This window comes from Phaethon aethereus (assembly GCF_964289735.1).
Source record: "Phaethon aethereus genome assembly, chromosome: 2".
NCBI lineage: Eukaryota > Metazoa > Chordata > Aves > Phaethontiformes > Phaethontidae > Phaethon > Phaethon aethereus.
The window spans coordinates 119,317,067-119,384,003 of NC_138582.1; the positions used below are offsets into that span (position 1 = coordinate 119,317,067).

The 66,937-nt window shown below is 40.7% G+C and overlaps 2 protein-coding genes across 2 annotated transcripts; one reads left to right on the plus strand and one right to left on the minus strand.

Annotated features, from left to right (window-relative positions):
- Window positions 1–16,711: 16,711 nt before the first annotated feature.
- On the plus strand, window positions 16,712–29,960 carry STARD3NL (STARD3 N-terminal like; the record flags this gene model as incomplete). Its single annotated transcript, XM_082015527.1, has 7 exons — window positions 16,712–16,936; window positions 19,757–19,834; window positions 21,854–21,931; window positions 23,663–23,716; window positions 23,816–23,933; window positions 26,532–26,630; window positions 29,538–29,960. The coding sequence occupies 7 exons, from the start codon at window positions 16,712–16,714 to the stop codon at window positions 29,588–29,590; spliced, it is 705 nt and encodes a 234-aa protein (XP_081871653.1). The 3' UTR covers window positions 29,591–29,960.
- Window positions 29,961–35,295: 5,335 nt separating this feature from the next.
- On the minus strand, window positions 35,296–55,190 carry MLH1 (mutL homolog 1; the record flags this gene model as incomplete). The annotated part of the gene is made up of 19 exons (XM_081996970.1): window positions 35,296–35,463; window positions 36,006–36,119; window positions 36,493–36,585; window positions 37,349–37,513; window positions 37,942–38,005; window positions 38,815–38,923; window positions 40,673–40,821; window positions 41,642–42,000; window positions 42,745–42,898; window positions 43,851–43,944; window positions 44,503–44,615; window positions 46,195–46,283; window positions 47,480–47,522; window positions 49,196–49,287; window positions 51,223–51,295; window positions 52,403–52,476; window positions 53,563–53,661; window positions 53,796–53,886; window positions 55,084–55,190. 19 exons carry the CDS (start codon window positions 55,188–55,190, stop codon window positions 35,296–35,298), a joined length of 2,250 nt encoding a protein of 749 aa, XP_081853096.1.
- Window positions 55,191–66,937: the final 11,747 nt, after the last annotated feature.

Genomic DNA, 66,937 nt, shown 5'->3' on the forward strand with positions numbered 1-66,937 from the left:
ACGCCGACGGCAGATAATCAGTCTCACTGCGCGTTTGGAGTGCTTCATGACAATTGCTGGCGTGCGCATGTAAAGAGAAGAGCCCCCACCGCGGGGCACACGGCCACGCGTGGGCCATCCGCGCTCTGCCTGGGCTCAGCTCCCAGCGCCGCTTGTCCGCCGAGCCCTCGCACCATGGTCAGGCCGCGGCAGCGGCGGGGAGGCCCCGGGACCGTCCCGGCGGCATCGCGGCGCATGCCTCACCCGTAATTAGGCTCAAAACCGCGCGCCGCCACGCCACCGAGGGGTGGGTGGGCTGAGCCCCGCCCTCGGGGCAGGCCCCGCCCCCCTCCGCGCCCGGCCCCGCCCCGCCAGTCCCCGGGGCCTGCGGCGGGGCCTGGCCGCGGTGCGGGCCCTCTCCCTCGGGCCGGAGCGGCGCGTCCCAGGTAAGCGTCGCCGCCGCCCGTCGCCTGGCAGCGGTGAGCGAGGAGAAGGGGCGTAGGGGAGGGCAAAGCGCCGAGAGGGATGCGGGACGCGTTGCTGGCTGAGGGGCGGCTTGGCCGCCCCGGCGAGGAGGCCGCGGCTGAGGGGAGCGGCGCGAGGGCGGCCCGGGCGGCCCTGCCCTCTCCTCCTCTCCTCCTGGGGGTGTGTGTGTCTGCGTCCCCCTCCCGGTACAGTGCTGGGCGGGGAGAGGAGGAGGAGGATGAAGGAGGAAGAGGAGGAGGTGGCGGCCATGTGCCGGGAGGCGGCCGGGCGGGCAGGGGTCCCCTCTCCGGGAAGCGGGACTGCCTGTGGGGGCTCGGGGGATGCTCCGCGGCAGAGCGGGGTGTGCTGCCTCTCCTGCGGCAGTCCTGCTGGCGGCCTCGAGGGCCGGAGGAGGATTGGTTTCCCCTCTCTTCCTGCGATCCTAGTTCAGCAAATCCGTCTTCACGGGGGTACAGTGACCCGTTTGTCTCGCTGATAACGGTGTGAACAAACCCGGGCGTGCAAACCTCTGGTTTTCATCACGGGAGAATGTTATGCTGAGGCTTAATTTCAGCGTCGGACTGAATTTAGGCAATTTTGGAGAGGCACTGCCTGATTTCAGCATCCAAATTAAAAGTGGGTCATTCATTCTTGCGATGTAATGTTTGGCGTGTGTCTCAAGGGATAAACTGGTACATCTGCAGAGCGAACTGGTTAAGCTTAACAGCAGTTTGATCTGCACTGGCAGTTAAAGTTACTCATTGATGAAGTACTAACGTTGAGTCAGTTCCAAATTTTGTGGTAGTCAGGTGTAAGTACATAGAGTGATTGACTTCAACGTGGAAAATATTCACCACAAATACAAAACCTGAAGAAGAGGTTTTTTTTTTTTTTTAAATCATGTTAGTGTGCTTAGAGGTATAAGGCCATCACAGTATTTCTGCACAGTGTTGCCAGTACATTTTATTATGCATGTTTGTCATCTTTGCTTTTATAATGTGTTGTAGGATTGTGTTGAGCATTAGTTGCTATGAGAGCTGTCAGTTTGTTCCGGAAATCCTAGTGATCTGGGAGATTGTTAGTCAATCCAACATTGCAAGAAGGCTCGTTTCTATTTAGAAGCCAGTAGGGTGGTTGTTATTTTTAGTAGATGTTTTTCATCAGCTTTGCAGTTTTAAGTAGGCCAGATGCAGAGTGGTTGTTTTTTTGATTTTGTTGATAGTGTCTAGGGCCAGATACTTTGGGTAAAATGCACTGGTGATGGTCTTGTTACGACACAGTTCATTAAGTATTTTTCTGTTATTTGCATGTTAGACTTTTTCAAGATGAATGTTGTTCTTTATAGACTTGGTACATCGAGAAAGAAATACTTGACCTTTTAAATAGTGCTGAAATTTGTGAATTGCTAAACTCTTAGTTCAGATGCATTAGGCGTTCTTTTTGGTGTATTTGGGCTAGAATGGGGTTTTCTTGACGTGATGCATTCTAATTTTCATAAATTCTCAAGTGTTTAGCCATGAGTTTTTTAAAATTAGTTTAGCACAGTTGTTCTAGGCCTTCATTCATGCTAAAGAATGTATTTACACTTTACCATTTTGAACTTTGTCAGACTCTCCTAATTATACAGTTATTCAAACATATGTTTTTATTGAAATGTTTTACAGGGCCAAACCTAATTTCCAGTAAGCAGGATTAATGGATTTCATTCAGTGAATTAAGTCAGCAAGCACAATATTATCAGTGCTTTTGCAAAAGAGATTGGGGATGCAGTAATGGTAAATCACACTTGTGACAGCAGAAACTGTGATTTCGCATGGTTAGCCAGCAGCATCCAGTGACATAGCTGAATCACTTTAAAGGATCACAGATGTGTTGCTTGTTAAATGTTCGCTAATTTAACTGTATCTGCTAAAAACCTATTCTTAATTTGAAATCCTTAGTGATCATGTTAAAAGACAACTTGTATATTACCTCTCTGCCTCTCTGTGATAAATTCAGCTAGGAGTAAGATGAAATAGAAAATTTCAGTAAAATGAAATACTGAAAAAAAAAAAAAAATCTTAGTAAAGAACCAGATTAATATATTGTAATGACAATGCTTTTCATGTTAAGATCAGCTATGCAGTCATCAACTGAAGCCCTGAAACAGCATCGCTTCAGGCATCAGGAGTTAATTTCTATCTATCACTGACAGAAAAACTAGATGAATTATGTGGAAGTGTGTTAGAATGAATATATTATGCTGAACTTTCAGATGTAAATCTTTGCTAGAATTTGCTGCTACTTGGACTGGGTAATTATTTTCCTACAATGTCCTTTGAGCCTTGTAAGGAGAAAAATGGAGGTAATATGTAGAACCTGATACTTCTTTTTGTTATACCTTCAAGAGCTATAAAATAGGAGTTGAGTGAAAAATCTTACAAAAGTTTATCTTGTATTCTAAAATGGATGTCAGTTTCTTAAAATACTGTATTTCTTAAGAGCTCTGAAGAATTTCCAGGGCTTGAGTTTGCCTGGAGACAACTTTTGCACCATTTGGTTACATAGGGTTTTTTTGGGGGGTGGAGGGTAGGGGGTGGGGTGTGTGTGGAATCCTGAGTGTTTCCCACTAATACCTAAAATGACTGACATTTCAGGAAGAGACCCACAATTCTGTGCTAGCAAAAGAAGAGCTTTTCTTGTCCTAGTAATATCTGGCTAGCAGCCCTGGGGCATATGTTTGTTGTTGAATTGGAGAAAACAAACAAATGTGTATGAGTATCCTGTGTAATAAACCAGTATCTTGCTTGGTGTTTGAGGCAATCAGTAAGCTGTTTAGCCTCTTTAAATAATTGTATTTTGTATGTAGAAAAATGCTGACATGATAAAATAGACATGCTTTTCATACCTAAAAGGTTTATTTGGCCCACAGTTGTTTTAACTCTGGGAAACTGAATGGATTATGAGCCCTTGTTGTTTAGTATTTAGTGCTTAGTGGGGTAAAATTTGCAGTGAAATCTTTATTTCTGTGAGCTGAGTGGGCTAGAAAGTCTGCTTCAGAGAGCAGGTAATAGATGTGAAGAAGAGTTAAGACCAGATTTGGTGGAGGTTTTTTATTTGTCTTTTGTCTATCTTTGTACCACTTCCCCTTAATACCCACTTCTCTTCCCTCCCTGCTTTTGCAAGAAATCAGTGGCTTCTTTTTTTTCTTTCTTTTAATTTTTTTGTTGCATGCAGCTATTGTATGTTACTAGCGTGTGTGCATATACATAAAACAGACAAAAATACTGTATACATACATTAATATAACTGTGGGGAGCTGACTGTATTTAGCCTTAAAATCCTGACGTAGTTTCAGGTCTTTGGCAAGACTAGTCTAGAATATACAAACCAAAAAAGTTATAATGTTTTATTTTTAAGAAAACACTAACTTAGTTCTGGTAATTAATTAAGTGAATACTATCAATCGGAATGCATTGATCTCAGATGGAATGGTGTGTCATCAGTTCTGCTACTGAGATATTTATTCTTTGTATGTTTTAAGGATGTAAGTGATAAAATGCACACCCTTCAGTTTTGTAGTTTGCAGTGGTTAAATATGTTGTGCAGCTGAGATCTGAGGCACACCTTCAGAATGTGTTATGATGCATCTTTTTTGTAGGTTAGTTTTTAGTATTTTTCTTAAAATAGAATATAGTTGCATGTTTCAGATCACACTCTTGATTGAAAAAAAAGCTGAACTCCACACATTTTGGGTTCTGGCAAGTGTGTTTTCAAGTGTGGCATGGATTCAGCATGGAGTATATTTTCAAAGTCACTTTGGTTTAACTCTGAAGAACTGTTCTTTCATAGGCTGTTTCCCGTGTCTGGTTTGAACATACTCATATGCAGGCACAAAGGCTTACTTGCTCATTTTAGAAGTAAAAAGTCTGGGATATGCTGTTAAGAAGGAACCCAGAGGGGAAAGTGGCAATGGAGATAAAGTAAGGTAATGCTGATACCGGACTTACAAGCTGTTCACTCTGCCATTTTCTTGGCTCTTGTAGAACAAGAAGTGAAGTGACTGTGAAAGGACAGCAGTGTTCTGCAGGACACTGCTCAGTAGCACGACTTCTTCAGCTGCAGGGAAAAATTAGTCCAAGGTTGGAGCACTTTGATTTGACTTTCTGAATCTGTGAGTCTCACTCTTGGGATGGGAGAAGGTGACGTTGCTGTTCCCTCAGATGTCCTACTGACCCAAAAAATTAACTTAGTTTTTTTTCTTTCTCCTTTTAGCTCGCAAACTGTCCCCCGTACTCTTCAGCACCTTCTTCCAGTGCTCTGAAAAAAATATTGTTCAGTATGAATGTGGGATGTGTGCAACTGTCCCGTTGCTTTCGTTAGGTCACCATTAGAGCACAGAAAATTGGGGAAACATCTTTCTCAAGGAAACTTTAAAAAAAAAAAACAAAACAAAAACCTGTTGCATTGGTTTTTTTACAGGGAGAAGTTATGTAAATATTTTTCAAATACAGTTCTTACTCAAGTAAATAGCATGACTTTAGAATTAAATTGTGTAATTATTTTGTAGAAAATAAAACTTAAACACCATGTGAAAGAAATAATAGTAAGTAGACAAAACAAAAATAACATTAATTAGCTAGCAAAAGCACAAATACTTATGTTTCCACTCCTTTTCTAAACAAGGCAAGTTAGTTGCTCTTCTTGCTTTGTTTTTGTCTGACATCTAGCCATCTGCTTGGTGGCATATCTTTCAAAATCTTGGTGATAAGTTATTTCAGGGCTCATTGGTATGAAACCAGATCTGCATTATAAATATAAGAGTAATTTGGATGCTGTACAAGCTGTACTCAGGTATATTTTGTGTATTCATCTTGCACGTTGGATGAGAATTGTTCTTTTGGCCTGAGGGATAGATAAGAGCTGCTACTTCAGGGTCAAGCAGAGCTACTCTAGTTCTGAATGCTGAGATCAAGCCAAACGCTTTGTAAGGAGTTCTCTCCTGTATGCTTGATAAATCTTGCCCTGCCCCTCTGATGGAAGTCTTCCCAGTCTTTGAATGTGTTGCATATTTGTAACTTGTAATTCCTGCTGTGTTGGTTAATTGAAAATCTAGAGTATTGCCAAAAAGTTACACACAGTATCTTGTGCTTATATTTGGGGAATTTTGTGGGCGTGGATCAGTTAAATTTTTTCAGTCTTACTTTGATTAAAGTCTCTACTGCCTCTTGAATGCAACACTATCTAAACGCTTTTTTTCCAGTAAATAACTAGCTAGGAACTCAGGCTAGAGGATAGACTGTAAGATAAGGTACATCTTTAACTGTGTAACTAGATGAAATCTCTGTTGGGGTAAGAGAGTAAGCATTGTGGAGCTGATTTACCATATCCTGCAGACAGAGTAGGAAGGCGTGGTTTGCTAGTTTGCAGGAATTTCATGAGAATAAAGCTGAATTGAAGAGTAAGGGAGCCACAGAAGACAAATGAAATGTAAAGGAAATACAATCCTGTGCAAGTCAGGAACAAAAAAGGACAGACTTTCTGGTTGAGGGAAAACTTTCTTTGGACTGAACAGTTATTGGAATTGGTATCTATGGTACCATTTTTTTAGCATTAGACTTCCTCAGGTGATCTCTGGTACCTTCATGTTGTTTGATACTAATTAGTCTTACTATTCAGAGTCTGGGTCTCTGGGTGCAGTGTGCAGCCATGAGTTTTAAGTTGTACCTGCTCCTCAGACACAACCCACTTAATATTGATTTGAAGCAATTGCTTTTAATTCTATAAATGGCGCTTCTATGTTTGGGCCTTTTGATGATATAATGTGACCTGAATGTTAACTAGAATGTCACATGTCAATGAAAATGACATATCTTTCCTATTTTAGTCTCCTTTCCAAATGTTAACTGCTGTTCTTTTAGCTTGTATTTGGTTATTTTGTAGTCCTCTCTTATTCAGTAGATTTTAGTTTTGAATAGGCATGTCCAGTGCCATGGTGTACCTATTTATATAGTTTAAAAATTTCTGCCTCCCTATTTTAAAACTAGAGATTATAAAAAACAAAGTATTTTTGTGGACTTTGTGCTTTAGCTGGAATAAGAACATCTGTAGAGAAAGCATGCAGACTAATCTTAAAATTCTATGCTGTGAGCTAATTAACAGGAAAACAGATAAGTTGGGTCAATTTGAATAAGTGTAGCATCAAGTATTTTTGTTTCATTCAAGATTCAGATGCTGTGTCTCTGATCTAACATGTCAAGGAGTAAGAAGGGTTATAAACTACACGATGCATCACTCATTAGGCAACTTCTCATGACTATAAAGGCTACTACTATGTGTAGGGCAGGTGTCTTCAGGTGGTCCTATAAACCTCTGAGTATTGTTGGATATCAGAGTTATGCCAGTAAGATCTCCCAGTGAGTCTTAGTTAGTTTTCTGAAACGGAAAGTTTGGAAAAAGCTGGAATTGCCTTAAAATAATTGCATGTTAATCTTTGCTATGGCATAGCTATTTTTTAAATTTGTTTAATGGCTTCCTTTCATGCCTGAATTTTGGCTAATCAATACGTGCAGCTGAGCTTGAGTCTTAAAGCAGTGACTGCTGAAGCCAAACTCATCTCAGCAGCAGCAAGTGGCCTAACAAGGGGCAGCTTGGGAGACTTGGGTTGAACCGTGGGAAGACTCTGTGTAGGAGTTAGTGCAGTACTAGCACATGTTCACCCAGAGAAATTGTTAGAGGTTTTCAAGACTCAGCTGTTGAGAGCCTCAACTGATCAAGTGTTAGCACTGGTCAAGTTCAGCGCTGGTCCTGCTTTTGGGAGGAGCTTGGACTAGATGACCTCCAAAGGTCCCTTCCAACCAACACTTCTGAGATTCTGTGGCTACACAAATTACTGAGATTTCATTCTCTCCATTTTCTGTAACTGTGTGCCAACTTCATGTTGGCCAGATTTTATATGAATTTGTCTTCTTACTCTGTTTATGCTATTCATGTCAAAGCGCAGGAGGTAGTAGACTGTTGTTGACCAGTCTCTGGATTAACATTTGTGGTAGTGAAATTCAAGGACTTTGTGATATTGGTCTAGTTCAGCTAAAACCCAAAGTGCATCTGGAGATATTTCAATTTTCCAAATTCTGTACTTTCAAGATCAGGCTATAATATCGAGTAACTGAATCAGCTTTGAAATTAAGATGATATATTTCCCCAAATGCATGCTGTGGGTTTTCTTGTTTGTTTGTTTAAATATTCCCTCGTGTTTACTAAGGAACATTATTTCAAACAGAAAATTACTTCAGACTAACTGAGAAGTATTTTTAAAGGCATTGAAACCTTAAAGTGCTTCTGAGGCAATGATGTGTTATAGCTAGAGGCAGGATGAGTGATCTTGGAAAGGATTTAAGTGCCCTTCAGGAAAGGGAGCAATGACTATCAGCAGGTGACTAGTAATGTGTTCACTACAAGCAGATTTCATGAAAATTAGTTCTTTCAGTTATATAAGCAGAAGAGGGAAAGAGTGTGTCAGCAGAATGTTTTTGGTTCATTTATAGTAGAGAATGATATTAAAAATGTGTCCCTGTAAGCTTTGGAGGCAGTCTCCAACTCTTTGGGAAATTTATTTTTTTTCCCCCCTAATGTACAGTCAGCATTACCTCATCTTCAGAGAAGTTGGATTTATCTGTGTTGGCTCTTAACCTGGATTTATGCTGAGACTGTCAGAAAACGCTCTGAGAGAATTCTGCTTATACTTCTGCAGGTTACTATAGGTTTATACCAGATATTCTCGGTTTATTAGACTTTGTATATGCGGTGTACCAAAGTAGTCTTTACAGTTAATTGTATGTCCTGTCCACAGTGTTGACTAGAGCAGTTTGTGCCTATGCCTAGATAAAGAATGAAGTTGGAGTCTGTGGTGGTGGGAGAGCAAATGTGTGTGACAGTCAGTTCCCAGACCCTGAGGTCTTTTATTGCTTCCAGAGAACGTGTTTAGTGAACTTGGGTCTGGCATAGTTTACTATGGTGCCTGGGTAGATCCTGGAATGTCTGTGACAGGCCGTTCACTGTGTGGTGGGTACTGCCCATGCTAGGTCTGGGGCAGGATACTGCCCAGGGTCCTCCTCACTCGAAAAGTTGCCGCCTCAGAATTTGCTGACTTGAAGACCATTTTCCTGTAGGTATTATGCTGCCTGTTGCGCTTATACGGCGTTGTGTTTTACATTACACGAATGTATGTTAAAATATCTGAAATTGTCTTTAAGTATAACTTAAATATTTGAATGTTAGGATTACAATACCACTTGCCCTATTAAGCTCTGGTCTTGTAAGGAATTTTGTTTTTACTATGTCACTAGTATGTTCCTACGGATTAACAGGTAGTGTAAGCAGTAATGCAAGCCTTTTTATAAGAAAATAACTTGTTTGGTAAGGAGAGGGAGAGGTAAAGAACTGGTGTGTTTTATTTATCTCTATATGAGGAAACTTTTTGGCAAGTAAGTGCTTCATTTTTTTGTTGTGTTATGGATGAATATTACTACTGTTTCAGTGTCAGCTTTCTCATCAGGAAAGACTTTAATTTAGTACTGAAAACCTTGTAGTTTTCACAATACTTCAGCATCTTGGCCACTGCATTGGCAGTGTCATCCTATTTTACTCAGTGAAAAGAAAAAAATATTTTCAGATTATTTTTTTTAACCTTCACAGGAAAGCTATTCATGGTGGGAATTCTTGGGCAATATTTAGTATTGTTGTAGATATACATAAAAAGTATTCCAGGTTTTCAATGGGTTTCAACAGCCATTGAGACACAATGTTACTTTGTGTGTTTAGTTACTTTATGCAAATATGGTTTCTCTGATAATTTAAAATAAAAGTGGTGCCTTTTCCTGAAATTGCCTCTATGTGACACTTTCACTTCTAATTTTTCTGAGTTGTTGATAGCCAGTTGAGCAAGCTTTTTTTTTTTTTTTAGTCAGTTATGTTGACTTTTCTCACTAATTCTGCTGGATATTTTTTCCTTGGAAAGAAAAAACATAACAAGTTGTACTGCTGCTTATATATGAAACAAAAGCAATTTAAAAGAAGGACAATAGAATGGAAGAATAGGGATAGTATAATGATAGAAAAGAGAAGAAGTACCATTCTGATCCTGCATCTTTAAGATATATGTAAAACTGACACATGCAATGTGTGCCAGCCACTTCTGTCACTATGCGTGAAAATAATGGTGTTAATTGTAAATGTAACCTGAGAATCATGGGCTGCCTCTCACCATGTATTATTAAAGTCTTCATTAGACTTTGAGGGCAGGGAAGGAGCGCAGCCCTAACCTTGCTAATTTTAATAAACTCCTTGACTTTTCACTTACTATACTAGTTAATACTAGTATAGTAATAATATAATAAGAGTAAAATCTTTGGTTCACTAGGCTATGTTTTGGAATTTAATTCTTTGGTTAGAAGCCTGAGTTATGGCCATAACAATTAAGTGTCAAAAAAACAAACAAAAAAAAACCAAACAAACAAAACAAAACACACACATTTATTTTTAAATAGATACAAACTTTGCTTCTTTCCAGGAAAAAAACGCTGTTGTCTATGACTTAATAGGTCAGTATAGAAAACTAACTTAGCTAAATATTTTAGTGGTAGGAGTTGAGTGAATGTATGCACTTATGAAGAAAAGGAAAAAGGATAAAGTCTTATTCCTCTTGCAGTCAGGAGGAGCGAGGAGAAAGTATATCACAAATATACTAATGTAGATTCTTCTTTCAGAATTTTTTATTCCCCTCTAAAGTGTTTTGACATTTCAATAAGCTTATAAATTCTGCAATTTCACCTGCCTAGTGGATGAAGGGGAGGCAGTGGATATAGCTTTTCTGCATTATAGTAAGGCTTTTGATACTGTCCCTCACAGCAGCCTTTGGACAAGTTGTCCAACTGTGAAGTGAGCAGGTAGACGGTGCGCTGGGTGAAGAACTGGCTGAACGGCAGGGCTGAAAGGGTTGTAGTGAATGGGGCTACATCTGGCTGGAGACAGGTCACTGGTGATGTTCTCAAGGTTGAATTCTAGGGCCAGTTCTGTTCAATGTGTTTATCAATGATCTGGAGGCAGGAGTTGAAGGCACCATTAGTAAGTTTACTGATGATACCAGACTGGGAAGTACTGTTGACTCTCTTGAGGGACAAGAGGCCTTCCAGAGGCATCTGGATAGATTGGAGCACTGGGCGATCATCAGTGGCTTGACGTTTAACACGAACAAATACCGGATTCTGCACCTGGGATGGAGTAATGCTGGACATAAGTATGAATTGGGAGAGGTGTGGCTGGAGAGCAGCCCTGCAGAAAGGGGTCTGGGGGTGTTGGTTGACAGGAGGCTCAAGGGGAGTCAGCAGCGTGCCCTGGCAGTCAAGAGGGTGAACCGCATCCTGGGGTGCATCAAACACAGCATAACCAGCTGATCAAAAGAGGTGATTATCCCGCTGTATTTAGCACTGGTGTGGCCTCACCTTGAGTATCATGTGCAGTTCTGGGCTCCACAATTTAGAAAGTACGTGAAGGTCATTGAATGGATGCAGAGGAGGGCACCATAGCTGGGGAAGGGGCTGGCAGGCTTGTCCTCTGCAGAGCAGCTGAGGACACCGGGTTTGTCTAGTGTGGAGAGGAGGTGGCTGAGGGGCCACCTCCCTGCTCTCTCCAGCTTCCTGAGGAGGGGCAGTGGAGAGGGAGGTGCTGAGCTCTTCTCCCTGGGACCCAGTGCCAGGGTGTGTGAGAACGGCTCAAAGCTGCGTCCATCAGGGGAGGTTCGGGCTTGACATGAGGAAACATTTCTTTACTGAGAGGGTGGTCAAAGCCAGGGACAGGCTTCCTGGAGAGGTGGTCGATGCCTCATTGCCTGTCAGTGTTAAAAAGGCATTTTTTTGGACAATGTCCGTAATACCATGCTTTAACTTTTGGTCAATGAGACTGTTATTTGCCTGAAATGCCAGGGGGGTTTCAACTCCTCAAACACTATGGAGGACACATAACACAAAGGTTACAAGTGGAAACAGGATTTTATTTTTCTGAGTCTGTGAACATCTGCCCTGAAACAAGCATTAACACCATGTGCAAGTGTAGCCAGGAGCAGGCTGATGCAATGCTCAGATTACCTTGAATACACATCCCTTGCACTCTGGCAAAGGCAAGTCACAGAGCTACGGAAAGTGGCAGATCCCGTACATCTTGTGGAGAGCTGTGTGCTATTGAGACTGCATGGGGAATACCGATTTCTGGCTCACTCACATGTCTCTGGTGACACGGAGTTAATGGCACAGTTGGTATCCAGCACGGTTGCTACAAACTCCACCTCTCCAGGCAAGTTTGCCCATAGAGTTTCTTGCAATGTCATGAATTACGGGCTGCTGTTCTCCCTGGTGAATGTCCTTCACCCAGGCACAGCAGAGAATGAACACGCTGGTCTGTAAACATCATTGCTTCACAGGACATACTTTAGTTGACCACACATCCTTCCTGAAGCCTGCCATATGGAATAACCCAAACAATGGGACTGCCTGGAGCCGAAAGAAGGGGTGCCAGCTGAACCCAGCCTCCTTCAAAATCAGAGGCAGACACTGGGTCAACCCACAGATGACACAACAATCCTGAAAATATGTAACTGATATTGAAAAAAACAAAAATTAACAATAAAATATTAACCTTTGCCAGAAACAGGAAAGCAGAGAGCTGGCCGATGCACAAAGAAAGCTCTTTCGAGAACAAACTGAGAAGTTTTAAGAATGTGATTTTTCTCTCCTTTTTGGTAATGATTTTTTTCCACACGAATTTGTATTTTGGCATTCAGAAAACCCCAAACATTTCCACAACTACTTTATAATTCTTTTTCCTCTTTTGTCCCTAAATTATTTTTTTCTCCTAGCCTCTGAGAAGAAAGCACGATAACGAATGTAACGTATCACTTAGGATGCAAAACCTCAAATAATATGGCAGCGTGAATACAGGCCAAGCAGTCCCTGTTTCCTGAAGAGTGAGCATGAGGATCAGTACCAATCACACAGAAAAGAAGCAGTGGTGCTTGGTATTTTCAAAAGTATGATGCGTAGCGATGACAAGCATATTTTGCTTTCCAAAACTTGCTCCATTGTGCTTCTTGGCCAGCGATGCATGACAAGGGCTCTCGTGTCTGCCCGGCGCCTGTTTTGCACGTGGGGAGAGCTGAGAAGTGGCAGAAGACAGAGGATTCTGTGTGACTGTTCTCGGTACAAAGCGCGTGCTGTTTGCAGCACTCAAGTGCAACAGTTCTGCTTACACCCTCGGGTTCAGGTGGCCCAAAGTTCATTGTAGTGCTTGAGACACCTGACCAAACACATGCCACATATGTCTTCCTCCTCTGGAGCCCTTTGACAGCCATGCTTTGGGCAGCTGCTGTAGAAATAAGGGAGGAAGCTTTAAAGATGTGTTGTGCTTGGCCGCCCTTGCCTGGTGCTTTTGGCTGGCTGGGACATGACTTGCCGTGGAGGCAATATCCAGCATTTCCTTCTGCTCTTAAAAAAGATTCCTCTTAAAAAAGAGGGAGATTTCATTAGCGAGCAACACGACTGACATCATGCGAGTGCTGCTCTAATGTAGACAGTATTAGCCCCAGTCTTTGAAGCACAATAGCACTTTGCTTCCTGTGGCTTAGTTTTTGCGTTTGCCCATTTCACAAGTCCGGCTCGGGTGGCTCATGCGATGAGAAGGGCAGCAGGTGCACGGGAAGATGTCCCGCCTTGCTTCATTCAGGACTTCTCCCTCTGATTATTTCTCCTACTGTTTCCCATGGGGACCGTGCGTCCTTTTCATCCACATCTGTAAGAGTGAGACTGTTGGAACAAATAGTCCTAAGGGCAATATCATTTTGGCAGTGTGAGCTAGCACAAGGTGGAAATTAAATGGAAGGGAGTTGGGCGCTTTCAATGTCCAAATTCAGCAGCTCCATTAAGAAAACTTTTCTTGGAAAGGAAAGAACAGGGTCATAAGCGCTGACTGTTAATTTCCACTGGCTAGAGATGATGGATTTTCTATCCATTTCAGCGGGAGGTGCAAATGTTTGGTACTTCCTGGAAGTGAGCCTGAAAGGTCCAAGCCCCCTTCCCAAGGAGGAGATGGAGGCCCACCCAAAGCCTCCTTCCCTCTGTGGGGCACCCGACAACCCCTCACTGGTCCTAGTGGGGCTGTTGGGCACTGAGTGAGCAGCGTCTGTGTGAGCAAACCCCATGGTACTCCATCAGGCTGGTCAGGTCTTTCAGGGATTTGTGTTGCCTGAGAAGAAATGCTGATGTTTAGGAACCTTTAAATTTGTATTTGGTCCCCCATGTCTTTTCTATAAACCCATAAAACAGGCTGAGAAGGGGCAGGCAAAGATGGTTCTCTGTCATCTTCCTTTTTTTTTTTTTCTTTTGTTTTTTAATTTTTTTTTTCAATTTTTCTTTCTTTTTCAGAAGTGGTTGACTGGCTTCTGGGCTACCACTCTGTTGACATACTTTAATTTTGCCTCATCTCACTTCTTTTTTCACCTTGCTCCTTTATGGCTGTTTTTCTCCCATTCTCACCTACATGAAACATGAACCTTATAGATTCCTGAATGGTAATTCCAGTCTAGGATGTCTCAGCCGGCAGAAAACAGGGAAAAATGTCATCAGTTTGATGGAATCACAGAATCATTAAGGTTAGAAACGACCTTCAAGATCATGAAGTCCAACCGTTCACCCAACATCACCATGCCCTCTAAACCATGTCCCGAAGCGCCACATCCACACGTATTTTGAACACTTCCAGTGGTGGTGACTCCACCACCTCCCTGGGCAGGAGGTGTTCCAATGTTCCCATGCTTCCCATGTTCCAATGCTTAACCACTCTCTCCATGAAGAAATTTTTCCTATTATTTAATTTAAACTTCCCCTGGCGCAACTTGAGGCTATTTCCTCAAGTATAATAGTAATGGCAGTTCTTCAGAACTTTTACTTTTCAAAATGTTATTTTTCTCAAAGAAGCGACGTGAATCCTTGGGTGTGGACTAGTCTTTACTAGAGGTTGTTTTGAGATGACCAATGTTTTTGCTCAACTTTACTGTGTTCTGTACTGAAATATGTCTTTGCATAGTGAATAGTTAAATGATATGCTTTGTTTTGAGTAGACAGTCATTTCAGATAATGTGGATATTATCTAACAGATAAACGTGATTTGTAGAATAAGGTTTAGTGGCTGGTATTTGAAACAGAGGTATAGAAGTAATTGTAAAAACAGTTGCTGACTGAAAATGTACAGCAACATGGGAAATTCTGTTTAACTTCAAAGCTTGTCCACTTGCCTAACGGTGTTTATATATTCTAATTTGTGCATGACTCAGAGGATGGGAGGGAGCATGTGTTACAGAGTTGGGACTAGCACTTGCTGGGAAAAGTCATTGCACAAATCCCAACACCTCTCACCCGCTGTTGGGTAAACAGAAGGGTGAGAATGAGAAGTAATGAAGATGCTTGGCTGTAAATCTCCTTGAAAAGATCTTGAAACAGGAACAAGTGCAGTACAACAATTTGTGTCTTTATTTTTATTCCCATTAATGATGAAACTGATTATCTCTATCTCATATTCCCACTTCTTATTTTTTCTGGTCATGTGTACTCTGCTAACACTTTTTTAAAGGAGATTAGGCCCACCAAAAGGCCTGTCAGCTTTCCTGGTCCTATGGCTTACAACTGAGAACCAGAAGATACATACCTTGGGTTGGCTTTGGAAAGCCATGGGCAGGAGTGTCCTGGGATTGATTTCCAGGCAGGAGCAGGATGGCAGTAGCCTGCCTGTGCCTGTGCTTGGCCTTATGCTTGGTTCAGCCCGCAGCCAGATCCCAGAATGAGATGGTGATTGATACTGGTTTGGTTTGCCTCTGATTGCTTGTTCCTTTCAGGCAGAGACTCAGCTGGCAAGGTAGTCTCTGGCTCAGTGTGGGTGTGTTACCGTTCTCATGACGTTGCCCAAGAAAAGTGGACTTCGAACTACCTGAAGGCTGTACGTGTGACTTGACCTAGACATTGGCCATCCTTGGCTGGCATGCCTCTTCCTCAGCTGTGATGTGTGAGCACTGGCAACTCCCTGTCCCACTTGTCCTTTTCCCCTTGCATCCTCACGCTTGCCTAGCGGCATGTTGCAGATCCCCTGTCTGCTCTTCCCACTGTGCTTTGGCTGACTGTGTTCTTGCAGACTTGGGAATTGAAACACTTTTGGAATAGAAGAGTCGGAAGGGTTGCTGTTTTGTGGTTTGCTGAAAGACAGCCCACACAGGAAGAGACAAAGTTTTGTTCTTGAATTTCAAAAAGTTATTCCCCCAGTGTTACAGAAGCTTAGTTGATATGATTTCTATTGCAGGATGTATAGCTTAATCTTCCGAGTATTTTGCATAAAATTAAATATCCTGTGTGTTTCCTTGAAACTTTTGTCATAGTCAAATTTTTCTAGAAGCTTTAATTGGAAAAAAGTTCTCGTGGAGTAATGTAGTGAATCACACATCAAACTGCTCCAGTTTTATAAGAAACTTAACCTGAACATTTTCTAAAGCCTTATAGTCAGAAGAGACTTAGTGTAATTGCATTACCTTTAACCACTGGGTTGCATACAGTTTTTTCAGAGCCCTGTCTGGCAATGTAAGTTGTCATAGCAGCTGAATTTATCGAGCAAATAGCAGTCTATTTGCTTTATAGAATGATTACTACAGTATTCAGGGGGTTTTAATGGGTTTTTAATCTTTTGGTTGTGTCAGCTCTGCATGTGCTGGTAGCTAACACTACCATTTTTCAGGAATTGTATGTGAAACTTCCTTTAAGTTGGCTTCCTGTTGAGAGCATTTAAATCAGAATCAGAAACCTTAAAGATGTGCAGCATTATGCTTTATATTCATTCCTGTTTAATGATCTCACGCTAACAACGTGGAGAATGGAGCCTTCTAAATCTAGACAGTGCTTCCTTATTCCTTCTGGTCTAACTGAACATTCATTCTCTTGTTTCACAAATCCTCCAAGAGATTAAGAGAGCCTAGATGTATCACATTTTAGAAACAATTTTTAGAGCCTACTTGCCAAACTCTTTTAGTTGTCAGCTTAGCAAAAAGAGAACTTTAATGGTAAGATGAAATTACCTACTGAAATTCTGGGGTTTTGGCGACTAATGTGTTTTGGTTTTGTTTGTTTAGAAATTCTTCCTATATGGATCAGCCTTCTAGTGATGGTGAAACTGGAAGAAGACCACTCTAAGCAAACCCAGGATGAATCGGGTGCCAGGTGATGCAGAAAATGCTCACAGCAGCAGTGTGGAATCCTGTCCTTCCTTGCGGGATGTCCACTCCATCAACCCAGCGCAGCTGATGGCAAGGATTGAGTCATATGAAGGCAGAGAGAAGAAAGGCATATCAGATGTCAGAAGGACTTTCTGTTTGTTTGTTACATTTGATCTCTTATTCATAACCTTGCTGTGGATAATAGAATTAAATGTGAGTTGCCTTTTTAGTACCCTTAGACTTTATTTATTCACTTCAGGAGTGGTTAATAAGTTGCTCTTTTCTATCCCAAATTATATGCTATTTGTATCTATTTAAATAAAAGTGGCTTTTTACTTTTAAGCTTTCATGAACGTAGTATCTACTTTTAGTCATTAGGATACATGGTTTATTATCTTATCATTAAACCTTTAGACGTTCCTGTAGTCTGTGAACCATGCTGAAGAAACAATTGGAAATCCAGTGAACTTTTCAGGCAGCAAATAAACAAAAATGCTACTGTATGTCTTTGAATTTGACAAGAAGTGTAAATTTTAATAAGATTTGAGAGTTTACCTTCTGAGTAACTCAAAGTCAGAGATATTTCACTGAGGTGTTAGTCCCTGGAAAGACTTCCAATGGTCAAAACTTTTCTTTTGCTGTGGTGTATTTTCTTTGAGACAAACTTAGTATGCTATACATTGTGTATGGCAGGGTGCATTTAAACAACATAAACTCCCACAGTTACCACCTTTTAACTCCACCATTTGTAATTTGGAAATTGTTCAGGCAGTTCTGAAATTTCCAGAAAGCAATAGCATAGCTGATGTGTTAATATTTCATAAGTAGCATCCTGGTTCTTGAACTGGGTTTTAAGCTGTATTCTAAAATATGCATTTAAAAAAGGACACACAGAAAAAAGGGGAGGGATCCCTTTTCTAGACAAGAAAGGTCTTGAGTAAACATTTTTTTTGTCAGCATTCCTTTACAAGATAAATAACCTTGGTTATTGATCTGACATTATGAAGTTTCAGGAGCTGACTGTTCAAGTAGTTCATTGATATAGTGAAAAATACACTTTCTGATTTAATTTGAGAAAGCAGATTTTGTTTGCCTGGATGCTGTAATTTTGGGACTAGACTTCTCTAGTCTCTCTAGGTGGAAAGACTGTTGTATCCAGTGCGTAAAGTTGGCTCATCTCAGAAAAGGAGCATAGTGTTCTGATGCATTTCTTTTTTTAGGCCAGTTTCTTGACAGCATGTTCAACTAAGAGTAGCGGAATCTGGGTTTGTATCTCTTGTCGGGGACTCAGAGTACAGCTTTTTCATATTAGGGCGCTCAGAATATTTAAGACTGTGTATAAAAAATGCTACCAACTCATGATGTTTCATTTTGAATGCTGCAGCATTAAGGGACCTCAAGATCCTAGAAGTTTTCTTTGTGAAAAGCTTTGTTTTAAGGAGAACATATTATGAACCAAAGTCCTGTACTGCCAAATGTCGGCAAGAATGAAAAACAGTTTTTTGTCTTCAGAGGTCATAATATTAGAGGCCATCATTTGATATCTGGGATCTGACACATGGTTAGGTTTTTTATTCTGTTTTTTAAATTAAGTTTTGTTTGCTGGGAAGTCAAAGAGCACTGTGTTAGGACTGTCTGTCACTGGTACATAAGTAATGGGACTTCAGAATTGCTGCTGGAGTTCCTGTAAGTATTGTTTTCCCTTTGTTGCCGTTATCCAGTGTGCTTAGGCATAATTTATTTTTAAACACATCAGGGAGTAGCTCCATGGCAGTTTGAGCAAACCCTAAATCAAGGCTGTCATGGTTCTCTGTTCATCCTGACGTTAACATGGTGCTCAGGCAGACACGCAGTGAACAACTTGGCAGGGAGGAAGTTGATCTTCCTTATTTATACTGGAAACAGATGATCACACCTGATGTAGTACAGAGCAACCAAGGGGAAGCTATATTTAGAAAGGTATTTGTCAGGTAGCCATGGAGGGGAGGGAGAGGAGAAGAAATAGAAGAAATTTGGGGTTGGAGTGACTAGTCTCAGGAGAACACTGTCCAGCAGTATAGTTGGAAAACGTTTGGAAGTGTCTAGACTTCCAAAGTCTAGACACTAGACTAGCTTTGAGATAGTGAGCATATGTTGTTGGCATGCTTTGGGTACCTGCTTTCTTGAAAAGGATGACAATAGTCAAAGTCCATTTTAAAGCCTTCTGTTGGTGTTGTTTTCCAGTGCTTTACATAACTTCCATGCAGTGCTCAATTATTGAATTTAAAATTAAAAACAATAGGCTATAGACACTAAGGTTTTTCGCTCCCAGCTAAGATATGTATTCCTCTCACTTTAACCCAATATATCCTAAATGATTTTCTTACTAACCCAGTTTGAACAGGAACGTGATGAGTCCTTCCACTGGAAAGAAACACAGCGGCTAAGGAAGATATAATTTTGAATCCCCTCAAGCAACTGGAAGGGTTAAAATTGGGCATTAGTTATTTGTGGGAGAATGGTCCAATAGTTGCAGCTTCTGTGTGTTTTACAGTGGGGTGTTTTTGCTCAGGTCTCTTAAATAGTATGTATGCTGATAAGGAAAAGATCTGCAGTATGAATTCAGTTGCTGTTTTGTTTCCTATTTGCTAATATCTGACTAACTAGAGCTAGGTTTTGGGTGGCTTTTTGATCAGCTGTTTTGATCCTCCTTGTGAGACATAAAATGCTCTGAATTTGTGTAACAGACATTACGTTTAATCATTTCTTTTTCCCTCAACAATTTGTTTGCTTTTATTTTGAGACAGTCTGAAATGTAGCTGCATAGGCCAGGTGATAATCCTAAATGTTTTCACTTTGAAAATTGTGTATAACAATGAAAAACAAAGGACTGTAATCTTGAAATTGACATTCTTAGCGTGTATGTCCTCTGTACTTAGTTTAATGACCTTTTTGTACATCAGTGGGGAACTATTAATTTCACCCTTCAGATTTATATGTGTTTTGGCTTCAGTAATTTCTGTTCTAAAGCTGTGTGTGGTGTTTTCTTTGTAGGTAAAAGGAGGCATTGAGACTACCTTAGAGAAAGAAGTCCTACAGTATGACTACTCTTCTTCATATTTTGATATATTTGTAAGTGTTCTTTTAAAAAAAAAAGAAGCAACAAAATTATAGTTTTTCCACATTGCTCCTTCCACAGACGTTCCATAGTTTTGAGTCCTGTGAAAGGGTTGACCTTTTCTTGATAATTTAAACCAGAAGGACTTGTGCCAAATTTCACCTATCTAGCAGTTGCCTTGCAAAATCTAGGGGTTGCTTCGGCAGCAGGCTTGTGAAGCCTGTGGGTGGAGATGCTTGGGCACACTTAAATTGCATCTTCTGCTTGGCAGGGATGGTGGTGGGGGAAGCTGATGAAAACTCAGCCAAGCATGTGAGACTGATGTAACATAAAGACAATTCATTAAGAGGACAAGACCAATAGTTTTCCAACTGTAAAATAATTTTGTTTAAATTGATGTTTTTGTCCTCCCACAGAAATAAGTCAGTTGCAGTGAGGAAAGACTTGTTCCCAGGTTGGCCTGTGTAGGTCAGGTTTTTTCAGGTTTCTATGTTTTGACTTAAACAGGGGTTTTTTAGCATTGTGCTAAAAACAGATGAAGTATGGTTCTCCTTTACTACATATAAGCACCTTAGGTACATGGGAAGAACTCTACTGCATTAGGAAACTTGTCTTTCAGCAAGGCTGTAGCTCTGTAGTTGCAATGCATTTTGCACTGCATGGACCAAAAGTTACTGATGTCTAAGTAAAAGCTGCTTCTTTACAGTTCTTCTAAAGGGCTCCATATTTTTGCAAGATCATTAATTCTTCCAGGTCTTGTTTGCCTGGCAGTTGGCTTGGTATCAGTCATTTCATAATTGTGATTATATACAGAATCTCTCTTTGAAACTGGTATCAAAACCCGTACTTGTTTCTGCATTGCACCATTTGCTGTGTCAAATGGAATGAGATACTGGATAGAAAAATTTTGTAAGCTAGCAAACTATGCTACTTCTCCCCTTCTCTCTCATCATTATTTTGCTGGCAGGTTCTCCACTATATACCTTAGCGCAGAAAGCAAAAAATGTTACCTGTAAATGTCAATGCTCTGGAAATTATTTTGCCCTGTAGTTGAACCAAGGGTTAAAAACATCTAATGCAAAATAATAGACTTTTATTCCCTGGGAAGGGACTAGGTCATTGAATTCTGCAAAATGATTTGTGGGCTTATACAGGATTTCTTCTGTTTCTGCTACACATCACTGAAACATGGATTTGCATAAGATTAAATGGGTTCATTGTACCTCTGGCCATGTCTGTCCTTGATTTCTCTTCATTTCTACGTGTTTGTTTCACATTTTTTAGATTCTGAGCACATCTTTGAAAACAAGTTGGAGGCAATCTAATATCAAAGAATAAACAGGGAAATTGAGGGTTAGGGTCCCTGATTCAGAATCTTGTCTGTCTGCAGTTGATTCCATTTTCAAATAGGGAAATCCGTGTCTAGGGAAATTTTCTTTCTTTACTGCAAAATATTTAGAATGGTTTGCTTCTGCACGCATCTCCATAAAGAATAATTGATTGCTGCAACATTGATATTTCAATAAATACTAAAAATTCTGCAAGTAGAAAATTGTTTTAAAAAATTATTCCCAGTTTCCGATTGCATTTGTGAGGTCTGTACAGTTTTTAATCGTATTCTTGTGCAGTAGCACACCGCTAAGATTAGTGGGGATGCACAGTGATGCTCAAAGTATTTGCTGGATTAACTGTGTCTAGATTTAACTGCTTAGATTCCAGTCAGGTAAAATGATCGTGAACATACTTTGTGTAGCTTTTTTCTGTAACTTATTTATAGAATAAATGTAGATGCACATGCTTGCATTGCATATTTGAGCCTGTGTAGGCATGTGAGTGTTGCTATTTGGTTTACAAATGGGAAATGGTGTTCTATTTCTGTTTTACAGCACACATTCAAATTTGTTTCTCAGTAACAGAACTTAGATTGCCCTGTTTTAAGTTGTTTTGTAAGCAGTATTTTCAGTGAGCTGAGAATCTTGTGGTTCTTCTGTGTTCTGAATTAACCAACAAATATTTTTTTCCTTTCTCTATAGCTACTGGCAGTCTTTCGATTTAAGGTGTTAATACTTGCATATGCAATGTGCAGACTGCGCCATTGGTGGGCAATAGCTGTGAGTAGTAGCCAAGCATAATGGAGTTTTAACTAGAATGGGTCAAACAGACAAAATTTTTAGATGCCTCTTAACGCTTGTATGTTAAGAATCATCTTGATGCTATATATTAAAATTTGCTGTACAGTAACAGATTAAAAACTTCTGTTCTGGACGATTTGCAGCCTAAAGCAAGAATTTAATAGCCCATTGGGTGTGGTCCTTACACTATCATGTTAACACAAATTGAAGACTTATTTTGAATCCAGTATGGATGGCTAGTTGTAACTGCTTGTTACGTCTGACTTGTTAATTAACGTTTTAAATATATTTGCATATGAAATAGTGAACTGTATTTCAGAAAGCAGACTTGGTGTTATTTTACCAGAGATCCAGCTGTCCACTAACTTCCACATTCTTAGCTTTCTAGACTTTTAGGTGCCAGCCATTGAGAACTAGCACCTGTGTTGCTTCATGCTCCAAGACCAAATGTTGAATATGCATCCTTTTTTAGAAAGGCAATTCTTGAGAACTGTAGGAAATGATAAATTTTCAGTGCATTGGAGCAAAGATTTTTAATGCAGCTGTACTGTGTGGATGAGCAAGAATGCAAAACTTGATGACAAATTCATACTTCCACCAGCTAATGCTGTAGATTGTAATGCAATAGGCACATTGCTGGCTTAGTACATTGTAAAACTTAGATTTATTTTTTTTTTTTCCCCCCCTTACGCTGTGGTAGGTGCATGTAAATGTGTTCATTTATAACTTTCTTCAAGACAGTAGCATGGAGTTTGTTTAGTAGTCTGAGATTACATGTGATGTTTTTTTTTAAATTGTGTTATTAGCATGACACAAACACATACATAATATAACTGCTGCTCTGATTGTGTTTATTTTTAAGTGCATGCCTCTCAGAATCCCTTACTCCTAGTTGTGTAGCTTTAGAGTATTTCTTCCAATGACATCCTCCAACTTGATGCAGTTGATTGTGAGGTGGTGAGAGTGAACCCATCATGGTGGTAAGCAATGGATGTATAAAACTTCACTGAAGGTTTGCAGAAGCCATTAATCTTAAAATCCTACCTCTGCTTACCAGAAGCTAGTTAGGTTCTGCTATTATTTAAAGAATTGCTGGACCCAAATGCAGTAATAGTGTTAGAAGCCTTGCTTAAGTGAACAGTACTTGTCCACTGCTTTTTTGGTGGTTTTCTAACACTTTATGTAGCCTGCCATTTTTTTAAATGTCAGGGAATATCAAGTCTTCAAGGTGATTCATTTTTCATACCATTATGTGAATTAAAATACAAATTTGAATTTACTCATGCAAAGATGTTTTGTTATTTGAAGTGGATCTTTTGATTTGGATGGTAGTGAAAAGCATTTGGAGCAACTGCTGTTTGCTTTTTCCCAAATATATAGATAATTCTTTAAGGGACTTGGTGAATAAAATATTGCATCTTCATTATACAGTAAGATCACAATTTATATAACTTAGCATCTGTGTAGCATCTAAACTGCCTATCAGCTATGTGGAAATCAACATTTGGAGATGTCTATTAAAAGTTACCTATATTGAGAGGATTATTTTAATAGCATTTTAAGTTAATTGTATCATATCTGCTATGTTTTATTAATCTATGATCTTACTGTTGTTGATAAATATTTAAAGTTGCAACTGATAGATAATGGCAGAAATGAGAAAGTAAATCCAATTATTAGTCTTAACTGTTTTTACCCTGTCTCTTTCAGTTTACAACAGCAGTGACCAGTGCCTTTTTATTAGCAAAAGTAATTATTTCACAGGTATATATTCTAATCAAATGTTTGTTTTACTTCATTGTTTTCTTGAAAGTAAGATTCTTCAGGGTCATTTCTTAATGTTGTGTGTTTGTGTCCTTCAAGCTGTTCTCACAGGGTGCTTTTGGCTATGTGCTGCCCATCATATCCTTCATACTTGCCTGGATTGAAACTTGGTTCTTGGACTTTAAAGTGTTACCACAAGAAGCCGAAGAAGAAAACAGTAAGCTTTTGATATTTCCCTTCAATCACTGCAGCTGGCAACATTTGATCCCATGTTATCTGGCAGAAGAATGCTTCTTTCAGCTTCTCAAAATTTGGAGAGCTGTGGGAAAAAATAAAATATGGCATAACTTTTCTTTTTCTGGAAAGGAACATATGCCTTCAATGAAGTGAGTTTTTAATTTTGGGACGCCAAGTTAAAAGTTACAAGGGCCAGAGATAGTAATTTGTCAAGCACTTAGGAACATATATAATTTTGTGTGCGTAAGACAAGAAAATTTACACTGACTTGCACTTCTAAAATTTTCTTTTTTGGGTAACACATAGACGAAGTTGCTGGTTCCTCTTGTAGGAAGAGCAGGCACAATAACTAACTGAATGTCACTAACTTGTCTTTTGAGGTGGAAAAGGGAAAGCAAAGAAGTATTGTGGAGAGTCTGCTTCATGCACAGATAGAATGAGACCAGAGCAAGTATGAATTTCAGCCTCTTCAAGATGGGGCGCTAGGGCATCTGAAGCTCAATGTATTCAACTAAACAGAGAAAACTCACTGATTTAGTTGAAAGAGAATATTGCTTGAGTGCTGAGGAAAAGAAAGCATAGATTTCTGCTGCAGATATTTTGTTAGTTTCAACAGCAGGAGAGTAATTATACAGCGAACCTGGCTTTGTGCATCACACTCTGAAATACAGTCTGAAACTGTGTTGGAAATGCATGCTTGCCTGTTATGTAAAAACACAAACTTTACATGGGCATGGATGCCTCCATGGTTTTTAGTGCTCTGAGATGTAATCTTTCTACTTTGTTCCCTTCTCTCCTCTTTCACAGCACTCCGAAAAGAAATTGGTTAAATTAGTACATTGGGTTTTGCCTAGAAAAAGGGAAAATTAGGGTACCTTTTTTTTTTTGAGGGGGTGAGGAAATAACAGCTGCATCACACTTTTATCTCAATGGGTAAGAAATCTAACTATTTCAGAGACTTTTTATAGACAAAGTATTTGATGCATACACATGTAAATACTTCATTATCATATTCATAAAATTGAGATATTATCAGTAAATCCCTGTGGGATTCAATGATACCTTCTTCATTCCTTGAAATAGATGGTATTTATTTAGAAGTATGTGCTTTTTATTTGAACTCTGTGTATTTCCCAAAAAGATGGTGTTTTACTGGAAAAATTCTGGTTTTAAGCAATTAAGTCAGACAAATGGTAGACATGTTTGTATTGTGTTGTGTGGTGGTTCTTACATAGTGCCTTATTTGCTCTTAGATCTAGGCAGATAATGAAGCCAGATTTTAAGTTTTTGCTTTTTGACCAGCTATTTTTCTCTCCTATCTATAGTGTGAGTGGAAACTGACTTTTTTCCCACCTTACTGTTTTGTTTTAAAACAAACAAACAAAAAACTACACCAATTTTCTGCCTAATGCAACAATACTCACAATTTGGAGATGTTTTATCTGTAACTTAAAAAAAAAAAAAAAAAAAGAAAAGAAGGGCAAAACTGTCTTTCCACTGAAGAAGTTTTCCAGCTCTAAAAGTTTCCTTGCTATGAGCAGGATTTAAATCTAAAATCCACCCAGTGTATTGTCTTCTAGCATCTTGTGACTTATTGTTAAGTATGGAGACTGACCTTCCTCTTTTGCACAGAGTGGAAATACAAGTAAAATAGTTGTCATCTTTGGAGGCTTCATAGAATCATTTAGGTTGGAAATGACCCATAAGTTCATCAAGTCCGACTCTGAACTAGTTAATAAGATGAAATTAATATGTAGAAATAGTAGTTTGAGTTGGAAAGAGATTTTATGGGTTTTTTTATAACTGCTGGCTACCTCAGGTAGCTGTCCTGAGTCAGTAAAACATCAAGGGTTTTTTGTTGTGTGTTTTTTTTCTCATCAGTATTCATGTGGCAGAGAGTAAAGGATGAAAGTTCAGTAGCCTTATGTTGACCTAAAATGCTGTCTTTGCCTGTTGTAATCAGAGGACCTGTTGATGGCAGTAAGGATGAGATGAATTAGCTTCTCTCCCAACCCCTTTTGGTTTTTGTCCCATATTAAACACACCAAAATAGCCCCATGTCATTTCCAAATAATTTTCCTGATTTTAGATGCTATTGAGCCAAAAGGAGTTGAAGGTTGGAGTAACTAGGTATGTTGAGACAGGTGAGTGAAAGTAAGCCATTAATGAGAAGTCTTATAGTGGCAAAGTGAGAAAATAATTCATTTGGTTATGCATGGCAGCTTACTGATCATTAAAAATATATTTCAGAGTTTTAGTTAGTGGATATTGATGAATTACTGATGAATACAGCATCCTCATCATGCAACTGCATATAGTAGAAGGTAGGATTCCTTAATTCATGTGTACAGAACCTCTGTTTTGCTGGAGTGTGTCTCCTTAGCTGCCTGAAGTTATATAGAAGACGTAAATGTTAAATTAACAGTTTGCTTCTTTTCTGAGATATTTATTTATGGAAGTAACTTGTTAGGAATGCTAACATAATACATCAGTCTTTAGGATTCTTCATCAATACTTGATCCTTAAGATGCTATGTTGAAAACATTAAGGATTTGGGGTTTTGGTTTTTTCCTTTCAGGATTTTTGATAGCACAGGATGCTTCTGAACGAGCAGCTCTTCTTCACCCAGGAGTCCTCTCTGATGGGCAATTCTATTCCCCTCCTGAATCTGTAGCAGGTAGTTATGTTCACATAGTGAATGATTTTTCATATTGGCATTAAACTCCTGCATATTTCACCCCCTTCAGAGGGTAAGGTGGGGGAAGGGAAAAAAAGTATTTTCCTTTTCAAATTAAGTGTACTTTACAATCCTAAAAGGAAAGATTATTTTCTGTTCAGTAATTCAGTTTAGTTAGTACTCATCAGATGAATTACAATACACATAGTTAGTGGGGCTTCTGACATGTCCTGAAGGTGTGAAAAACAAGGTAAGTCTGAAAGAAAATGGTACTGCAGCTGAAAGGAGGAGGTTATCGTTTGTTTCTGCCATCGATGATCCTTGTGGGTCCCTTCCAGCTTGAGATATTCTATGATTCTGTGATCTCTTATCTGCTAGCAAGTAGTGTTTATGCAGCAATGCACCATTTAACCTAGCCTAAACTTGGAGCTTTACAGTATCTTAGGGTAGACAGTGAACCTATAACTGCTCTAAAGCAAACTGAAATTTCAATCAGAGGCTCTTTTTCTTTCTCATAACAAAAAGAAAAAGCCCTCTCTCTATAAACATGCTAGCTGTGTGGGTGTATTAAACTGAGGGCAGGTGTTAATTACATCTTAACTCTGCATATCATCTGCTTTGTTCTAGTTGAGGTATGAGTCACATAAGCCAAAAAATAAATGGAAATACTGCAAGGTTTAAGAATGTGTTTGCAGGCATTTCAAGGAAATGAGTAATTTCTTTATGGGTTGAGTGGATTTGAGTTATTTGGGAATGCAGAGTGAACCCCCAAATCCTATGTCAGTCTTTCTACCCTAAAATGTAAATCTCTTCTGTAAAGCTGTGCTTTAACATATAGTTAAAAGATTAATGTCTGCTAATTGCTACAGATATGTTTGCCTATCTTGTATTATAGAGTTATACAGGTTGCTGATATTTTTCAGTTTAATGGCTGGGTCTATGGTTGCTGAGCATCTTGGCATAATGAATGACGTAGAGCTCCATCTAGGGATGACAAAGCATTAAGACAATGTTGAGTATAACGATGCAAAGTGAAAATGTATTTTAGTTAAAGCTGTGAGTCTACCTTGGCAATAGAATATACAGTGTGAGAGGAAGTGTAAGTGGAGCTAACATTTTCCCTGGCAGTTTGGCTAGGTCAATGTTACATGTGCAGTGAGCTATTGTGCCTCAACGTGCGTGTGGTGACTACAGGTGTATGACTGTGCCATTGCTTGCAGCTCATCAAATGACTGTTTGTCACCTGAGTTTCAGTAACAGCTCATGTGCCTTCTCCTAGTCTGCCCTAACTGCCAAGTAAGTTTGTTTAAGCACCCTTTATGGGTATGAGAAGCAAAAGAAACAGTCAAATTAATATATTTGAACTAAACCACACAGACAGTGGTAGTCACAAAGTATTCTGAAACTGTTAGATGATGTACAGGAAAAATAACTCACACTTTAAAAATATTTTCTTCAAAATTCTGCATTTTTTTTTCAGATAAGACAAGCCATGGATTGCTCTGAGAGCAATTTTTGGTCAATTTGCCTTACGCAGTGATTGGAAAAATATTTAGATATGTACTATTCCTCATGGTCAGTCATGCAGAGGGTAATAAACCCTTTGCTGACATGGCAGCATGTCTAAAAACAAATCTTTACTGTCAGGAGGTGACATTTAAAACAGGCTCTGTTGGAATTTTCAGCATATTTATCTTTTTATGTCTTCCTTGAGGATGCACGTGTCCAGGGCCGTACCCTTTTCCATCCACCACTTTGTATGGATTGACCCTAAATCTTCAACGTTACACTTGGTTGCCAAGTAATCATTCCTGAGGCAGCAAGTGGGAAATCAGCCTGGAAAGAGTACATTTCTACAGTTCCTGTACAATTTGAACTTCAAAATGAAAGGCAGGTGTTCTATTCCAAGAAAGGAAAGGACTTCAGAGTAGTTTGGCCACAAAGAATACTTAACACCTTTGTCTTTTTTTACTTCTTTGTGAGAGGGAATGTGGGTCCATAGTTCAGCTTTAAATTGATGGCAAAAGCCCAAGCAAGTCTCCCAGGCATTTTATCATAGACGTTTCTTTACTCACCTTCCCACATGTAGCCCTGTGACCGGTTAAGCGTTCTTTTTGGGGCCTTCCAGGGCTTTGTCACAGCAGAGAGCTGAGAGCAGGCAGGGGACGAGGAGGAGAGAACCGGGCAGGGAGAGGCAGAGGGAGCAATTTGGTTGCTGGTTTGGAGTGAGGCAATCTCTTGCCAGAACAGTAGATTATGAAATTATGAATTTGTTAGATAGGATTTCTGGCTGCTTTGAAAGTGTCTTCTGAAGTTGTCTTCCAAAGGGCAGGATGCAGCAAGTAGGAAAATCTGCTTGTCAGTGAGCAAGTGTGGAGTTGATTGTCCTGAGTGTGTTGTAGTGAAAACTTGAAGAACTTGCTAACTGAATCCATTGACAGGGTAGGTATTTCAAGAATGATCCCAGTGCTGGATTTTGGGTTTGATAACTGTTTAAAAAAAACTTCAATGTGAAACACAAAAAAAGATAAGAAATTTAAAATAAAAAGAAAATATTTTTATGATAAATAGTTGCTTTAAATTGCCTTTTGATAAGCCATTAGCTTATCAAAGCAGTGGTGCTCTGCTCTTTTCTTTTTTCCTCTCTTTTTTTTTCTTTTTTCCTCTCTTTTTTTTTCTTTTTTCCTCTCTTTTTTTTTCTTTTTTCCTCTCTTTTTTTTTCTTTTTTCCTCTCTTTTTTTTTCTTTTTTCCTCTCTTTTTTTTTCTTTTTTCCTCTCTTTTTTTTTCTTTTTTCCTCTCTTTTTTTTTTCTTTTTTCCTCTCTTTTTTTTTTCTTTTTTCCTCTCTTTTTTTTTTCTTTTTTCTCTCTCCCCACTGATCTAACAGCATTCCTGTCTTCCTTTTCAGGATCTGATGAAGACTCTGAAGAAAAACAAGACAGTGAAAAACCAGTTGTATAGCAAATATGAAAAAGCAGGTAAATTCCTTTGCATAGAATCTGAATATTCCTAAAAATATTTTTTTCTTCTTAGTTCCTTCCCAAATAATTTGAACAGTGGGGTAAGTATTAGGAGTTCATCATCTTTGAACTCAGTCTGTCTGTCATAGCAACCTTCAAGCAGGAAATCCTGACAGGCTCTTGGGAGCCTGTAGATGGGCTCCTCTGCTGCCGAGTTCTGGTTAACTGCAGGCCTGGGGATCTGAGAGCACTGTTCTGGAGTATAGTGTAAAAGGCTGCAGGCTCGGGGTGGAACACCTCCAGCGTTTATTTCTTGGCTGTCGTGGAAAGGACAATAGTGGACCAGATGTGTAAAAGCTCCTTTTTTTGGAAGTGGGGAGAGATATTTCTCTGGAGATGGAAATGCAGGAGTGCTAGGAAGAGAATTGCATTTAGCTGAGCTCTAGGACAAACATACTCATCTTGAAGATTGCATGGGCAAAACTACTTCAATATTTCCTCTCTCCTCAGTCTATTTAATACTGCAAATGGGTTACACCGGAACAGCTGTGTCCTAAGATTTTTTTGTAGTGTACTTTGGTTAAATATGAGAGATTATTTCCTGATTTTGGAAATTACTTCCTTTACTTTTGGAATTACCTTGCCCCATGCTTTCACTTCACCACACATGGCGAAGTTCAAGCTAGGGGAGGTATTAAATGTTCTTGAGAAGGTGAAGCTTCTGATGTGAAATCTTCTAGTGCTCGTCAGGAAGAGCGGATGACCTTTTCAGCCTCCCCGTTTTCAATATCTGTTGTCTTGACTTGCATTGTCATTCAGCCTGACTTGTGTAATCTGTTGCAGAAAGAAAATCCCTGAGGGAAGTTGTTGAGGTTTGGAAACTGGCAACAGAGTCTGTGGCTGACTTGCTGGTGGAGCTGCTGAGGGGAGAACTTATTCATTAGGAAGCAAAGGGAATGGTTCCCATGTACTGTAATACCTCACAAAGATGTACCTTGTTGACATATGTATATTAGGTTGCCTCCCAGGTGGTCTGAAAATATTTGTCTATGATGTATTATTATTCAGTGATTCCTGAAGTTGATCTTCTAATGACTAGGTAATTACTGGAAAGTGTTGTCTTGTGTACCTAATCAAGAGGCTGGTAATATAATGAAGTAAAACTTCTCTGTGGTGGAAGTATATTTAATGATTGTTGGGACTTGCTAGGTAAAATTATTTTATGTTATTGCAAATTTGTCACTAGTTTTATGTTTACTTTTTTTAACTCCATGCATTTTCTTTTTTAATGGATGTGTTCACTTTCTAAAATAAAAATGTTAAAACATGGGTAATGCATTATGATATTTTGTGGCTTTATCAACTGAAAATGCACATGTACCAGTCCTTTATTTCTTGCAGGGTAATGAGGATTCCAGTTTGCATAGATTTTGTGCAAAATGTGGCTGCCTGTAGGGATGCGGTGTTAGTGGAACATCATTTCTTTGTTGCATATGTGATACCAAAAGGATGCAGAGAGCTTTTTGAAGTAACTTAGTTCCCACTCCTGTACTGGTGGTGGATGTTGTTCAGGGTCAAGGAGGAAACTGGAGTTAAGTGAGCCTTTGCAAACACTGGTATTACCCCAGTAGTGAAAGGAAGGCAGTCAATCGTTCAATTCAGATGTTTATGTATAAGATATGTGTTTTCAGATACAGATATTACCTGTTAACCGATGCTTGATCAAAAAAGTTTTAGGTAACACCTAATTCCTACCTAAAGGGGAATGTAAGTGTTGTCACTTTCTTTATATAGCCACTAGATTTTATTAGCAACCTGCACAGCAAATATTAAGTACCAACATATTCTTCACATGTTAACTCATGCATATGGACTATATTGCTCTGTAGTAGTTCCGTTACTGTGGAACAGAAGCATAGCAGGTAGAAGACAGGCTGGGCTGTTGTCTAACTCTTCCACAGCTTTTCCTTGAACCAGTAGTGACTCAATTTGCAGGATTTTTCCACTAAAAGCACGAATGGAAAGCCAGTCCTCAAAGCATTAAAACATCCATTGGCTCCCCCTTACTCAGTCTCAACAAATCCATAAAATAACAGCAGGGGCTGGTAAGCCACTGCAGCTGTCAAACTCACAGCCATGAACTTGCTGAGCCCTGGAAATTGCAGATGGATACTTGTGTTCAACACTGTTTCGGGCAGTGTGGATACAGGATTTCTTTTCTCTTTTCAGCTTTGGGTATGAGCAAGTGGGCTGGGAGATCATTTATTAAAAGTGGGATCAAGTCCTGAACATGATCAGTTGCTGAGTTGTCCTGTTGGAGTTGAGGCTACAGCACTGAACAGAGACCCATTCTGGGGGCAGTACAAGGAGAAAGGAGAGGAAGAGATGGAGGTGAAAGTGATACTATTGAAGTCTGCAAGAGCTACATTTAAGCAGATGTTTTGAGAATACCTTCACAGCTATTTCATTTCACTTTAACAGTAAAATCACCTGCCTTTTTGCTCCAAATAACAGTACTGTAAATAAGTGCATGACTAAAAGCTTAGGCAGTCTATCTTATGTCACATTGACCATCAATATTCATCAAATGCACTAAGTGGTTACAGCGGCTTCGGTATGCTATTTCTAAAATTCTCTTCTGTGACTGCTGGATGAAAGAAATAAGCCAGGATCAAGTCTATCACTTATGTCACTTCAGAATATTCAAGATCTGTTCCAGAGGATGTAGGTAAGAATAAACCATTAGAAGAAAAAAAAATCAAAACCTGTCATTTAACAATGCTCTTCCGAACCAAATATTAAACTTGATGAGAAAAATGCATCTGGGATAGGAGGTCAAAAATTCCATTAAACCTGAACTTCATCTAGGTGCATGGCTTTATTTGAACACCTTCCTCAATCTGCAATATGGAATTCCTCTGGAAATGTAAGAAATGCAACCTGTTCTCAGTGTCTGCTTCCTCCTGCAGTTAATACTCCTCCTGGGATGGTACTCCAGCTCCTCAGGACCAGTTCCTCTGGCAGTAGTGTCCTGCAAGCAGGGGCCAGTTGGGCATACAGGGTAGGAAAAATACAGCAGCAGGGCTCGCATTACAACAAAGCTGGGGTGAAGCAGCTGGGTTGCCCAGCTTGGGAAAGCTCCTGCTTCTGTCTTGAGGAGAAACATGGATTTTCCTTTCGAGGACTGAGAATTGCATTTGAAGAATGATCACTGCTTGTTTTGGTGTCACCTAGAGAGGTCCCCTGGCAGCAGGTAGGTGATTTTTGCAAATGAAGTAGTGCAACTGAATCCTGCTATGTTTTAACAATTGGAAGGAAGGAGCTTGAGACAAATGTCCTTGTATCTGACTTACAGAGATTCAGGGACGGTATTACAGTGGCTGTCATGATAGAGTTCTCAAAGTTGATTTGGTTTTGGTGATGCAAGTTGTGCTCGGAGAAACAGCAAAATAATAGCAGAATGTAGAGTTGAGCATTTAAGTCAGTTAAACTAATGTATGTCAGGCCTGGAGAACTGTTTTCATGTATGTCTTCAGTTTTCCTGCGAGTCATGAGTAATTGAGTTGAGCTGAGCAGTTCAGCAAGCAGGCAAGAAAGCAGGTCACCCTGTGGTTTTCTAGTTTTGAAAAGCTGACTATATGAACTGTTCTAAACACACCAAATGTGGCTGTAGGCTGTTTGTAATTTGTTGGGTTTTCTTTTTATTGGGCTTGAAAATGAGATTTGAAGTGAGTCTTTTTTTCAAGAAGCAGGTTTCAGTGAAGAATCTAAAAGGAAAAAAAACCTCCAAATCCCCAAACCCCAGCAACTTGTTGATGAAATTGATGCCATTAGCTGGTTTTCATGTTGTAATCTGTGACAGGCTTAGGGGTGTTTTGATGATTTATTGCAACTGTAACTTAAATAAATACATTTTGCAAGAACATTTTTTTCCCCATTAAGAAGAGACAGTTAATCTGTATTGGGTTGCTTAAAGCTCCAAACTATACAAAATGAAAAAAAAGTTTCCATTACCAAAAAGAGGAAAAAAATGAACACAACTTAAAATACACTTACGATTTTCCGTGTTGTTCGCTTTGTGTGGGATCAGGAACCTGCAGAAAGGTGTGATCAGGAGCTGGTATTTTGGCATGAGCATGTGCACCACTGATCTGCTGCCACACAACGTATTTAAGCGCATACCTATAGACACTTCTCACATGTACATGTGTCAGAGTCCAATATTCTCTAAACAGGTTGTTTCAGATGTTCCACAGCGGCAGCTTTTGATGTTTAATACCATATTTACTTATTTGATAGATTAGGCATTACGGGCTACTTGGATTTAGAAGAGGGATACAGCAATATGCCAAAATCACAAGACAAGCATGCTATAGCAAGGGTAATATACAGTGAAATCACAGTACAAATGTGATTCCCATTACCAGTCCCTATATGTTCCACGATCATGGTGCCCCATGTTGCCAGGAAGTAAGTAATATGTGGCTTGAGGCCAGCTCAAGCCCATTGCAGATGATTTCCTGTTGCAAACTGCTGCCCTTCAGGAGTATCTCTCAAAGAAAGGCAGGTTTTGGGACCTTTGCAATCCAGAGTGTTAATGCTTCTGCTTGTACCAGACCTGACTTAAAATGGAACAGGTATCTTTACAGCGCAGAACTGTAGCTTGTGGGGTTTTTTTTTGTTTGGATGCTAGGTGCCTCTTAGACTTAGAAGAATGCTTTACCTGTTGAGGAACAGCCTTGTACGTAGCAGGTCTCCCTAGGCCTACTCATTAAATTGGAGACGAGTATAGTTCAGTGATCACAGATCATTTTGTCTGTCTATTCAGAAGAAATGCTCAGGGCCTTGATCAGTTGTTCTTACAGTGCATATCCTGAAGACAAAGAATATTCTGGGGCTTTTGAGAGCATTCACATGTACAAAAACCCTGTTAAAACCTCAGTTGGCAGAGGGTGGAGAGCACATCTGCTTCCAGTTCACTTCCTCTAAAGCACCCCATTGAAGCTGCAGAGTGGCACCCAGAGCCTCCTTGTGACAACTCAAGTTTGCAATGGTCTTGGGGAATGCCAGAGGTCAAATTAAAGCTCAAGTATTTCTTCCTGCCCGAGCAAAGCTAATAGCTTCCTCTCACTGTGGAACCTGGAGTCAGGTTGTCAGCTGCAACTCTTCTTTGAAAGGAGTTTCCATTTTCTGACTCCTTGATTAAAAGGGAAGGGATTTGCCTTATTTCAGCAGGGAGCCTGATACATTACAAGACTACCTTCTGCATTAAGAGATGATTTTAAGTGCTTTGCATGGACATTCACAGTGCAGGTACTGTCACACAACAGTCCTTAAAAGGACGTAGGTAATCTAGATTGCTTCTTGAAAGCAATCTAAGTTAAGGCACTCGCATCAACAATTAAGTTCTCTCTCCTTTCACAATTACTTAACCCAATTAATTTTCTATTAGAGTATTGCTTAATAGTGAAACTTCAAGAGTAAGTAGAGGTTTTGTTTTAGGAACTTACTTAGGTTTAGACATAGCTAAAATGATTCTTTTTATTCTTTAATCAACAGAAGGAAAATAGAACATTTACTATCATGTCAGTATGATACTAAATCCCCTCTTTCTTTCCTCCATCGAGATTCCAGCTCTATCCTAAGAAAAACAAGAATGAAGCATAAATGTTTTTAGATATGCACCAGTCTATAAGAACTATTTGCTCAACATCTCTCAAAAACTTTGTACAGGTCAGGCAGGTTAGCAAGCTGCAAAATGTTGCCGTCTTCTGTGAAGTGTTTCGGAGGTAAAAGATGAGTCCTAAAAGCTTTGTAAAGTACATGTTCCACAGTCCATTTCCATGTTGTTGAACCTGAGTCAGAATCTTCATTCTAAAATACAGGAAAAAAAAAAAAGGACAAACAGTTAAACTGACATTCTCTTTTACTAGAGAAGAAACTCATTAAGAAACTTTATTATGTAAGACTACAGCAATTGTAAAATTCTGCTAGTTATTAGAGAAGTTCATTCTATACAGTCAAGTTAATTTAAGCTCTGGAAAGTCACTTGCAGAAGGGGATAACTGAGCTGACTGATTAAGCAGATACTTAGTAACAAGCAGATTATATTTTTAATTTATATGCATCCTTATTCTTCTATAGAAATTTACCATAGCTCAGCAGGTTAAAAAATAGAACAGTACTTGGCCTCTGAGTTGGGATATAATATATAAACAAGTACACTGCAATACTCAAAAGGTTCTCTTAATACATATAATACTTTAGAAAATTTAAACCAGTCTTTAAGAATCTTGCCACACTGCAACTTGATTCACTTCACTGAAAGTAGCATTGGGACTAGAAGTCTATAGTTGAAGAATTTGCCTGTGTGTTGTTAGTTGTTTGTTTATATGACTAGTTACATATTCTTGTACCTGAGAGTCTGTCAGGTTAGCTTCATCTATTATATATTGCTTTCTAATGGAGTAGAACATAGCTAATTCTTTACTTAGGCTTTCAAAACACTCCTTTTCTTCATCCCAGTTTACCTGTTGGAAGAAAAAGAAGTCACTTAACAGAATCCAGGTAGCAGTCAGAGACTTAATATTCCTCATATTAAGAAGTCATAATAATGTCTTGGCCATTTTTGTGCTGATAAGGTAATGGTATAGAACAAAAAAAAAAAAAAGGAATTCAGGCTTTCATATCAAAATATATTCTCATTCAATCAGTAGTTATGAATGCAAAGGCAAAGCACAACTAATCTGTAGCCATAGCAAAAGTGTCCGGAGCATGTAACTGTAGATTTAACCAACGCCTGACCTTCTTTTGCCACTTCTGATTAATTAATTTGATTCACTTCATTCCTTCCTAAATAGAAGCCGTCATTTGTGAATGAATAAAATAATTAAGGGAATATACCTCTGTGGCCAAGCGAAGGATAAACATAGGCAGTCCTTCCAGCAGCGGAACATAGTTGTCAATCAGAAGTGGTAACCCAATAAGGTTTCCTTCCTGCAAGGTAACACTGCTGCTTCAGTAAAAAAAAATAATGTTCTTTCTTGCAGTAAATGCATCAAAACTGTTACCTATTGCAAGACTGATCCTTAACAAACTTAGTGAGCCTTAAAGGTATCTGAACTTAGAAGATTTTAAAACCTGATGCTGGGCAGACATTGGAGGCAGAGGGGTAGTGGTGGTGGTGAACTTCACGAGGCTTGGATTTAAGCCACTCGGCTCGGGAAGACCTGAATTCAGCCTCCTCCTCTACCCCTCGCCACTGATCCCCCTTCCCAGGAGAGTGTCTGGGTTATATGGCCCTTGATGAAGCTGTTCAGTTTTGTATAGCGTAAGGGATGCATTAGGTCACACATACACAAAAGATACATTGAGAGGAATGGTGATGCTGTAGCCCTGCCTGGCTAGAGAGCTGGCCAGGCTGCACACCTGCTTAGGTAAGAAAGAGATCTGCACTCTAGTTATGGAAGTCAATGACTAAATTATTTGGTAACTAGTTAAATATAAACTTCTTTGTGTAGTGCCAAGCAGTATAAGTCCTGAGCATTTTTAATGAAAGGGGTAAGCCAATTAAATCCTACTGGAGCTAGATCTTAGTGATAGGAAGTACTACAGGCAAACTGCTGCAGTTATCTGTTACCAAAATGTAGAATCATAGTATCATTTTGGTTGGAAAAGACCTTTAAGATCATCAAGTCCAACTGGGAACTTAACACTACCAAGCCCACCATTCATTTACTGTCAGAAGAGCAGCAGTCACCTCATCAATTTCAAGAGAAAAATAATCTTTCAACATTTCAGTCTTCTTTTTCAGAAACTCCACAATGTACTCAGCAAGCCCTTCTTTTGGGCCATCTTCTTCTGTCCAGCCACTTTCAGGATCCTCTAAAGCAAGCATTGAAAGCTCATATAAAGGAGCTGGCTCCTAAAAATGGAGAAGGCAACACTGTTGTTAATGATCAACACGCTCTCTACTGGAAATCTATAGCTTCCTCCTTCACATATAAACTAAGTGTAATATACCCTTTCTGGCCTGCAGAGCAAATGGTTCTGCTTATCATACCCAGTCTAAAAAGTATGACTTTCTTACTGATATAACTCTGCAGAGATCACAGTCCTGTGAAGTGTTGCAATATTTACAGGATAGATGCTAGCAATCAAATTAATTATTTGTCTCAATGTAATGAGCAACAGCAAAACTTGGTGAATGACAACTTACAGTAGTAGTTACAAAATTTCTAACAGACTTTTCTACATTCTATTCTCACTGTAAAACTATACATTTGTCTGAAAAGACAGGCTTATTGTAAACAAAATCTTCTTATATAGGATATAATGTAAAATTATACTTACAGACAACCTTAAAACTCCAAAGTTTGCAAAGTCATAAATAAGTATCTGGTAGAAGAGTTCTTGGCTAAATAGAAGTACAAAAATGAGTTATGCGGACAGTATCACATATCTCTTAAGTTACCACAATTAAGAAGGGAAAATAATGGTCATCTTGGAAACATCAGACATATTATATCCATTCATATTAACAAAGATCTTACTTTAAACAGTTTAAGGTTCACATGCACTATCTAGATGTTTACAATTCAATCTCTCTGTTTCTGTCATCATCAGCCATGTTGGTGCAGAAGTATTACATACTCAAGCATGCAGCCACTATCAATTTATTCCCAGGTTATCTTGTATTTCAACCTCTTTACTCCTTTCCCACACTGCAAGAAATGCACAGGACCTTGATAGACATGTCTATCTTAAGTATGTTCTCTTACTTGCTACGAAATTTATGTAGCTGGCCCTGGAAGGCTGCATAGGCAAAAAACCCAAACTTTTGTGTTATCATCATGTCCTGCAGGTTCTCTTAACCCAACAGGATACAACTTTTTACATGAGTTGTTTGAAGCCTTCGCTTGCTCGTCTTTATACAGTGCGCTGTAGGCGATCATGGGGCAAATAAAATGTCTTTCCCATCCCCCAGTCTGTGAGCACACAGTACAGTAGCTGGCATTTTAATTACACTGATTCCCTGCAACTTCCCCCAGGAATGCCAGAGTTATTTCCACTGTTCTGAACTGACTGTTTCATCTTTAGCCTCATGACTTTTTGGATAGGCAACAAGAAAACAATGTTGTTTTTCCTGTCATTTCCTTCCTTTTTCTAATTAGCTTGGTAATTGGTACTTATTTCAACTGCCAGCAAGTCTAACAGCTTCTTTACCTGAGTTTTGTTGTATTGAGAAGATACAGCTTTGTCTGATATTGGGCCAGAGCCCACTGAGGACTCACACAGCCAACAAATGAATGATCATGTAGCATCTCCTGAAGACCTGAAACAGTTGAGGGGGTGGGGAAGAAACAAGGATGTAATTTCATATTTGCAATCCTGCCCTAATTCATTTAGTTGAGTGGTTTTAGCACTCTTTTTAGCATTGAAAGACACATTAGCATGTGTCTTTTTAGGATTAAAATCTCAGATTACAGTTCAGTCACTACCACACCCCTGCTGCTTCTTATAGGCCTGTACTACCAATTATCCATGTTTTGAAATATTAATGACTTGTGTGCATACACATATACATATTAAAGCGTAAGTGAGAACAATTATGTAACAGTTGAACTAAAAAGGCAATGAAAAAAATCTCTGTGTTTGACTTGAATAGCCTTTCAAAATTCATTTCCAGCCACAGGAGATCAGTAAGGGAGCACAGACATACTTCACAGAAAACTGCAGATGTAAAACAACTTTGCAACAAAATCTAGTATTGTCAGACTAAATTCTGAGAGTGTGATAGAATAGATCTGTAATTGATTTTTCTCTCCCAAAATAAGTTTCTGGCCGTCTCATGTATATATATTTAAAAAAATGTATGAGAAGTCAGATTCCATAGTAAGAGTTCATTTTGGGCATTCCACAAAAAATATGTCACTAGTTGCAAGCCCTTGGGTGCAGCTCTGTTACGGAGCTTGGCACTGCAGTAGCAGCGTGTACAAAGCACTACAGTACCCGCATTCCACTGTCACCTTTTCCAAAGGAATACCGTACTGTGAGAAGAGTATTTCTTACCTACTGGAGACCTTTGCAAGAATTTCTTACACATGTGAAGACAAGACAACCTCAAGCAGCTGCACAAATTCTACCATGTATTTTGAGACATTTTGGACATTTTATGGCTCAGGAGCTCTGACTTCAGTATTTAAACAGTGACAGTCAGATATGGAATTACCGGCTCAGAATTACCAGCCTAATGCAAATCTTTTTCTGGAGCACAAATAAAGTGTAAGTACATGCTTTCTAAAGATAAAGATTTTTAGTAATTTATAAAAAAATTATTTATTACAGATGTCTGTTAGTCTAGCCATTTTAGCTGTGGAGTCTCCCCAGTTCTTACTACCAGCAAAATCAAAATAAATTCAACAAAACCCTCAGGACATGTGAATCCCAACATTTAGACTGAGTAGTATGGGTTATGTGACTCAGTATGACTCCAAAGGCAACTGAAAGAGCTAAGTAGTAAAGAACCCTGGGAGGAATTTCCAGCCTTTTACCTTCTTCTAAAACAACTCTTCTGGTAAGAGACAATAATATATGAAATGATGAGACTGGTGAAATAAGTGGGACAGATGAAAATGAAGAGCAAAAGCAGTCCATAAAAACAATGATTATCAAGCCTGTCCCAGTCTACTTCATAATCACACGACTAAGCAAAATTTCTGTAATAACCGTATCGTAGCTGCTGTTTTTATTTGAAGATTACAGCTTTTCAAGCTGCAATTTTATGGTGTTATTAGTTATAATGCAAGTTAAGGTTGCAAAATATTTGGAATGCACAAAACATCCACCAACTGACAAGATACATGCTAAGTTTTTAAAACAGTCCTTTAGCTGGCCCAGTATAGCAGGTGCCTGTTCAAAGTTTGGCCCTTGACATTTAACAAACATTTCTGTTAAAAGCTCACTTAGCAGCACAGTGAGCTGACTGGGCCACTTCCTACATACCTGTTTCCCCAGCAGTTCAAACAAACCCTATTTAGTTGGTGGAATAACAACAACCTTGAGAAGCAAAAGGCTTGCTTACTTGCATGTGCCTGGTTACTGATTTCCTCCTGGAGAGTCAATACACTGGTCAAATTGATAATTCTTCTCCTAGGGGTGCAGGCAGCAGTCATGCCCTTCCTTGTGTCATTTTTCTCCATTTCTATGTCGGTGTCTTCCCGTGGCCTCTTTCTGCAGTACCAAAAGAAAAAAAGGCATTATGTTCAATTCTCCTATCACTTGGGCAGAACACACACATGACAGATAGGATGTTCAATTCACATGTTGTACATTAATACGGCAAATGCAAACAGTTTCCCAAAGCTTCCCAGAAAGAAAGACTGTTTTATTTTACTTCTGAGGTATAATTGGTTAGGAAAAGGTAGTTCATAAGAGAATTTATGACTTTTAATACTAATCAGATCAGCCATCTGTTGTTCAAGCACCATGCAAATTTGGCTCTAAAGAACCCATCAAAAAAAATGTTGATACTTCTACTGATCTTTTTTGATGATCATTTTTCTGTAATACTAGGAGGTTGCAAAAAAAAAAAAAAAAATCAGATTTCCTCAGACTACTTTGGTCTCTCCTAACAGCTCCTGCAAGAGCTATACAGAGATTACAGCACTTTTATCTTTGCTAGGGTAAAGTCTGCAACATTCAGTGATGTAGTTTCTATCTTTCTATCTCCCCACAAAAGGAGGATCTCCAAATAGAGACAGACCAATATTATCTCCCTAAAGTAGAGTTAATGCCATTATTTATACTGTTTCCTGCCTTTCAGTATGCATGGAAATCCCCTTCCAGTTACCAAATTTATCACAAGTTATGAAATTTACAGTTCACAGATGAAGTTTAAATTCTCAATAAAATGCCATGGAAACTTGTTCTAGCAAAATTTTTCCTTCTGAAAAAGCAAAAGTCCAAACAGATCAGAAAAACCATCAGGTTCAGGGCCATGCTGTGAAATAAATAGGTAGCCTTGAATGACCTCAAGAAAGACGAGACTTACCGAGGAGGCACTGTCTCAGGAGACAGGCGTCCATGCTCACTCGGCACCCCAGGCATCACCATGTCCTCCTGAACATCAGCCATTTCCACTAGATCACTGACATCTTCCATTTCAGCATCCTGTGGCCTGACAGCACCCTCAGGAGGTCCTGCATTAACCTCTGTCGTTGCTTCAGTGGAGCCTGTACTTAGGGGGTTGTTCACTGGCTGAAGAAAAGCATCCAATTTCTGCTCTCGGGAATCGGTACGGACCATCTGATGCGCGTAAACTTTATCACTGGCTCCTTTGGTAACCACAGAAGAGTTTGCTGCTGATTTTACAACCTCACTGGAGGAGCAGTCAGCCCCTGGAAGCAACGTCTTCGTTCAGATATGGGTAAGTAAAGAGAAGAGATTCAACAACAAGGAAAAAAAAAAAAGCACAAAGATGAGTCACATTTCTCACAGCATCTTACTGCTCAGAGGCAAGTAACTTTAAGCAGTTGACACTGCACTTGGGGGGGACTTGAAATGGGCTGCCAACTTTGCACTTGCTAGACACAAAGCATAAATGTCATCATCTTGGCAGTTAGCAGAATCATTAGTTAGCATTCCCTTATCTTAAAGGGAAAATCTTTAAGGTAAGAAAGCACAAGGAAAATTGCCTTTTTTCTTTGAAGATTATAATTTTAAACTCTATATGAAGAGGTATTTTTCCTGATTTTTTTCATTTGGATTAAATCCAAAGTGTTGTCAAATACATAGAACAAACAATTTCCTCAGTCACACATATTTAATATAAACCAAGGGAGAATAAAAACAATTTACCATACGTGAAGGCTAATATACTTGTAAAATAAAGAGACTTTCTTTAGAAAGAAGAACAGACACTTGACAGAAAGATATGTAAAATGGTTTCATGCACTTTCTCTCCAGTAAGTTCACTGCCGCACTGTTGATACGTTAAGGCAATTTCATCCCTGAAACAGAGCCAAGATCTCAAGCTACCAGTATAACACTGATGACTCTTAATCACTGCATAAATTGTACTATGGAACTGAGTAAACATATCAACAACAGTTAAAACACCGCAGAGCTGTGGTCGCTTCAAACACATATTCTCACCTGCGTGAAGTACATCCTTGAAGAATTAGAGCCCAATAACTTGCTCTCTACATGTTGTTGCACACGCTCTAGAATACTATCTTCATGAAGGAAATGGACCTCATGTTTTGTAGGGTGCACATTCACATCTACGTTCTGGGGAGCTATTTCCAGGCTGGAAAACATTTTAAAAGAAGTTAACCTAAACTTTCCCATGGATGGCAGAGGGCACAAATTGGTTGAGTACAGAAATTTGTCAGACTTGGGGCCATTAATCCATGCAGACAAGACAAAATAGTCCTGAAACATGCTGAAGTTATACCAAACAAATCTGGCTGTAGTGTATTAAAAAATAATTTCTCTGAAGAACTCTATTCCAAACGCACCAAAATCAGCTTACATAGCTAAGCGTAAACCAAACTCCCCATTGTACTACTACAAAACAGTTTTTAGAAGTATCTTTTACTTGCAGTGTCCCATGAGTTAATGACTTCTGATGCCCTATCATTTAGCAATAATCCCAAGCAGGTATTCAGTGAAATGCTGCAATGCAAGAGCTTTATTGTTAGAACGCACTGGATATCAATAAGTTTCACTGGTGGATGGTGAGATTCAATTACTTACAAAGCCAGGTGTTCCATTCTATGCCATAGTCTCCAATGTTTAAAGGACAGTTTCTGTTCAATTTTAGCTATTACTTGACTTTAAAAAAATAATTTATTTCCTGTAAGCAAGCTGTATGCAATTCACGTGTTCTTCTATTAGTACACCAAGAACAGTAACTGTTAAAAATACAGATAGGTAAAACATTAAAGAGTTTGGAATAATGATCTGACTAGTCCTACGTGCTGTGCTGTATTCCTAGCATAGCTCATTTTCATAAGTGAAGAGCATCCATAATGTGAAAGGACTTAAGCTGAAATTACAGACAATCACTCCTTCTGAAAATAAGGCCCATCTCCTCAAGATTTCTTTAATGTGATTTAATTATCTCCTGTCTGGCAATTAAGTACCTCAGTGCAATGCTCAACACTACTATCAGGAACACAAACGTCCTTCTAAACCTACTCACCCTAGCTATATCCTACAAGACAGAATTAAAAGGTGGCTACTTCCTATTACTTTACCTTAAGTATAGGAATGGATGCGTACTTTTTGGCAAATAAGCAGCATACACAGTTTCTATGGCTTTCCGCAAAGCGGCTGACTCTACCAGTCGATCTGAAACAGAACAAAATGCTGTTTTCAAAGAGCCCCACTGAAGTACGCTGCACAGCATCCAACTACTTCAGACCAACATCTTCATGCTTTGTATCTTCAAAGGGTATCCATTATATCCTTTTTTCCCCAAGACCTATTTATTCTTCACATAAAACCAGGATTAGGTATATTTAGAAGTATTTTTTTCCACAAATACTGAAATAACCAGACTACCTTTTCATTATTTCATACAGCCAAGGTTTGTTGCATCCTATGCTAATGTTGATACAGAATGGAGAGACTATTCTAAGTTGGCAGGACACAAATCAGAACCTTGATACTCCACAAGCTTAAGTTTCTTTAGGCCCAGTCTTAGCTGCTTTCCACTATTTAGAGTGCAAAACATGACAAACATTACAAATCAAAAACCACCTTAAGCTCTACAATTAACTGTAATACTTATTCGTCAATGTTTTTAAGAATGTTCATATATTTTGTAGTTCTTCAGAACATTTTGTTCTTCTGATTATTATGTAAGCAACGTATGACTGTACAACATGCTTTTTTTTTTAAACTTACGGTTTATGAAAAGTAAAAATATACATTTCTTCACAGAGTAGTTTGCATTCGTGATGTAGCCTTTCATTTTAAAGGCCAGACTTGTATCTTCACAGCCCACTTCTATCAGTTCCCTGTTGACAGTTTGACAGAAACACACACACAACACACACACAAAAAATTAGCTTTTCAAACAGTACTCACAACTAGTGATATATTGTTCTATATTCTATTTATAATCACAGTTAATGAAAACGCTAGAATTATCTGAGAGTTCAAATATTCATTGCTGAGCCACAAAATTACTTAACTTGGACTGGATTGTTTCTTCTAAGTAAATGCTACATAGTAATACAGTACAATTGGAGTCTGTAAAACTATCCACAGTATCTTTTTAGTAACTTAACATATCACAGTATCCATAATATTATAACCATCTATTGATAATTCTAATGTGCATTCCACCATTTAAGTGATTGACAGTGATAGACAAGGACACTGTCGTCGGCAGCCAGGGAAGAACGTTCCTTTTCTTGAACTACTCTGTCCACTTGTGCCAGTCTAATATTTATTGGTGGGCTGTTAAGAAGTCATAAAAATGTAAACTTTTTTCTTGCTCATGCATATAGATCCTAAGATTAGCAATTTTCATAATAGTTTTTATGATTTTCATGATTCATTAGTCAAGGAAATCCACTTTGGCAGTTGGTGAGCAAAGCTCTCTAGCAAGGCATTATGCCAGCTTCTAAAGTTAACATAGAAAAGGCCTATGGGCTACTTATTTCCAATTCAACCTCAATATATACTGAGTGACATTTTTATTTGTGTTCAATTTTTAAATCAAACTAACAAGTTAGACTAAACACCATCTTAAATTGGGTAAAATAAAAGTTTCACTTCAAAATGTTTAAGTTTAAATGGACAATTTATCCAGAACTATACAAAGGAAAAACTGCATCAAACAAGTAGTAGTAGTAGTAGACAAAAAGACTGCCTAACAAAGAAATAGAAACAATGCTGCAATCCTTATCACTAAACAGCCTCTCTAGTTTGCTGTGTTTCATTAAAGGTGTTTCCATGTATTAAAATTTACATTCTTACATGTGAAGTGTAACTTTAGCAACTGAATCAAATTGACACTCAAATATTCATGGGAGAAATCCATTCAATGAATTCTTCACAGCTCAATGTCTTACAAAGAGAGAATTTTTCCTAAAGTGGCAGATACATTTGAAAACAAATAAAACCAATCATCTTTTGAAACTTTTCTGCCTAGTTAACTCAGCCTCAGCTAATGTAGCTTTTTCTGAAATCTTATTTTGAAAAAACAAATTTGAGGAGACTTCAAAATTTATCAGATAGCAGACTGTGGTAAGATTTTCATGGCATAGGAAGAGGCTAAGAACTTGTAGAGAACACAGATACAGCTTGTTCTTTTTAAACAAGCACACAGAAAAGTTACAAGCACATGGTTCCCTTTTAGTGCATTAAAGGAACATCTTTGCAACTTCCCTCTCTCCTTTGATATTAAAAAAAAAAAAGTGACACATTCAGCAAGACAAGGGAGAGCTCTATTGTTGCAACTCTCCCTCTTCTCTAATTCACCTTGAATAAAACAGGACAAGTAAGCATAGCCCATGTTCTTTAAAAGAGAAAGGAGAAGAAGATTTACTAGAAAACTTCATGTTAAAAGGAAACTTGACATCAACATACCTGCTAACAGCATTTCCAAAGATGGACCTAATGTTGTCCACTGTTGAGGCGTTTGGTAAGGTTCTAACATCTGACACGGTATCACCTTGCTAAAGAGAGCAGACATGAGTATCAATCAATCCACAGTTCCAGCTGAGGTTTTAGGAATAAATTAAACTCAACAATAACATTTATAACACAAAGGCATGGGACACAGTATCATTAGAATGTTTTGTATTATTATTTACTTATAGGTGTTCAGAAAAAACAATAGATTATAAATGGCACAGGATTACAAGATTTGCTAGATCACATCAGACCCATTCAGGCTAGGGACTCCATCTTTGAAAGTGAAGAACATAAGTGGTTCGGTAAATAATTATTAGGAATGCCACAGAATGAAGATACTCTACCCCATCCTCTTTCATACAGTTATTAGTAACCAGACCCTCAAAAGAGACTGAAACAACTCATAAAAGCTAAACCAAAACAACATGTTGACCACATAGAAAACTTCAAACACCAGATAAATACATTTCCATCATGTTTACTTTTAACTAATGTGTTTTCTATCCAAACTGCATCAACCTACATGTCAACATTTCAGTACAAGGGAAGGCCCTTGTCCTGGTTTCAGCCAGGATAGAGCTGGTTTTCCTCACAGAAGCTAGTGTGAGACTGTGTTTTGGATTTGGGATGAGGAACTGTTGATAATGTGCTGATGTTTTGGGTTGTTGCTGGGCCGTCAAGGACAGTCCAGCTTCTTGTGCTGGCCTGCCAGCGAGCAGGCTGGGGGTGCACGGGGAGCTGGGAGGGGACACAGCCGGGACAGCTGACCCAGACTGGCCAAAGAGATATTCCCTACCATACGACGTCATGCCCAGTACATAAACTGGAGTTGGCCGGGGGGGCGGAAATCGCTGCTCGGGGACGGGCTGTCGATCACGGGGTGGTGAGCAATTTCTGTATTGGGCATCACTTGTTCTTATACATTCCTTTGTTGGTATTATCATTATTGTTCCCTTCTTTCTTTCTGTCCTATTAAACCGTGTTTATCTCAACCCACGAGGTTTTTCCTAATTCTCTCCCCCGTCCCGCTGCGGGAGGGAGAGTGAGCGAGCGGCTGCGTGGTGCTTAGTTGCCGGCTGGGGCTAAACCACGACAGCCCTATACACTATTCCCATTCCAAAAGATGCAGTGCGAATTCACTGGCATTTTCATATATACACATTTTATATATATATGTACGCACATATATACATACATACAGACACACGATGAAGTTCTAAAGACTTTATTTACATACCTTTTTAACTGAAAAGCTGATGCCTGAGTTATGGATGGCATACCTGAAAAACAGGTAAACATAAGAATGCAAGATGTGAAAGAAAGGTTACTTTCCCTGAATGCTGAAAAGCAGATAGTACAGGGGCAAACAATTTCATTTCCTGTTACATAGTAATGTTATTTGAGCCAAATTATAGCTGTTTAGTCTACAAAAGCTCAAAAATAAATGTTTTCTATTTATAACTCACCAGTAACCATATGAAATTCAAGGATCAGCTTAGCTTATTTCTCAAAAAATCTGATCAACTTCTATAGACCTGGTTAGTTCAGTTTTGTTGCATGGGTTTAACTGGAAGAACAGCAAAACCTCCCCAGTATAACAGAATCAAGTCTCAACTACAGTGGAGGATCTGAAAAACAGCTGGCTCGTGCTTCTAACTTCCCCTACCCAGTTGGTTCAGCTGCCTGTGATCCCAAGGCCAAGTTCTGATACACTACAGCTGTGTAACCCTGCCTCAAGCTTCAGCCTGGAGAAGAGAAGGCTCCAGGAAGACCTTATTGCAGCCTTCCAGTACTTAAAGGGGGCTTAGAAGAAAGATGGGGACAGACATTTTAGCAGGGCCTGTTGCAATAGGAGAAGGGGCAGCAATTTTAAACTAAAAGAGGGCAGATATAGACTACATATAAGGAAGAAATTTTTCACCATGAGGATGGTGAAATACTGGCACAGGTTGCCCGGAGAGGTGGTAGATGCCCCATCCCTGGAAACATTCCAGGTCAGGTTGGACGGGGCTCTGAGCAACATGACCTAGTGGAAGATGTCCCTGCTAATTGCAGGGGGGTTGGATTAGATGACCTTTAAAGGTCCCTTCCAACCCAAACTATTCTATGATTCTAGGGAAGTTGCCAACTTGTGAGAAAGAACACACAGTAGAAACTTGCAAGATAAGAAACGCAAAAATACAGAGGTTAGACTGTTGTGACCGGGACAGTAACTCAAAAATTCAAGAAAAAAAACAAACACAGAACCCCAAACAAAATTAAAAGGTGTGAAATCCTAATGGAAAAAAACCAGAACCTAATGAGTTGGAAGCCTGTAACTCAGCAAAACTTCAGATCAGCCTGTTCCATGGAGCAGCAGGACCTGACCCTTCACCTCCTGGCTGAAGTCTCGCCAGCCAGTAAAACTCTGAAGTAGCTCATTCGGGGAATAGGTTAACACTTAGCATACAGTCTTGTTACTCTTTGCTAGCTTTTGTGTCTACTTAAAGTGTAAAGCAGTTATTTTGGTGAAATTGTGTAGATCCTGCTTGCAAAGCCTCTGCACATGGCAGAAGATGCAACAAAAGGACCCAGGAAGGGAACATATGGTACCTAAAGTTTTTGGGTTTTTTGGGTTGTTTTTTTTGTCGTTCAGCTTTTTCACATTTGGCCAAATCTCAATGCTTATGCAGAGTTTTTACTTGGATTCTATTCAGCCCAAGTTCATTGAGAGTTCACTCATTCAAGTCTATCACCATTTGTTTGCTGGAATTCTTAGTAATAATAGTCGTAGACTGAACACATTGTTTCTCCTCTGGATTTTCAGTATCAAACAGGACTGTTAGCTGACACTGTATACTAACAAATAGTTTAAAAAAAAACCTCAAAAGCAACAACAAAAATGACACCACACAAACATAATCCAGCCCCTCTGAAAAAACCCAGTATACTGGAGCCTCCTATTTCAGTTTACCTGCTAACAACTTCTAGTATTTTTGCATATTCTTCATTTGGATTTTTTAAAGCTTTCCTCCTCGTATTTACATTGTAAAAAAGATCTTCAACCTACACAGAAAAAGATCACAAGTAAAAATCATTTTTAAAATCTTCTCTCGCTATAAAATTCATCTAAATCAATCCTCTTAAAGATACTGAAAAATTTTCTGAAAACATTTTAGTTTATGAAGAATCAACATTCAATTCATTTCTTACCTGCTGAGGTTCACCTAACAAAATGCAACTCCAGAGAAATGTATGTTTTCAAGTATCCCTGCAGAGGGATCTGGGCAGGCTGGATCGATGGGCCGAGATAACTGTATGAGGGTTAACGAGGCCAAGTGCCAGGTCCTGCACTTCAGTCACAACAACCCCATGCAGTGCTACAGACTTGGGGAGGAGTGGCTGGAGAGCTGCCTGGCAGAAAAGGACCTGGGGGTGCTGGTTGACAGCCGGCTGAACATGAGACAGCAGTGTGCCCAGGTGGCCAAGAAGGCCAACAGCATCTGGCCCGTAACAGAAATAGCGTGTCCAGCAGGAGTAGGGAAGTCATCGTGCCACTGGTGAGGCCGCACCTTGAATCCTGTGTTCAGTTTTGGGCCCCTCACTTCAAGAAGGACGTTGAGGTTCCTTGAGCATGTCCAGAGAAGGGCAACGAAGCTGCTGAGGGGTCTGGAGCACAAGTCTTATGAGGAGCGGCTGAGGGAACTGGGGTTGTTTAGTCTGGAGAAGAGGAGGCTGAGGGGAGACCTCATCGCTCTGTACAACTACCTGAAAGGGGGTTGTGGTGAAGTGGGTGTTGGTCTCTTCTCCCAAGTGACTAGCGATAGAACGAGAGGAAATGGCCTCAAGTTGCGCCAGGGAAGATCTAGGTCAGATATTAGGAGAAATTTCTTTACGGAGAGAGTGGTCAGGCATTGGAACAGGCTGCCCAGGGAAGTGGTGGAGCCACCATCACTGGAAGTGTTCAAAAAACATCTAGACATGGCACTTCAGGACATGGTTTAGTGGGCATGGTGGTGTTGGGTTGATGGTTGGACTTGATGCTCTTAAAGGTATTTTCCAACCTTAATGATTATGTGATTTTGGTACATCAGTATTTTTATCAATAACAATAACTCTACAACTCACTTTTCAGTGAAAGTTACATGCTTTCCATTGCAGAGGACAGTGGATTCCCTGATTACACTGTGTTTTAATGGAATGCAAATAAAAGTTAAAGCAGTTGGTGCAATCAAGGCTGTTAATGACATTGAAACAGCAACTTAAATTGTTCATTTTCACTATTTATTTAAACAATATGCAAATTATTTTTCTGCTATAGTGAGAAAGGCAGACATTCAAAGTTCAGCTTCTTTTTTAAGATATTTATCCTAAACACCGATATGTGAAGCTTGCTGGGTATGTGTTCCCACTGCAAGGGAAATGCACACCTGCAGACTCCCAGGCCAGGGTTCCACTTTCTAGCCTACACTGTGCAACACGCACAGCCCTTCCCATTCTGACCTCCTTATTCTTCAGAATCCTAATGCCAACCTAATCCCAGCCCACATTCAAAGCTTGGTACGATATATGAAAGATATGACTGAAAGAACTGAAAGACAAACAGCGAGTCTCCAGTTTCCTATGCCAGCCCTCATCTTCCCACTCTGGCTTGTACAACATAGACTACCTTTCCATATTCTGAGCTTCTTTCTTCTTGTAGCCCTAACCGTCTATTGAGGCATTCAGCAGTTCCGACGGATTATGAAACATTTCTGATAGTGTATGACTATGCTATCCTCAGAAGACAAAAAGAGGATCTTTTGGAATTTACCTTGCTGTCTTTGGGGAAGAAGACAAAACAAAAAAACCCAACAAAACCACACAACAACGTTATTTGGAAAATATTCCACAAGGTGATACTGTCATGTACCTTACAATGTAACCCATACCAATAAGTGGTGCAAACATAATGACCAGGAAACAGGAAAGGGACAAGAGAGAAAAGGCACAAAAACCTACCGTAATCTGAGTTCCTTGGTTTCCAGCACAGGGCTTTGGAGGGGCTTTAATTTTTCCATCACTGTAAGTAGCTCTAGGCAGAAAATAAAAAGTTGTCAGGCATCTAGATTTATGAGGGGGCAGACATGGACAGATGACGACAAAAAGGAGAAGACAAAAGAAATCCCATCATCGTCACACTCCTCCCAGCAAAGAACTTGGGACGCTGACAATTGACTGCAATGCCGCCCTGCCCCTTCTGCTAGAGGAAAACTGTCTTCATTGATTTTAGGACCCAGAGAGGAAGTGGGAGAGTTGGAATAATAGCAGAGAAACAGGGGCAGATAACAGTAGACGTGTTTTGAAATTGTATTACCAAGACTTTTCCTATAAAGGCAGGATTATTGTATTTTAACTTTCTTCAGTAGCTAAACCTGGACTAATAATAATTTCTTCACTAGACTTTACACTTCAGTTATAAGAAATTGACTTTACATATAGGATCTGTTTCCTTTTTGGCTGTGACAAGATTCTGAGCATGAGAGATTTCTCACCCACTTAGGTCTTTCAGCAAGTCATACAGGTGCCCAATTTCAAAGGGCATACTTTTTTTGCCTTCTCACAGACGCTACATACGTAATGCAAGAAAGACCATAGTCACACAATCTTTTTAAAAAACAAGATGCAAAGCTTCTCTGTTTTTCCTTCTTTTTCTTAAGAATAGTTGAGAAATTAATGGATAGGCTTGCTTAGATTTAGAGTAAGTTCTCAGAAGAATATTCAAAATTTTTTTTGGATAGGATTAGGCACAACACAGAAGCAAACTAAACTGTAAGTTCCTGTGCTCAGAGAAATATGAAATTTGCAAGCATGCTGACTGTGTATATCCATCATTTTATCCTGAAATGGAGAAAAAGACAAAAGATTACCCTACACTGGCTGCTGAAGTAGAATGTCCTTTAAGATTCCCCCCTCCACATACGCTTTTAAAATATATTGGTTATCTAAGGCTTACCATTACAATCTGGAATAAAAATAACTCAAACTCTTTTCTCACATTCTGGGTCTTTTTTGTAACTGCCCTAGAAACATTTAAATCCTTACCCCACCCTCCTTCTTACTAAGATCACTGAAAAGAGAATTAAATATATCTCTTCATTACTACATGCAGCAGAAGTCACTTGGATAATAGGTAGCATACCTGTATGCACATTTTGCATCAGCTGTTTTCGTTGTTACTGTAACATGGGCAACATGACTGATGCTAGCCAATGCCTAGAGAAAGAGAAAGCATCTTTGTAAACCTTGGTATGGAAACCATTGAGGAGCATCAACACTTTAAACAGCATCACTAAATTTTGATATACCACCCACCAGTAATTAATAAAAAACCTTACAAGAAAATTGCAGGTCAGTAAAGCTTTAACAAATTGTAGTACCTATAACACTGACTTATCCAGGACCTACTTTTGGCTTTTTTAACATTTCATTATCTATGAAAGTGCAAGCAGCTAACCATGTAACATAACAAAAAGAAATTTACAAAGTTATTACAGCTGTGCCCTTTTCTTTCTTTCATTCATGTTAAGAAAAAAACAGCTGGAAGGTTTTAGCCGGTACTTTCTCATCCCTGCCCAAGTTCTTCTCCTGGCTGTAGGTAATATTACAAAGTTAGGTTACAGTGGTTTTCCAGGAAAACTCAATGGACGTGTCCACACAGCAGACTCCACGGGCTGTAAGGCTGATTATGTTGAAAGTGTGTTGAGGAGAGAACTCAAGCAGTCTACTCTCTGAAGCATGCAAGGATCTATACATCTGAGCACACGCAACATACTTATATAACTTGTTGCCCATCTGGAGGGGAAAGCAGAGTTCATCCTGGACTGTTCTTTCAGACAGGTTTAGATACAGCCTATGATAATCTGGAGAACTAGTATATCTGAGGCGTCAGAAATACTAAGCTTGACTAATAGCAAAAGCAAAGGAAGACGAATGTACACTTCAAAGATTCAGTTTTAAATACTGTATTTAGACAAATGTCTGACATCACAGATTCACCTTCCATTCAAATCTTTCATTGTCTTTTACCTGAAGCAATATTTGAGAAGACAGGCCTTGTTTTACTTTAAGGAAAAAACCCCCAAAATCTTATTCCAGAAAGCAAAAAGAATATGTACATCTACATAGATGTCTACATGTCTCTTGAAAGACACAGAAATGCATTTTGAACTACAGTCACATGGCAGACTCTCTCAGAAAACAGAACCTTCTGTAGAGTTTTTGGGAATGAGATAGTATGTAAACCCCACTACAACAGGAGAACAACAGTGAACAATTTCAAAACCTTGATGAAAAGCTTACCTCGCCCCTAAACCCGTATGTAGAAATACTAGCCAAGTCTTCAAATTTTTGCAGTTTACTTGTAGTAAATCTCTCACATACAATGTCCAGATCTTCTTTCTATGTGAAAGGGACAAGTAATGGTCACTTTCCAGTTCCAAGCTTTTTCAATATCAGAGACATTTATAAATTGACATAAATTTTAAAAGGTAGTATTAAATATCAGCATACAACTGTCAACTTTGTTTACTCACTCTGATACCACAGCCATTGTCTTGGACCTGGATGAGCTTCAGACCACCTTCTTTAACTACCACCTGGATACTTGTAGATTTAGCATCCAAACTGCAGAAACCAAGAGAAGAGAACAGCAATTCTAAAGAATAAAGGACTACATGACTTAAATTGAATTAGAATTCATTCTCACACAAGTGGTAGTTTGTTTCCACTCCAGTTATCACTCATAACAGAATTTAGAGCCATAGAATCGTTAAGGTTGGAAAGGACCTTTAAGATCATCAAGTCCAACTGTCAACCCAACACCACCATGCCTGCTAAACCATGTCCTGAAGTGCCATGTCTACTCATTTTTTGAACACTTACAGTGATGGTGACTCCACCACCTCCCTGCGCAGCCTGTTCCAATGCCTGACCACTCTCTCCGTAAAGAAGTTTCTCCTAATATCCAATCTAAACATCCCCTGGTGCAACTTGAGGCTATTTCCTCTCATCCTATCACTAGTTACTTGGGAGAAGACACCAACACTCACTTCACCACAACCCCCTTTCAGGTAGTTGTACAGAGCGATGAGGTCTCCCCTTCAGCCTCCTCTTCTCCAGACTAAACAACCCCAGTTCCCTCAGCCGCTCCTCATAAGCCTTGTTCTCCAGACCCCTCAATTTATCCTGTTTCAAATAAATCTTTACTGTCTCCTTCCTTTTCTTTTTTCTTCTAATAACAGCGATACATTATTCAAAGTCACCATCCAAAATAATTACGACAAACTTTCAGGCATTTCAAAAATTAAGAAGGAAGGTGCCTAGTCCAAGACCTAGACCTTCTCTCCCCATTACCAAAGCCTACTGCAGACTCAGCTGCTTGCTTGCACATGGCTGATAGGCCTCACTACATTTACTAGTGAAAAGGCAGCAATCTTAATCCCATACAGGCTTTATCTTCAAAGCAAATAACCCAATTATTAACTTGGCACTGAACGCCGATGACTCATAAGCTTATCAAACAAGAACAAAACAAATCCAAACGCAGATTTAGACAGTCTTTTTGAACGGAGCCGTCCTCCTGGGCAGGCAATACAAGCACACACGTATTACCCATCCTCGTTACGGGTAACGACACCTCGTTACACGCCGGCGGCCTGGACGCGGTGACCGCAGCCGCAGCGCGCACCACGCCCTCAGCCCCCTCCCGCTGGCCCAGGGCCGCAGCCCCCCGGCCCCGAGCCAGGCCGGGCCGCGGCCCGGCGCCCGCGTCAGCCCCCTGCCCCGCGTCCAGCCCGGCGGGAGGGGCAGACTCCGCGTTACCAGTTCTCGATCATCTCCTTGATGGCGTTCGCCGGTCTCTGGATGACCTCGCCGGCCGCGATGCGGTTCACCACGGCTTCATCCAGCCGCCGGATCACGCCGGCCATCAGTGTCGTGACAGGAACCCGGCCCAGCCAGATGCCGGGCTGGAAGGAAGAGCGGGAAAGGGCACCCGGGGCGGGGAGGCCGGCTTCCCGGGCAGCGCCAGCAGACGGGCCTCTGGGGGCGGGGAGGGGCACGAAGGGGAACCCACGGGTCGGCGGAAGAGACGTCGGGGGGACAGGAGGAGCGGCGGGTGAGGGACACCGCGGGGGGGGGGGGATCCGAAGGGGAAAGGAAAGGCCGCACGGCCCCGCTCGCGCCAAACCGCCGCTTACCCGCCCCCCGCCCCCTTAAGCCGACGGCTCTCCGATTGGGCGACGCAAGTGCCCATCGCAAGGCCTCCTTCCTTCCCGCGGCAAAAATAAACACGGAGGGGTGCCGGAAGGCGGTGGGACCACGAGGTCCCGCTCCCATTGGCTGAGCGGCGCGGGGGCGGGCGGTGGGCGGAGGGCGGAGGGCGGGGCGCTGCAGGGGAGCAGCGCGCCGCCTGGCGGCAGGAGGCTGCGGTGCGCGCGGAGCTGCCGCGTGCAGGACGTCGTGCATCTCCGACGTAGGCACGGGCGTTACGTGATCTCGGCGTGCTTTGGGCGGCGGGGGCGGGGAGGAGGCTGTGACCGCAGCCTGCGTCGCGCGCGCTAACGCGTGGCAGCGGAGGTTACGCTGCGAGCCTGCGCCCGCAGCACGCGTTTCTCTACGTGTCTGTGGCCGCAGGGCGTGCCGCGGTCGGTGCCTGTAGCAGCGGTAAGCGCCGTGGCGCGTGTTTATGGCGGCAGTTCAGGCTGTGCTGTGTGCCTATGGCAGCAGCACGTACCGCACTATATGGCCGACCACAGTGCGTGTTTGGCTACACGTTTCCGATCACAGTATGCCTACCAGGATATTTCTGACCACTGTATGCACGGCGGTGTACATCTGTACAATCACGGTACACGTTGTTACGCTTATAAGCTCAGGAATTGCTCAAAAAAAAGAAAGCAGATAATTATTTGCGGCATGGCTAAAACATGGCCACAAGCTCAAAGCTTTGGGGTCTCCTGGCCGTTGGAGACACTTGTCCCGCAGAGCTCTGGCTTTCTTGGCCAGCGCATATAGCCCCGGCGTTGTGCTGGGTCTCGTCGTTGTCTTCAAACTGCAATTAATTGTCAAATGAACTTTGAATGGGAACATAAGGAATCCGTAAACGTGTCTCTTATCATGTACTTAGAATTTAAGCCAGTCATCTTGCCTTGAGAATGTTTTTGGAAACTGTGGAGGATGATTACTTGAGGGATTTATAATTAAGGTCCTTGAAAATGAAACATCTTGGAGGAGATTTAGACAAGGATTTGGATCATGTGTACCTAGATTATCTTGCATCCTGCCTTCTTTTATGTTGCATAGTTAGCTTTTGGCAAAAGTGGTGCATACTATGTGAAATATTGTAACCAGTTAGCCACATGAAAGTGCCCCATGGGTTAAACTTAGCGATAAAGAATTGTATAAAAACCAATACCTTTGTAATCCAACTATGCTAGTTTCATCCAGCATCCAGACTTGTGCAAATCTGTAACAAAAACGGTATCTCATCTCGCTGTGTGAGATTGGTCATTGCACACCGGGAGCGAACTCGCATTTGCAACAACATGGTGGCTGGAGTATGGCCAGCATACAAGAAGCGAGAGGGGAGGCCTCTTCCCTTGATGGCAGCCACGATGCAATGAAGCCTCTTGGCTCTGGCAGTGATCCTGGCCAGGAGATCATTGCACGTGAAGGACTTCGTGGACCACAAAAGAGTCAAACTACTGCGCACCCAGCGTGGCCTTTGTGCACCGCTTTGTCTAACGTAATGTAATTCAGCAACTTCTCATCCTCTTCATAAATGCCTGTCTTCACGTTTGGGATCATACATTAATTGCAAAATGTTGACAGCAATCAATAAAGCAGTTTTCACTTTCCAGAAGTGTTGTGGTTTTGCCCCAGCTGGCAGCAAAGCACCACGCAGCTGCTTGCTGCCTAGGTAGGAGGTGGGGGAGAACCGGGGAAAAAAATTAGTGGACTGAGATAAAAACAGTTTAATAGGACAGCAAAGAAAGAGGAAATAATAATAATAACAATGATGGAATATACAAAAACAAGTGCTGCACAATGCAACAATTGCTCACCACCTGGTGATCAATAGCCCGTCCCCAAACAGGGATTCCTGCCCCTGGCCAACTCCAGTTTATATACTGGGCGTGACGTTATATGGTATGGAATATCCCTTTGGCCAGTCTGGGTCAGCTGTCCCGGCCGTGCCCCCTCCCAGCCGCTTGTGCACTGCCCCGCTGGCAGAGCACAGGAAGCTGAAAAGTCCTTGGCCAAGTGTGAGCACTACAGCTGCTTAGCAACGAGTAAAAACATCAGCGTCTTATCAGCGTTATTCTCACACCAAATCCAAAACACAGCACTATACCAGCTATTGGGAAGAAAATTAACTCTATCCTAGCCGAAATTAGAACAAAAAGGAAAAAAAAACCCACACCATCCTATAAAGTGTACCTTCACGGGTGTCACTTTAAACAAGAGGCTCATGGCCATGCCCATGCCCGTGCCCTGGCTGAGGGCGTGAAGAAGATACAGGCCCTGCGAGGAATACGTGAAGCATGAATCAAAACCATTTTTTTGTGAGTGTTAAGGATTGAGTGTGTGAAACATGGGCTGGCGGTACCTCGCTACGAGGTGCTTTGCCTTGCGAGGACCTTTCTGTCCTCAGCACTGTCCCCGATAGTTGCTATAAAGCGTCACTCCATCTAATTCCTGTCCCTATGGACAGGTGCCTGCAGTGCCCCCAGGCATGAAAGATCATAGAATCATTTAGATTGGAAAAGACCCTTAAGATCATCAAGTCCAACCATCAACCATAAACCTTGCTTGAAGTGCACGTGCAGATACCTTACAGTTTCCCCCAGGGAGGGAAAATGCGTTGCTTTCAAAGGTACAGGAGAAATGCTTATGCGAAGCATGACATCCTGGCGGTCTCCACTGAAGCCACTTTCCAGGCTGACTTCAGGTTCTTCACTTCTTGTCCTGGGCAAAACCACCTAGGTGGAGGCCAGCAGTCCTGCCCTGCCACCTCCCTGGCCGTGGCTTCTTCAGCCTTCTGGCTGCAGTGACAACTACCTGGGCCATGGTCCACTTCTGCTTTGACTCGCAGAAGAAGGTTCGGGACCTTGGTAGAAGCCCCCCTGTTAGCACGAGCGGGGCAGGTGGCAAAGGGTTAACGGGCAGAAACGGAGGGCGAGCGACCATGCACCAGCCTTGACTGTGGGAGCATCAGGAGCACGGGGAGCACGGAGCTTCAGAGCAGATGAACCTGGCTCTGCTCCAGGATCTGAACCCGGGGGAGGAATCTGGTGTTGGTGGCCTCGGGCAGCCCGCCACAGCCCGTAACCGGAGTTGCTGGTACGGGGAGCGGGAAAACAGAAGGCGTCTGCTGGGCCTCGGCGCACGGTCCGGGACAGAACGCGTTTACTCAAACTCTCCCCGCTCCATGTTGTTGCTGATGGCTCTTTGCGCTGTCGGTATCTGCCCTAGACCAGCCAGGAGGAAAATTTCCACCTTTTATTATTTATACCTGTGTTACGGTTTGTGTCACGCAGACGCAGTTCGTTTTGCTGGCTGTTGCTTGCGTGAAGCTTTACAATCTTGTGTGCTCTGTGCCAAACTCCCCATTTCCATGTTGAAGCTGATGTGAATACGTCTATTTCTCTGTTTGGCTGCAAGCAGCCGTCAAAAGACTCTCTCATATTTACCTCACAACTGCTCCAACCCGAGGTCAGCCCTGCCTGTTCGTACCCTACAAGCTTTGCTCTGACACACTCAAGTTTAAACTGTTGTTTTGTGTGACAGTCCGTTAAAGGAGGGAAACATCAGTCACAGCTTCATCGCTAAAAATAATTCACCGGAGAAGCCTGGTCCATATGTATGGACACGTATGTGTCATGGTAAAATGCTTCTTTGGTTTTTAGATTTTAATTTTTTTTTACTAAGAAGGTAAAGAATAATATATATATGAATTTCGTTTTATTAAAGCAAAGCGAAAACAAATGAACTAGATTTCATTTTCAATGATTCAGGAAGATATAACCAGTGTGTTTTGATGCCAGGGCTCAGAAGTGGTGTCAGGGCAACAGAAGTGGTGAAGAGTGAATGAAAAAAGCCTGTTGGAATCTTAATGCTTTTTAAGATCCCAAAGACAGAAGATGATATATTTAGCATCAATGCTAAGAAATTTCAGAAGGCAAGAAATAGTTTCTTAGGAACACGTGAAACTGAAGCAACCCCACAGTCACTAGAGAAATGTAGTGAGTTTTTCCCTTGGAGACGCAGAGGACCGTTTGATTAAAAAGAAAAAAATAATGCAGTGGAAGATCTGCAATCTTAACAAAAACTTTCTCCCTGCTGAGAAGAGGTGGCCCACGTGCCAGTGAACAACACAGATTTTGAATTCTTTGATTTTTATTATAAAAGCTATGTTTTTTTAAAATGCAAAGATCTGTCTGGTTTTAGGTCTGATAATCCTAATCCACTATATTGTATACCATTTTCAAGTCTTGTCCACTTATTATCTGCAGCATGTATTTACTATTCCAACTCAAGTCCAGAAAACAGTTTTAAACCTATTTGTAATTTGTTAGTGACCCATGCAAAGTCAACATTGCTTTATTTGGCTTGAACAGTTGAAAGAGAGTATTAACAAATAGTAAATAAGGTTTAAGAAAGAATTGGAGCATGGGATTGTAGCATAGGGGAAACAAGTAAATCCTGGTTGGAACAACACTATCTGCTCCTTTACAAAACACAAACCCAAGACTACGCCCTGTAACGTGAGGCAAGGCTACAAAAAAGGCAGAGACCTACGCTGGAGAAAGGACTGAGGAAAGGTTAAAATTACTAGGGATTTAGATTGCAGGTCAAGCAGAATAGGAGATTAAAGGATGAGGATTGCTTGAACAAAAAAGCCTGATTTTTTTTTTTTTTAAAGAGAAACAAGTTGAGCAGCATTCCAGTAAGTAGCAGGTTTTTTTTCTATGCTAGCACTTTTGTAAAATTCCTTGCAAGAAGCAACTCTTTTCAGAGGCGATATTCCAGTCCCCGGAAATTTCTTCTCATTTGCCCTTAAATAATTTTCCCTGATGTGCATGGTAATGGGAAATGTTATCTTTCACTCTTCTTACAGTTTTTACTGCCAAACAGCAGCAAAATTTATGAGAGTTTCTTAAAACTGTCTCCAGTTGGCTAGAAAGAGATAACTGAAGGAGTGCAAACCACATAACCTTGATTCACAGACCTCTGCTGCTTCTCAGCTTGTCTTGACAAGCAGCCAGAGTGTCCAGGCAGTTTTTAACACTTACCATTGCTGAATACAGACTTGCTCATCTTGCAGCGAAATTTCATGCAGCTTTAGGATACAGAGTAAAATATTAATACAAAATTTGTGCTACAGTGGTTGGCTATATATCAATACGAAATGCAATAGCACTGCCGCTACTGATATATTTTACTAAACCTATTTACAGAGAAGGAGCTGCTCGAACATAATGCAGCACCTACGTAAAAAAACCCAACACACACACACACAAAACCCCACCCTAAGACAGAAAAAAGCATCACCCTCATATTCCAGTGAAATCAAATTATCCCATATATATATTCAAGACAGTTATCAGTGCTCACCTGACACAGGATCACTTGTTAAGCTGCAGCAATTATATTCTGAGTCGGTATCTGGCGGTTCAAGGCTAGGTGGAAATGTGCTCCTACAAGTAGAAGAGTTGCTCAAGACTTCGTGTTGCATGCCTTTATACATAGCCTCAGGCATTTACATATTGCAAGAGGAGTCTTTGCTAGAAAATACTGCCCCGAATAAGATTTTTCACCCTAGTTTATAGTGCATTTTTATGAGTTCTGACGGAAAGCTGGTTCTGGAAGCTCATGATGAGAAAATAACTTTGAAGTCCATACGCTATGTATTTATATCCCGTCATCATACCCTGTGTGTACAGTCCTGTCAGGTAAGGGATTGTTATTAAGCCCACTTGATAGGACCCTGGAGCACCCAGATGAGCAGGATGTTTCATGCAAGGCCCTGTAGGACATGCCTTATAGAATTTGGGATCAAAGTTAATTCTTTTTGTCAGTATGTTAACCATAATATCACTTCTCTACCTAGAATATGGGCATTTATTTAATATATTAATATATACTATATATAAAATATCTTAATATATTTAAGAATAAATTTTTCCTAGAAAAAAAGACATTCTGTACAAGCGGCAGAGTTGTTACGCTCCAAGTCTTACAGGCGAAGCGGAACACACCGTATATGTGAGGTTAAGCGCTTATTGACATTCTGACCAACACCCAACAAAGCGTTCATGTCAGCCCAGTCATAATACTGCTGCTGTTCGTAGTCCAGATTAACCCAGGGAAGTCTCACTAGTGCGGTTAAAATAGTTATAGGGAAAAACCTTCCTGGTACCTACCCTCTTTTCTCTGGTGCCACGCTCCTTCTTCCGGCGTCGCTCTGGGTGCCCCGTGGGCAGGCGGGGAGGCTGCAGAGGGTGTCCTGACAGACCCGCATCCCGGTGCTTCCCTGGGAGGAGGCTGATGCCGGGCTGGAGGTCCTTTTCTCCTTGGTCTTGGCCACTGGTGGTTTTATTTTTACATATTCTTTTAATGCAAGCTGTGTGCGTGAACTTGCTCTTCATTGGTTCTCAGTCAATCAGTTACCTGTTCTTTCTTTCATAGCTAAGGTGGTTTAACAAGATTATCCTCCTGTAATGAGCACTGTGGTTTGTTTTCATAGCCTGGGACCTCCGGTACCATCCCATTTTTGATTCTTGCACCTGCCATTTTGTTCTAGGGTAACAGATAGCCATAGTCAACAAAAAATAACTACATTTGTTGTCGCAATAACCTAAAGCTGACCTAAACCCAACCTGACCACTAGATAATCGCTAGCCCTGCTAAAATACGGAAAAATCGGCTTAGGCCAACATAACCCAGACAAGTGCTGAGCTCCTGCCCTGTCAAGCCAGAGCAAATCCTTCAGCCTTTCACCTGTAATGGCAAAAGTAGTATTTATGCAGCTGCAGACTAAGTCCTGATTCTTTGGGAGGGCACTCTGTAGGCAAGGCATTCTGTAATTGTCCTTTGCAAACATAATAGAGCATTACTTCTTAGCTCTTCTTTTCATCTGACATTAAAAACTGTCACAGCAGAATGCTTATGTAAATTAATCACACACTGATGTGGAGGCAGCATTTTCCATGGTCCTAAAATGGTGTAAAGATGGAATTTATGAGATGAAATTTATGCCAGCTGTTTTCCCCCATTACAGCAACTGCATCGTTCCACAGTGTTTAGATTTTTCTAAGCTACTGTTCACAATGATCCTAGTTTTTCTGATATTCTACTTATCTTTTCCTTTGAAACAAAAAATCTGCTGGGCCAGTCAGGAAGTATGAAACAAAAACCCTAGGTTTTTTCTTCATTTTTGTAACTTATTTTCTGTGTGACTGTGTACTCTGCAGAATATAAGACTTATCTTTATAAATCATTTTGAGAGCTCTGAGTGATAACTTCTGTATGATGGTGTAATACTACTGCATAACACTGTATGTATTCTGTCACTGTTTTTTTTTTCCTCTGGGATTTAGTATATTCTGAAAGATTAGTTCTTTTGGCATAGTCTCAGTTAGGGGAAGCTTAAGATGAACTTAGAAGTACCATATTAACTCTACAGAATTATTATATACTAATGGAAATAAATTTAAGAATAAACATATTTTAAATTATGTACAGGTGTCCTCATCTTGAGGTATAAGAAAGAAGTTTTTTACAGTGAGAACAATCAATCACTGGAACAACCTCCCTAGGGACGTGGTAGTGTCCCCATCACTGGAGGTTTCCAAGATGCGACTGAACAGGGTGCTAGATAATCTTATCTAGGCTTCCTTTCCCACCAAAGGTTGGACCAGATGATCTTTGGCGGCTTCTTCCAACCTGGACTCTTCAGTGGTTCTATGATTATTGCATGATTGGAATGCAGGGAAAATAATTGTTTTCTAATATTTTCTTTGGCAGTAAATACTGGGGATGTTTTAACCTTATTTTTATTGTGATTACTAGAGAATGAAAAAGTCACATTTTGATTTTGCTCTTTAACTTACATACTTTACAAGAACGGACAAGATACATATGCTGAAGTTTCAATACCGTAGCCTCTCCTTTAGTAGATGAACTAGCTCTTGAAGGACATCTGAGTCTTGGGTGAAGAGGTCTCTAATGACCTCTACATTCCTGAACTTTCTAAGGGAAAATACATTAAAAAAAAAAAAAGATATGAAAATGCTTAATTTCCAGAAAGAAGTGCAACAGGGGATAAACCATGGGAGGTTTATCCCATGAGGTCCCCCCATGGAAGGAGGGGGAAATTGTAAGAGGTAAGAAGAGGCTTTTATGTCAGTGGAGGGCAAATGGGCTTCTGAAGCTCTGCCAAATTTTCCCTTTTGAGTTTCACTTCCGCGGAGAGACCTTGCTCCCGATGACAAAAAAGTCTAAAGCAAAGAGCAATGTGCCCAGTCTGGGGCGAGACCCCGTGCTGCAACATGTGGCTGTTGTTCAGAGGAGCCACAGAACCAGAAGAACAGAGTGACCTACAGAACTGTATAAAATTTGCATCACATTCTGCGGAGGCTTCTGGGGCTTTCAGGTAACAATACCTGCAGTATGTAACTCAGAATTTGTTGCCTGCTAGTGCTACGGTTAAATAGGTTTGTAAGCCTGGGAGAGTTAAAAGTGCTGTGGAAAACTTGGTGAGACATTTGAATAAGTAGTATTTGGGCATCAATTAAAGAGATCCCGGCCGCTTTTGAAGGCACTCAGTGTATCGCAGCTATGTTGTCTTCTTCTAGTAGTATGTCAGTAAATGTGTAAACAAAATGTGCCTTTTTGCAGGATATGGACACAAAAGCAACCTGGTTTTCACTGCTTCCTTTTTTAACTTAACGTAGCGGACATTTAGTGGAGGGTGTGTATGTGAGTGAGAGGGTCGGGTATAGTGCTTGGTAAGGAATAAGTGATTCAGAAAGCAAAATCCTGCCAGGAACTCCAGAAGCAGGCAAAGGTCTAGACATTGACGAAACAAGCAGTCCTGGAGCTGGAGGAAACGTCCTGCACAGATGGAACGGACACAGGGGTGCAGTGGCTGGACACTTGGTTTTGTACAGGAGTGGCCATGCCAGCCATGCTGTACCCCTGGGATGGAGGGGAACAGACTGGCTCAGCTGGAAGGTCCTGGAGGATGGGTGGCAGAAGGTGTCCTTCTTAGTAGTTACTGCCGTGAGCTGGTTTTGAGAGGTTGAATCTCATAAGGAGAGAAGAGGAATTGGGAAAAGCTGTTTGCTCCTCTGCACCCATGATGGCGCAGCCCATCGTTGGCAGTAAAAACAAATACCTCCTGCTTAAAACTTGGCATGGACTCATTACAGAAAAAAACACAGAAAATCTGACAATCTCTTCTGGTGTGCAGCTAGGAGTGTGCTGGAGCTGAGACCTGGATGGGAACATACTTGATTTAGTTGTCCTGGTTAGCCTGTGCGGATTCTTGGCTGCTTTCCTGATGCACAAACATCTCCTGGCCTTTGGGAACCTCTTCCTAAGAGCATTCCTCTTCCTCTCTGTCACCAAGCCTGTCACCTCTGCTTCTCATGAAGTAAGGCTCTTGCTAAAATCCCATCCAGTCCTTGGTGTTGGGCATGTTCTTTGCTGATTAAAGCTTCGCCTTCACGCTCCAAAGCAGCCGATGGCCCATTGCTACTCTTATTTTCATGACTGGCTTCATGCAACTTTAGTTATCTCAGGGGGTTTGGCATTCCCATATCACACCATCCATAGGCAGCTGCACCTGGTTGGAACATGCTGGTATAGAAGCACGGGGACATGGATCTGAATTTGTCGGCTCGAAATTACCTGAACTAGAACTGGGGCAAATTTATGGATCTATTTCAAAACAAAAGAGTACAAAAGTATGCATCTTTGCTTTATTGTTATTACAGGTTTCTCCCAGGATGACTCCTCTCTGACAACAAGCCCCGTGGTTTTGTTTGTTCTGTTGCTGCGCGCTGTTGGTTGCCCTTTCCCCAGATTCCTACAGGCACTGCTGCTGGGGAGACTCACCGGTCCCAGCCTGTACCAGTGAGCCTCAGGGAGTGCCTTTCCCAAAACCTTTATCTTCTTCTCCATTCTCCACCTTTCCCTCTTTCCTCCTTTGCCCCCACTCCTCCTTGCTCAGCTGTTTTGCCTCCAAAACAAATAGGTTGAGACAACAGGTGCGGAAAGAGCGCATTTCTTTACCCCGGTCACACCTATTTGCTCTCCCTACCCATTCTGCATCACTCGCTTGGCTCAGTTTCTGCCTCTTGTGAGACTATTGGAACTGCTCTCACCGGAGCAACTACGCTTCGTGGAAACAGTCTTGAACTGGCTGGGTTATTCCGGATCGTTTAGCAGCCATAAAAGGAGATGGCAAAGGAAGGTAACTATTTGTGCGGTACTAAATGAGTCTTACGCTTCTGCAGCTTTAATGCTGCTATCAATAGCCAGGTTAAAGTCCAGCTAAGAGACACCCCTAGTGCAGTCCTTCCATGCACAACAGGCCTTCTGGTGTAAAAGATTATATTGCTTTCCTAACAAGATACACAGTGCTTGCTGTCGCAGGACTCCAGTCCCAGCTCAGGACGTACTGTGCCACAACTCTTTTAAGTGTATAAAGAGCAACGCCGGAAAATGGCTGTGGACTGTGCTGGTGGCAAACACAGGAGGAACACAACCCCTTGTTTTGCAAAGAGCACCAGCCGTTGTGTGTGGATCACTGACAGCTGCTTGTACAATGATACAGGCCTCTTTGTGGAGGGCTATAAAATGCCTCAATAGACATTCAGATGGTTTACCGGTACACTAGCCTATATGATGCTGTTGCGGAAAGAGTGATGCACTTCACACGCGGGAGGGAAGCATTAATACATTTTGTTGATCTAAGACAGTGAGTTAACAAAGTACAATGGCAACTGCGACTGGTTTAAGAAGATTTGATGGCAAGGTATACTTGATTATTTACTGCATAGAGGACAGGGTCGGACAAAGCTGTTAGGGACACCCTCCCGTTGAGTCACGAGGTTGAGAGAGGACCCTCTTGCATTCTAAACTTCTCTGAGAGGAGTCTAGGTGCGGCTGGATCCAGGCTTAGTCCCAGATTTGGTCAGTGGTTTATGTTTAAAGGATTATATATATGTACACATATATACACACACACACACAGAGTCCTTTATATCACCTATCTATGATTACAAAGTTGCAGCGCGCTTATCACCAATTCACTTACCAAGTATCTGGCACGATAAGGATTCTCTCAACCTCGAGAAGTGACCCTGAGAGGCGTCCCTACTCACGGGGAGACCCTGGTGTGCAGCCCGTTGCCGTGCAGGAGAGCTCAGCGGCCTCTGGGCTGTCCACCACTTATGGAGTAAGATGATTGACTCAAGAGTCATATTTGCATACCAGCCGTATTTTGGTTGGCACATGCTCAACTATCCCTCAGCTCTTGAGCAAGATGTCTGGGTTATTGCGCAAGGGAGCCCTCGGCTACTGTGTTGTTATCTGTCTCCCCAGAGTCCAACACGAGCCGGATGCAGCCATCACGACCGCTACTGGTGGTTATTGCTTAAGGAGA